The following is a 72,089-nucleotide window of genomic DNA, read 5'->3' on the forward strand; positions in this document are numbered from 1 at the left end:
GGACAATCTCGAATAAGATGATCAGTAGCCCCACATTTATAACAAGCCCCCATCTTAGTCCTGCATTCTCCGAAATGATATCTTCCACAATATTGACACTTAGGTCGTGAAGCATTCTGAACACTGCTCACACTTGCTACAGGTCTATCGAATACCCTGAAATCAGATTGTCTTGGTCTATCTCTGCCCGATCTCCCCGACACTGATGTAGTTCGATTAATTTCTTCTCTAGATTTCTTCACTGGAAAATCTGAAAATGACTTAGAAGCACCTCTTTTGAATGGCTCTTTACTTTTTCGATCCCGCTGCATTTTTCTATTGTATACTTCTTCAATCTTTTGAGCACGGTCTGACAGAACAACGAACTCTCGTATTTCATTACCCCCAATCATCATTCTAATTTCATCATTTAACCCTTCTTCAAACCGGATACACATTTCTTCTTCAGTAGATACAATGTCTCGGGCATATTTGCTGAGGTAGACAAATTCTCTTTCATATTCAACTACTGATTTATTTCCCTGTCGTAGGTCGAGGAATTCCCTTTTCTTTTTATCCAAATATCGTCTGCCCACATATTTCTTCTTAAATTCATTTTGGAAAAATTCCCAAGAAATTTTCTCTGCCGGAACCACAGCCTCGATCGTCTCCCACCAACTATAAGCTTCTTCTTTCAACAGAGACACAGCACATCTCAAATAGTCATCTGGTGAGCAAGCCATTTCTTTAAAAATTCTTATCAAACTCTGTAACCAATATTCAGCTTTGACGGGATCATCATCAGTCCTTCCCCGAAATTCTTCGGCTCCAAGTTTTCTAAGCCTTTCCAATGGAGAACGCTTACTAGATTCAGTCGTTGTAAAAGGTGGAGGAGCAACCGGGGGTACCATCGATGGAGCAGTAGGGGGAGGAGGTGGTTCAGCCTGATTTCTTTCTTGCCTCATTTCAGTATACCACTGATTCATAATCCCATAAATCATATTCTTTAATTCATGCTCTCGCATTTGGGAAATCGGAACATCACTGCTTGCTCTTTGTTCAGAATTCTGTGCTCTACTGTTAACTTCTTCTTGATCAGTACGTTCAGGTAAATTTGACATCTTTATAATCGGAGAGTATCTATAAAAATAACAAAGATTAGATCGGATCATACACATCACACTATCACAGATTTATATGGCATGTATTTCTAAACACTTTACACTTCACACATATTCCGAGGACCGGCTAAACCGGGCTCTGATACCACTAAAATGTAACACCCCTTACCCGAGACCATGGTCGGAGTCGAGCATGAGGCGTTACTTGACTTAACTTAAAAGTTCGGGGCATAAAAATTTACTTTCAAATTTAATTTCATCATTCATAATAAAGCTGTCCTCCTGTACAGCAGTCACTAAAATAATTATAATTCAAGCTACAAAACTCGAAATTTAGATCCGTAAATTTTCCATAAAACTAGACTCATATATCTATTCATCATAAATTTTTCAGAATTTTTTTTTAGCCAATTAGTACAGTTTATTAGTTGAAGTCTCCCCTGTTTCACTAATCGACTATCCTAACCACTCATCACTAAAATTTAATTATCTCTTATTAAAGGCTTCATATGGTGATTAAACTTATTTCTACTGAAAATAGACTCATTAAGGAGTCTATACATATAAATTATAACTCAAAATTCCTTCTGTACAATTTTTAATAAATTTCTAAAGTCAGAACAGGGGACTTCAAAAACATTCTTGCCCTGTTTCACTAAAATTCAAATATCTAAAAGTATATAATTCTTTTGCTTACTCCACTTCTTTTATATGAAAGTAGACTCTTTCAGCTTTAATTTCATATCTCACTCAACTTCTAATTATATTTCCACTATTTTTGGTGATTTTTAAAATTTACATCAATGCTGCTGTCCAAGAACTGCTCCATTGCAATTTTTAAAAAAAATTCAATATAACCCCTTTATAATTGTCTAACCTTCCCTGCAAATTTCAAATCACAACCAATTCCAGTATTTCATCTACTTCATTTAAATACTAATGAAGTTCAACCAATCAACCATTTCAAACTAAAAACATGTATATATTTCGATATCTAACGCAACCATAACATTCAAATTTACTTTTCACTTCAATTCCCTATACATGCCATATAAATCCAAAAAGTTGCTTAACATAAACTACCGGAGCATATCTGGATAGTGTGATTCTTGATGTAGATCCGATCCTCCGAATGTATAAATACGTTAATCTACAAAAACAATAAACACACACATGTAAGCTTATAGAAAAGCTTAGTAAGTTCATAGGCATAAAACATAAATCTTACCAAACACTTGTACACTTATACAATATACACCATTACTAAATTTACCTGTCAACCACAATATTTGGTGAGTTCCTTGGTATAAACTCACTACTACTTATTCTTTTACCATAATTCCTTTGGGCCCATTTGTCACTTACCATCCTTGATCAAAATTAAGGAACGGTTACGGAAAATTGAGTACTTCACTTTCACTTTGACATATGACCTCTTATCACTTGTCCTTGATCAGATAAGTGTAGCTAGGCTACCACTTATCACTTTGCCACTTGATCAGATAAGTGTAGCTGAAGCTACCACTTATCACTTTATCACTTGATCAGATAAGTGTAGCCACTTATCACTTTGTCTCTTGATCAGATAAGTGTAACCACTTATCACTTTGTTTCTTGATCAGATAAGTGTAACCACTTATCACTTTGTTTCTTGATCAGATAAGTGTAGCCACTTATCACTTTGTTTCTTGATCAGAAGTACTCAAATCCGGTGTTCCACTTAATTTGATCATTTATTCTATTTTCACATTTTTATTTTATTCTCATTTCAACAATAAATACATTTCATCATACATTGTATAATTCATGAAATTAACATTTAATCATTAAATTTCAGCCATATGAACTTACCTGGATCGATTTGCAGAATTTGTAAAAGTTCAGGGACTAATCGGCTACTTTTTCTTTTCCTCGACTTGTTTCAGGTTCTCGATCTAAAATGCAAATTTATTCATTCATCAGCATTTAATTCAATTCTAATTCATTTCACAATTTATGCCCTTTAATTTTCGAAGTTACACTTTTACCCCAAACTTTACAGTTTTTACAATTTGATCCCTACTCAATTAACCCCTCAATTGATCTAATTTTTCTCAATTAACACCTTTTTCCAACTATTTTAGACTACTACATAGCCTTTCATACTCAAAACCGCAACACCAAACCTTAATTCCCAACTTTTTCACAATTAGGTCCCTAAAATCAATTTCTATCAAAATTACTTAATAAAATCATCATATAACAAAATTAAAGCTTCAATTTCATGTTTATTCATCATAAAAATCCAACACTAATCAATGGTAACTTTCAAAATCAGCCATGGAATCAAAAACTAATGAAATAATTAGTTGGACCTAATTGTAAAAGTATCAAAATCACAAAAATTAGAAGAAATAATCAAGAATTAAACTTACATGATTCAAAAATATGAAAAACCAGCTTATTCCAGACCTCCTATGGCGTTTTTGCTGATAAATTGTGAAGAGATCTCTAGATTTTTCACTTTTGTCTTTGTTTTAAATGTTTAATTTGTTAAGTTTCCAATTTTGCCCCTGTTTCTCCTTACATTCTGCTGATTTTTCTTACCCAACAGTCCAGCCCATATAATTTGGGTCTAATAGCCTTTTAAATCCCTCCACTTTAGTCACTTAAGCTATTTAATCACAATTTAACAAATTTTACACTATTCCCAATTTAGTCCTTTTTAGTTAATTAACTATACTATCCAAACGTTAAAATTTTCTAACGAAACTTTAATACCAACTCAATGACACTCTATAAATATTTCTAAAAATATTTATGGCTCGGTTTAAAATCTTTGAGGTCTCGATACCTCGTTTTTTTTTATTTTAATTATTTTAATATTTATTCCTAGTACACTATTCACTATTTCAAAAATTTTCCTAACTTCACATTTAACTTATACTTACTAAATTTATAATATTTTCTACTCGTTTGTCAGATTTAGTGATCTCGAATCACCATTCCGACACCACTAAAAATTCAGGCTATTACACTGACAGTCGGATATCATCATTTAACCCATCCTCAAACCTTTTACACATGATAGCCTCTGTGGACACACATTCTTGAGCATATTTACTGAGCCTGACAAATTCACGCTCATAATCGGTCACCGTCATATTGCCTTGTTTCAATTCCAGGAATTCCTTTCTTTTCTGGTCAATAAACCTCTGACTGATGTACTTTTTACGAAATTCTTCCTAAAAGAAATCCCAAGTGATCCTCTCTTTCGGTACAACTGATACAAGTGTCTTCCACCAGTAGTAGGCTGAGTCTCTAAGAAGTGATACTACACATTTCATACACTCCTCGGGTGTACAAGATAATTCGTCAAAGACTCTGATAGTATTTTCTAACCAAAATTCTACTCTTTCTGCATCATCATCTTTTGTTGCTCGGAACTCTTCTGCCCCTTGTTTCCTGATTCTATCAACTGGTGGCTTTTCTCTTACCACTGTACCTGCGACTGGGGAAGCTTGAGCTGCATGGGTAGCCTGAGAATCATGAGGGGGTGGAGGTCTAATTGCCGGATTCGTACGAACGAACTCGGCAAACAAATCATTCAAAGCTCGGAAGAGAGCTTCTCGAGTCACTCCTCCCTGATCAACTATTACTGGCCTATTCTCAGATGGCGCTGCCCCTTCTGTGGAAGCAGGCGCATTACTTTCTACATCATCATCACCAGCTCGCCCAGGATCCATAACTATAAAACAAAATGTTTATTAAAAAATTGTCAGGAGTCGTCACACTATCAAAATACAAGTATGGCATGTATAGCTAGACTTTTTCTCACACTAACTGTTCCGAGAACTGACTAAACCTGCTCTGATACCAATAAATGTAATACTTCTTACCCGAGACTATTGCCATAATCGAGCACGAGGCATTACTAAACTTAATCTATCACTTAAATAGTTTTAAATTGTTTATTTAAGCTTTTCGGAATGTGCTGCCATTCTGCGTCGTAGTCGCCTAAAAATTCATATCTTGAGTTCCAAAACTCAAAATTAAGATCCGTAAATTTTTCCTGAAACTAGACTCATATATCTATCTACTAATTTTTTTCATAGATTTTTGACTTGGCCAATTAGTACAGTTTATTAGTTAAAGTTTCCCTTGTTTCAAAACTCGACTGCACTAACCTCTTCTTGCTACGAACCATGTTTCTTCCTGTACAAATTCATATCACTAAGCCGTTTGTTTATCTTAAAACTAGACTCAACAAGGATTATAACCATATAAAGTAAACCTTCTAATTAGTTTTGTACAATTTATGGTGAATTTCCAAAGTTGAAACAGGGGATCCAGAAATCGCTCTGACCCTGTTTCACTAAAACTCAGATATATCATATAATATAATACCTTTACCTGTTTTTCTTATTCCATCAGAAAATAGACATAATAAGATTTAATTTAATATATTATTCATCTTCAAACTATGTTTATACAATTTTTAGTGATTTTCAAAGTTACGTCATTTCTGTTACTTGAATATGTTTTTAGGTTACTTTCACATTTTTCATAATTTTCATGTGATAATCACCATTCAATCATACATATTAATAAACATGCATATCATCGGCCATTTTTATTAGCTAATCACTAGCAAGTATTTACACATCATTCATTGTTCATATTATACCAAAAGTAGCTAAGTTTCTATACATGCCATACACAAAACAAAACGTCTAATTATACCGAGTTATTTCTTTGATAGTGTGATCGGCCTCCGACGTTTCCTTCGATCCCCGAGTGGCTAGATAAGTACTATAAGAAGAAGAAAATAAAGAGATTAAGCACTAGGCTTAGTAAGCTTACAAGCAAATAAATCACAACATTCAACATAATGGATAATTATGCATAATATCATCTAACATCATAAATTTCTTTACTTCTCAATTTCTATCTTCTTTATTCCCTTACCTTCTTTCTTACCTGACCTTTCCTTTTTCATAAATATAATCTACTTTTCCTTTGCTGTTAATTCACTGTAATTTAACTCGTATTCTGACCCGTTGAACCACTCGGAATACTAAGGATACTAGGGTCATTCCTGTCTATCAATACCCTGCCAATGCCATGTCTTTGACATGGACTTACATGGCTCAATCCTGTCTCCAAAGCCATATTTCTAATATGGACTTACATAGCTCATTTCTGTTCTGTCCTGTCAACCCTAATATCCTAACATTCCTAGGGTTCAACCGGGGCTTTCTAACACTTTTCCTCTGTCACTTCACCTTAAATTCGACTTTAAATATTTTCATAACATAAATATATAAATGCTGGAAATTGACAATAATAATGTAAATAAAAGAATATTGCATTTATTTACTGTAAACTTACCTCGATACAAAATGTGACTAAAGTTTACAATTTAGTCCTTTACTTTTTCTTTTCCCCGATCTACTCCCGAATTTCGCTCTTCTTGATCTATAATAGCAAATTTAGCTTATTTAATATCAACATTTATCAAAAAAAACCCTTTACTCAAACTTTGGCAAAATCATATTTTGCCCCTAAACTTTCACATATTTGCACTTTTGCCCCAAGGCTCGTAAATTAAACTTCATCCTATTTTCTTATGTTTTATGACATACTGATCATTTTTCCCTTCTATGACAACATCAAATTCACACACTAACATGTACTTATGACTATTAGGTATTTTTACCGATTAAGCCTTTTTACTCGTTTTCACTTAAAACCAAGTAGCACAAGTTGTCTAACATAATTTAAAGCCTCATATTCCATCATAAAACATCAAAATACACAAATTTCACCTATGGGTATTTTTCCAAATTTGATTCCTAACTTAAATTATTGCTAGGATAAGCTTTATGGAGCTACCGAGACTTAAAAACGTAAAGATCATTAAAAACGGGGCTTGGAATCACTTACTATAAAGCTTGAAAGTTGAAGAAACCCCAGCTATGGAGAGAGGTAAGGTTCGGCTGGTAACTTGAAGAAGATGATACAATTTTATCATCTTTTTACCTTTTTATTAATGTTAATAACCAAATGACCAAAATACCCCTCCTTACTAAACTTTCAAAATTCCTTCCATGTCCTAATTTTGTCCATGAACTTAAAATTGGTCAAATTACCATTTAAGATCTCCTAATTAATATTCCAAAATAATTTCATACTAAAAACTTCTAGAATGCAAGTTTTGCAAATTATTCGATTTAGTCCCTAACCTCAACTTAAGCACTTTATGCATAGAATTTTATCACGAAATTTTCGTACAATCATGTAATCATACCATGAACCTCAAAATAATAATAAAATAAATTTTTTTCTACCTCGGATTTGTGGTTTCGCAACCACTGTTCCGTTTAGGCCCTATTTCAGAATGTTACAAACTCTTTCTGAGCTAACTGAGTAAATGAAGTGATCGATGGCCTTTTGAATATTGTTTAGCAAACACATAAGAATTCGTTTACGAACACCTAAAAAACCATACACATTCCTGTTCTAGATCTTAACAGAAGAAGTACAATTATTAAGAGTACCAACCATATTACCTGTAAAACTCCACTTTTCTTTTACAAAGGTGGGAAAAGTGTTATGGAGTGTCCATCCTGCTAAAAACCTGAAAAGTCTTCCTTTAGAAATACCAAAGTTCGAGTTAGTGGAAAGTAAGAGAGGACGATGATCTGACTTAATACAAGTAAGGTGTTGAACTAAACACTGCGAGAAAGATAGCATCCAATCGTCATTTGCAAGTGCTCGATCTAATCTTACGAAAGTACCTTCTCGTTGCCATGTGAAAGAGGGTCCACAAAACCCTAGGTCCTGCAAAGCACAAGAGTCAATGAAGTTAATAAAGAAATCACAATGTTTCCCTATGTTAAAAGGACTTCTCTTGTCTGAGGAAGATAAAATAGCGTTGAAATCTCCCATGATAAGCCAAGGAATAGTCTAGGATGGGGAAACAGAATGTAACCCTTTCCAAAAGAGCTTTCGTTTTGTCCTGTCAGGACTACCATAAACAAAAGAAATAAGAATAGACTTATTGGAACTAAACGAATTGGCCCTAAGAAAAATAAATTGAGGATGGCTCTGAATAATATGAATTCGAATAGAATCCTTCCATCCTACCTAGATGCCACCAGAAAATCCAACAACTTCAACCCGATGAGAAGAGTTAAAGCCCAATTGTTCAATAATAAAATTAACTTTATTACCGCTTACTATTGGTTCCACCAAACAGATAATATCTGGGCTATGTTCCGAATTATATTCTCGAAAAGTACGGATGAATTTTCTACTAGCACACCCTTGACAGTTCCACGAAAAATTTTTAAGGTTAGGATCCATCAATAAAAAAATATAAGAATTTGTAAATAAATAAAAACAGACAAATCCACTAAAAAATGCAAAGCCCACAAAAATAAAAATCAAAATGATAAAACCAACAAAATTTTGACAGCCTTACTATCCAGGGGTATTTAGCCCCTTCATCTGCTCAACATTTCTGGTTAGGATTCCAGAGTCAAAATTTTCCTTGGTGATAGCCGAAATGTTCTCAGCCAATTACTCCATAGACTTCTTTAAAGAAACACGAAGGGAGCCATGATTTTTAAAACAGACATTGCTGCCATAAAGACTCCTGTTTTGCTTACTATTTTTCCCTCTAATTCTTTTCCCCTTTTCCGAATCATGATTTCTTATCGGAACCAATGAACTGCTTGTGGGTAAAGGCTCTTTGTTTTCAAAGAATACCACCGTTGAATGTCTACCTGAATCCAGGCTACCTACGTCGACCACCACCTCACCTCTGTTTGACTCATTTGAAGGCGAATTAGATCGGTGCATTTCAGGCTCCCTTGCGGCTAGTAAATACTCTCTGTCGGTGACCTGCTCAGAACCAGATTCCCTCGCTGCAAAGGTTTGACCGTTGCTACCAGACCCAACAACCCCTTGTTGATTCGCTTTTACCTAGACCTTTCGGTCCACACGAGTCCAGGCCTGCATAGGTGAGGAGACCTCAAGGCCCAAACCATTGGTAAAGACATCTGAAGCTTGCATGAAATCCTTAGAATTATTGTGGGCCAATTTGGATCCCAAAGATGAATTTTTATTCCTTTTGATAATCGGGCCTAAAATATTTTTGGGACCCAACTCTTTAATTTTACCATTGTTGCTTTCCTTATTGGAACCAGCTTGACCATTATTTTGAACCCTCGATTCTTTTCTTCTCTGGTCCTCAATTAAGATACCTTTTCTTTTATATTTTCGCTAATCAGCCATATCCCTGTTCTGTATTTCCTCGATTAAGTCCCTATTCTCTAGGCTACCAAATTGGAAGCCATCTTTATCTCTAATTTGATTTTCGGTTGATTTCAGCAGATTGTCCCTGAATTTGCACCTAGATTTTCTTTCGACAATCATCTAGGGTCTGAAGTTACCATCTATCTTCTCCAATCCTTCAACGTTTGTCTTTTGAATCTCTGGTTCTGTCACAGTCGAGTCCCTGTTCGCCTCAACCGTAGAATCAGAAGTTTTGAATTTACAGATGTTGTCCACATGCCCATACCTTCCACATTGAAAGCATATTGTGGAGAAGGATTCATATTCAACCTGTTGTTTCTGGCCATTAATCAATATTTGAGAACCAATGGTTTTTCTAAGTTGACATACACAGCCATCCTAGCAAAACGACCCCTCGCCCTACTATCGGTATTCATGTTCAACTTGACCACTTTACCTACAAGTTCTCCGATTTCTGTAATAATTTTGCGATTATAAAAATAACTAGGTAACGGAGGGAACTTAATCTATGCCATCACTACATTTGGGTAAGCCTGTGTAGAACCGAAGGCCATCGTCCAAGGCTAAACAGTTAAATATTGGCCAAAGATAGTCCACGGTCCTTCAGAAGTGCCTTATCGCAGTCCAGTTTATTTTGGAATTTGACTAAAAAATAGCCATTCTCAATGTCCATCATGTGGATAGGGGTCGTGGGTCTTTACATGCTGTAAATTTTGTTCTGCAAAATTGAAAAACCTATGTTGCGGCCTAAGAGTTTTAAGATCACAATATTGTCCATACCCTGAAAAAGAATTTGATGAATCCGATCTAAGGACGTAATAGACGGCATCCCATTCACTATAGATCTCTGAATGCCCCCTTCCAAAATATCAACAACTTCCTTTTCTTCCGAGCCATTGAGACCATCCTTTAAGGAGCGACTGACAATCATGTCTTTCCAAGAAGTAGGCCGATTAGAAGACAGCTCGATCACCATGTCGTTGTTCATCTCTTCTTCTTTGTCTCTGAATCTAACTTTCTTGGGAAGCATCTCCTCTACGGTGGAATTTCCAGGAACGGTATTATCACAGAGAGAATTCATTGCTCCAAAACCTGTGTATTTCACAAGATATTTGTTGTTGATTAAAAATGCTTAATATATGTTACCAAAAAAATATTGCATAATTTATTCATTTGTTTTTATTTTATATCAATTAAGCACCAATGATAATTTTTTTTTGTAAAAGTTTAGAAAGCTCTACACAATTATACCAAATCATTATCCTCTTATGTAAACTTTAAAATTAAGTTAAAATATGTTAAAAGTGTGTACTTTCGAAATTTATTCATTCTAGTTATACTTTTATAAATTTTAATTTTAATTTTAATTTTAAAATTTAAGTTTAATTGTTAACCTCATTAAAATTTTTCTTTTAAATTAAATAATGTTATATTTTGAAATAAAAAAATATTCATTTAAATCGTCATGTACATAATAAACTTGAATTTAACAAAAATTTTAAACTATACTCTTTTGTTATATTACACCTAAATATTTTAAAATCTGAAAAGAGAAGATAGTATAAAATTCTTAATTAGAAAATTAACCTTAAACTATACCCTTTTTCTGTATTACACCTAAATATTTGTTTGGTGAAACGTGATATGTTGCGGTCACCTCTATTTGAAGAAAAAATTCCATCTAACTAGAAGTTGTGACGTCACTAGGCAACATTAATTATGAATGTTACACTTACATGAAAAAGTTATTTATAATTATATAAAATTACTTTTAAAATATTTTCTAATTTTTTCATCCCATTGTGAACATCCAGAAACATTTTTAGTCCTTATTTCTTTTTCTTCAATTGCTTCCATACCCAGAAAATGATTGAAAATATTTAGGTTTGGTACCTAAAATTCAAGTCTAATTGCTTCCATTTTCATCGGAGTAGCAAAAGACGGCAAGCAAAACATGTCGCTGGTGGGAGCTGTTGGCGGTGAAATTAACAACCCCCGTTCCTGAGGTCCAATGACTCATCAAGCTCGCTCGTTCAAGCACAACAACAATGGCAACTCACAAGCCGGTACCGACAACAAAACCGTCGGTCCAAGAAACAATAGCAATAACTTCAGAGGTCAATCAACAATCAGAAATTGGAATTATGAGTTTGCTTTCATTCGAGGGGTTGAGCCAAAGGAAAGGGTTGTTCTTGAGGAAGCTCAACATTGGATCCATGGCAATGACAACAATGAAAGCTACCAACGTTTAACAACAGAAAGATCCGATTTTTTTAATCTCAACTTAATCATTTGATGCCAAGTAAAAATAGATAAATGGAGGAAAAATGGAGCTTTAATCGTGAGGGAGAGGTTTGAACAATAAAAGTTAAAGAGTAATTTTTTTTACTTTTGATTTAATTATAAATAACTTGTTTTTTAGTTTTTCAAGTTGAATTTCAACAAAACCAGCTGCCTACGGTCGAGAATAATATTTATCTATCGTAGTGATTTAAGCTTTATACTACTTACATTAATTATCTTGATAACTCTAATTTTATTAAAATATTTCATCGGACTACTAAGATTCTAAATAGATGAACTTTTCTATAAGTTTTATAAATCGAGTCAATTCAAGTGAATCAAATAAACTTTTTTTAATTAGTTAACCTCCATATAACGTTTTGTGCACAATGATCATGAACTTTAATTTGCGACCCATGACATAAATACTAATATAAGAGAGTAGGTATAATTTAGGTGGCAATTTTTTCAATTAAGCTTTTTTGAAAGTATAAATAGAGAGACTAATTTTTTGCTCAAGCCTGAGTAAAAATACTACAACCCGTCATTGACCCGACCCGACTGCCCATATTAATTTTTTTAATTTTTATTTTTTACATAAAAATTTTAAAAAATATATAATACGTCAAATATGCTAAAAATATTAAAATAAATATTTACTAACAAATGAAAAATAAATTAAAAAATTTTTATACTTAAATAATATTAAATTAAGTGCAATTTAATAAAATAGTAGCAATGGTCCATTTTTTAAATGGCCTTATATTTTACCCAATTAATTTTTCAAACTTATATTTTTATCCAAACTCTTATTTTTCGATCAAACCTTTAGGACGGTCAGAATATCCTATACATGGACAACTCGAGATGATGATGATGATGACGGGGTATAAAATGTGGATACTAAAAAAAACCATACCAATGTTTCATGCTGTGGTCCTAGACCTTGATATATTCATTTGGCTGTTTCATTTGATACTTACTAAAAACAAAATACAATTTTGCTCTTATTTGGCCCCAAAGGAACATAACAAAATTTCAGATAGTGAAAGTGAAAGTGAAATTTATCTTCATCAAGTTTCAACAATATGGGGTTGTTTGCATTGCAGCCTCACAAAATCTTGATTTACTGGTTTCTTGCTGAAGTGATGATAAAAAATCTTCTTCCCTCAAGAAAACGAGACAAATTTCGGATAAAATTGATGGGAATTTGACAAATTTTGATCCATTTGTAATAAATAGCCAATATGTAAATATCTGAAGGCCAATGGAGCTTGGAAATTCGTCTATATGAAAACATTATCCTGCTATTATATGGAACAGAAACCAGAACCAGAAACTTAAGAACCGATGTTTCAGTGATGGGATTAGAGAGGTGTATCCACTGCCATTAAAGTTGCTACAGGTTTGAACTCGTTTAAAAGTAGGTAAAATTCTATGTACAGTTTCTTTTGGTAGCTGTTTAATTCTATGTACATAGGGGTGCTTTTCTAGCACTGAATTTTAGTATGGGAGACGTTTGACTGTTTAATTCTATGTACATAGGGATACTTTTCTAGCACTGAATTTTTGTATGGAAGATGTTTGATATAATGTTTATTTGGACATGGTGATCAATTTTTACTTGGTTAATATTTGCAGTCTTACCTACATTCATTTTAGAGAAGTTGGAAATGGAGAAAAGAATGGCCATGGAGCTGTCGGGGTCATCTGTATCGGGTGCTCGAAATGTTGGACAATCTAGCGAACAAGCTTTGGAAGGAGAGGCAGCCAATAATTATGAGATTGTAAGCTTTGACGATGAGTCCATCGAAAAGTTGAATGGGGCTAGCACTGCAGGGAAAGATTCGAATGGACAGTCCTCAACCGAAGCTAGCATAGTTGAAAGGACTGCAGAATGGGGTATTGCAGTAGAATCAGATGTTGGAGAAGGTAGTTTCAGAGTGATTGGTAAAGTAAAGCCAACTGGAGAAGGAAATCAGAGCAAAAACTCGTTAGGCAAATTTTCAGTGGACTCGACAAGGACATCAGGGGAGTCGGATTATGGATTGGGTCGAGGGGCCTTTCCTAGGGTGTCACAGGAGCTGAAGGATGCTTTAGAAACCCTGCAGCAAACTTTTGCTGTATCTGATGCTACCAAACCAGACTGCCCTATAGTGTATGCTAGCAGCGGATTTTTTGCCATGACTGGTTATTCATCAAAGGAGACCATTGGACGAAACTGGTAAGTTCAAGCTTTTAAATATGTAAAGGGGCAGTAGGGAGCCGTTCTAAAGGAACTGCAATCATTCTGCAGCTCAAAATTATTGCAATTTTCCATTGCTTGTCATACACGATAGTATGGAGCCTTAAACTTGTGTCTGAATTCAATCGGTATAATACGCCATTCCCATTTGAATGGACAATTCTTTCCTTCATTGTGCTATTTGTACCTTGCAAACACCCTTTCCTAGAGCAGGACCAATGAGACATTATGGTTTTCAACTACAATAATTCTCTTGACATCCTATATATTGTATCGTAATCAATATATCCCCATATCTCTTGTTCTACTGTTTAATAAAGCTGTTTCTTTCCGATTACCACGAATTTGAGTGTTTGAGGATGTCATGCAGCCGATTTCTACAAGGACCAGAAACAGACAGGAAAGAGGTTGCCAAGATTAGAGATGCAGTTAAAAATGGAAGAAGCTATTGTGGCAGGCTACTCAACTACAAGAAGGATGGAACTCCTTTCTGGAATCTTCTCACTCTCAATCCCATTAAAGATGATCAAGGGAAAACCATCAAATTCATTGGGTTGGTTTCCCTTTGCTTGTCTTTCATAATTAATTCATGTCAATATTCAGAAAATGTATGCATAGCTATTCAATATTGCTGTGTTGTGCAGAATGCAGGTGGAGGTCAGCAAATACACAGAAGGTGTCAATGAAAAGGCGCTGCGGCCTAATGGACTGCCCCAATCTTTAATTCGTTATGATGGTAAATTATTTGTAGTATTTTAGAGCATGTGTTCAATTCTAGTATGTAATATATCCTACATTTTCAAACAGCTCGTCAGAAGGAAAAGGCTTTAGATTCCATCACAGAGGTGGTTCATACTTTGAAACATCCTCAATCTCACATTCGAACAATAAGTAACGATGGCATTAACAAGATTGAAGATCAGCATAAATTCAACCTTGATTTCCTTCTGCCTCAATCTGCCGAAACTGAAAACATTAGGACCCCTGGAAGATACACTCCCCGATCAGACATCAGCAGTACTACTACCCCAATGCACGAAACTAGCAAGAAAACTAGAAAATCAGAACGCTTTTCATTGATGGGGTGAGTCCTTTTGGTTAAGTTTTCATTAATTTGCTACTCAAAACCCATTTAACAATTAGCTCAATTTCGGCTACGAAATGAGAGCATTTTGTTCCTTATCTGAAACATGGTATCTTCCCCCCAGGTTTAAAGGCAGGCCTTTCAGCTTTGCAGCCAAGAATGAAAAACAACCACTTGTTGAACTGGAGGAGTTAATGACCAAAGACATTGAACGCGTCGACAGTTTGGAACATTGTGAAAGGGAAATGGACATACGCCAAGGGATGGATCTAGCAACCACATTGGAACGTATTGAAAAGAATTTTGTGATCACAGATCCTAGACTCCCTGATAATCCGATTGTAAGGAAGAGCTTTCAAGTATTGTTCTTCTCACACAGAACATTAACTTTTTACACTAATAGAAAGTTCAGATTACAGCTTTCTTTTCCTTAAAAAATGTACCCTTCTATGCTTTATTTGATACTTCACAAAGTTTTGCCAAATCATCCAAGTGCTTGCCAGAGAATGTATCTGAAAATTCACTGTAATGTTCAAATGTATGCAGATATTTGCATCTGATAGCTTTCTTGAATTGACTGAATATACAAGGGAGGAAATCTTGGGAAGAAACTGTAGGTATGTAAATTATACTACTTCATATTTCAAAGTTATGGCTGCTATTCTGCAGTGTGGGTTATTTTCGCTATCAATATTCATCATTAATATTCATCACAATTGACCATCAACCAATCATGGTATCTGTTACATTATAACACTGTTAAAAATGCATCTGCTGCTTCTATTTATGATTTCAATATCTAACTACTTCAATCAACTTTCTATGAGGTTTTCCAGATGATCATATAAAACCAGCATAACTTTTTTTTTTTTTTTGGACAGGTTTCTTCAAGGACCAGAAACTGATCAAGAAACTGTGTCGAAGATACGAGAAGCAATTACAGAACAGAGGGAAATCACAGTTCAGTTGATCAACTACACAAGAAGTGGTTGGTATTATGAAATAAAAGACAAAAAGAACGAATATGCATGCTGACAGAAACATTATTTTCACTGAATTGTTACAAAATTATGAATTTCAGGCAAGAAATTCTGGAATTTATTTCACTTGCAACCTATGCGAGACCAAGAGGTACTTTAGAATTAACATTTTCATGAGATTATCCTGCAGCACATACTCCTTTTGACGACCCTTTTTCATAAATTCCTTGTTATTTTACAGGGTGAGCTTCAATATTTCATTGGTGTCCAACTTGATGGAAGTGATCATATTGTGCCTCTAAGAAGTCGCCTTTCTGATAACACAGAGCAACAAAGTGCTAAGTTGGTTTGTAATCTTTCCCTATCTCAGTTGTAGTGAATATCAGTTCATTTGATGTGTTGACAGTAACATCTCTTTTTATATCAGATCAAAGCCACTGCAGAAAATGTGGATGAAGCTGTTCGAGAACTTCCTGATGCCAATTTGGTAAGGTATTCTTTCTTTCTCTTAGGATTATTGATACATAGCAATGCCTTAAATCACTGATATGAGATAATAAAGTTGTTCAAGGTTTCTTGAGTGCATAATAATTTTTGTATGCATCTTATGATTTAATTTAAGCTAGGATTTATACAATCACCTTTAAAAAGAACATTATGTTAATATTGGAATTTCAGTATTTGCAACCTTTTCACTTATCCGAAACTGCAGTCTTTTATGCCACAAAAAAGCACTTGCCGTTGAATTTGAGAACACAACTAGATCAGGTTATAATGATATGGTCGACCAAATTGGACTTGATTTTCCAACTCTCCATTGTCTATGATTGCCGTTCAAATTGTTATAACTTATAACCAAAGTATCATAGTTTATTTATAGAAACCAAGGGATCTTTGTTGATCTGAACTTTATATTTTTCAGAGACCAGAAGATTTGTGGGCAGTCCATTCTCAGCCTGTCTTCCCACGGCCTCACAGAAGAGATAGTTCTTCTTGGCTAGCAATTCAGAAGGTAACGTTTTCCAGCCTGAGATTTATGTAGCATATTTAGAATGGATGCATCCCAATGCCTCTACCTCTCCTTTTCTAACCTGACCTTTTGGGGGCTTCTTTTTAGATCACTTCTCGTGGTGAAAAAATTGGTTTGCATCATTTTAAGCCCATAAAACCCTTGGGCCGAGGTGATACCGGCAGGTATATTGCTATCCGAACACTTTCCATTTTTTTTTTATCTATTGTATTTGATACATATTTGGACATGATTATCATATACTTAAAACATATAAAAAAAATTGAAAACATCTGAATCCAATAGTCATCTCTAAATCCGAGTAATATAGTCCGGCAATAAAACGAACTCGTGCTTCCATGCCACTGTTTATTTTTTACTGTCTCACTTTTCACAAATGGTTTGCAGGTGCCAAGTTATTGCTTCTGTAATATTTTTGACCCCTTAAAAAAATCATTATGATATTATGAATTATTGGCTCCTTTTTGATATCTAAATCATTTGGTGTTTCTTGCAGCGTTCATCTGGTGGAACTGAAAGGTACAGGAGAGTTATTTGCTATGAAGGCAATGGATAAGTCAGTAATGTTGAATCGTAACAAGGTCTGCTAATTGCTTAAGTAGTTTTAATCAAAATGCAAGAGTTTACTTTTATGTGATTTCATTTGACCTACGAATTGCTATATGCCTGCCTTAACTGACTCTTCTCTTCTATTTACATTATGGATTACCGGATTATGTATATGAATTATAAGCTATGTCAGTCAGACTGAGTGTTAGGGTAAAATGTATGTTCAATTTTTCTAAATGTTCCCATGTATTTGGAGGGTTTAAATCTCCATAATCATATTTGAAAGGTCGATTATAAGCATTTGAATTTGTGATAGATATGCATTCCGATACTTCGAGTAGACATTTTGAGTCGGTGCCTTGACTTATTTCCCTTTACAGGTCCATCGAGCATGCGTTGAAAGGGAAATCATCTCGCTTCTTGATCATCCATTCCTTCCCTCACTATACTCTTCATTTCAGGTTTTCTCATTTTCACCCTTTGTTCCTCCAATAACTTAATACAATGCTTTTACTAAAAAAAACCCTTTATGAAATGCTTAAGTGAATACATAGGAGTCAGTTTATCTATGAATTGATTGATCAGTAGCTGCTATTATATTAAAGTAGCCATCTATAAGTTCAAAGTCATAATTATATGTTCCTATTAACCATTTTATAATTGCTAATAATGGTATTTAACATGCTAACTGCTACGTTGATGCTAGAATCAAATCTTTCTTTCTAGTTTGGAACCTTGAATTATTGCTCAAAACAAATTAAAGTGCGTACTAATGTCTTCTTATCTCCTCAGATTCCCACACATGTTTGTTTGATAACAGACTTTTGCCCTGGTGGAGAGTTGTTTAACCTGCTTGATAAGCAACCTCTGAAATTTTTCAAAGAAGAATCTGCAAGGTAATGATCGCAACATAAACATAAAAATTTCCCTAACCATCACAAATTAAAAAGTGAGTATTTGGATAGCTTGGCTATAATATTTGATCACTTCACACTATAATTAGTTTGGGTCAGGAAATTTGATTTCACCGCCAGGTTCTTTTCTGACGACGGATTGATTCCTAGCAGTTTTCCTAGTGAATGTTCCTTTTCAAGTTTTAAATCTGAATTACTAAATGTCTAAATCATTATGGATATCTGAACAGATATTTCTTGTGCCTGCTATTCTTACCACTATGTTATTTGTTTCCAGGTTCTATGCAGCTGAGGTTGTCATTGTTTTGGAATATCTTCATTGTCTAGGTATCTTAATAAACTGAAAACAGATATATTTCCCTTTATTAAAACTTTTTTTCCACCTTGCACTTTATGAACTCAAGTTGCAAGAATATGTTTTCATCTTTTTATGGTTTATAACAGGAATAATATATAGAGACCTGAAGCCAGAAAATATTTTACTTCAGAAGGATGGCCACATTGTACTAACCGACTTTGATTTATCTTTTATGACATCTAGTAAATCCCAAGTATGTCAAAATAAAATTTTTTGATGTTTTACTTGATATTCGATAAGACTGTTGATAAATAATGATAATTTTTTTCTTAAGATAAAAGTTTAAAATGATTTACAGGTTTTAAAGTATCCCGTGCCTAAGAGAAGAAGATCCAGGAGTCAACCACTTCCAACATTTGTTGCAGAGCCATCTACACAGTCGAATTCATTTGTTGGAACTGAAGAATACATTGCTCCAGTATAATGACTCTATTCAATCCATGCCTAATGTTCATAAGTTCAATTGCATTCATAACAGATGCAACAAAGTAACATGTTTCCTTTACTGTAATCTGTTTGATACCTATGTTTCAGGAAATTATTACTGGTGCGGGACACAGTAGTAGCATTGATTGGTGGGCTCTTGGTAAGTAGATGTTGATACTGTATAGTTTTTTTCTTTGGTTCTATAGCATTGTTTGTATTCTGTTAAGATGAGATGAGATGACATACCTGGATTTATAATCGGAATTTAGGTATTTTGCTGTATGAGATGCTCTATGGCCGAACGCCTTTCCGAGGTAAAAACAGGCAGAAGACTTTCTCCAACATCTTGAACAAAGAACTCACCTTCCCAAGTAGCATTCCAGTACGTTTCTAATCCATCAATGACGAATAATTTACAACAGAAGATGACATAACTTCCACCATCTTTCTGAACATGACATGATAGAATTGCTCAGCATAATGTTAGCGGAACATATAATCCTTAGGGATTTTTAAACTACAATCAAGATGGTCTATTTCATGCAAATTTTAACTATTTAGATTCTCCATACGTTTTTATTGTTTTCTAGATCATCAGATGAAGTAAAAAACCAGCTTGTGTAATGTGATCATTTACCTCTGCTGCTGAAATGATATGCAGGTTAGTCTTGCAGCTAGGCAGTTGATTAATGCATTGTTGAACCGAGACCCCTCCAGCCGTTTAGGGTCAAGAGCTGGTGCTGCTGAAATTAAACAACACCCTTTCTTCCACGGCATTAATTGGTCTCTTATACGCTGCACGGTAATAAAACTTCTACATTAGAGAACTGAAACCAAATCCAAATGGTCAGAAGTTGTTTTTAACTCTTTGGAAGCTACTCTGTAGCTGCTTCTTCTGATACATTGTAGTGGTTGCTATTTTACTTGTAGAGCCCACCGCCATTGGAGGTACCTCTTCAATTAATCAAGAAAGATACTACAAATACCAAAGATGTGAAGTGGGAAGATGATGGAATGCTTGTTAACTCTAATGACATGGATGTTTTCTAAAGGTTCATTAAAGAGTCTCTAAGCTCTAAAAACTATCAACATGCATTGTCATGCGTATTATGTAGCAATCTTCACAGTAGATTAACCTTGCCTGCAATATTTTCAGAAAGAATGATCCATAGATTCTACTCTTCTTACTCGTGTTCATTGAATAAACAGGTATAAGCTCTTACAATGGGGCATTGCACTACATCAACAAACAAGATGCTTCCCAAGTGCCCAAGTGCTACTCAAGGTGAAGCTAGGTAGGTGGCAGTACACTTGCTGATTACTAAAGATCGATAAATAGTCCCTATTAACATATAGACTGTTCCGGCTTGGAGACAAAAGTGATAGGTTGATCGATGCCATATCTTGAAGTCAGTTTACTTGGAGCCTCATGGCAAAACACTTCATATTGAAGCTTTCAGCATGAGTTTGACTTGGAACCAGAGTTGTATACTGAATAAATAAAGTTTGACTTGACACCAGAGGATGTATACTGAATAAATGAAGTGCTGTGGAATTTTGCTTAATGAAAAAGAAATTGTTCATATGAGTTGCAATCAACCCCTTTTTTACTATCTTTTACCCAAATCCTATACTCTTCACCAAAAAATGATGCATTAGCTTCCTATCTGATCATATTCAAGACCCGTACAGTTAAACATGAGAATCAATTAAAGAAAACAACATTAAACCATCTGCTAATAGCTAATTAACCATGAATCTTCAGAAAGTTCTTGTCATTTAAAAATATATATATGCTAACAGCTAAGCCATCTTCCATAGCTCCTGTTACCTCTAGCATTGCTGTCATTCTTGGCATTCTATCCACAAAACCTTAATATATGATAATGCAGAATAACGTAGATATTTGTTTAAAAAATGAATAATATGAGAAATTAGTTTACCTGAAATTATCAAAAAAGATATTGAGGAATGCCCATTTGAAGACAGGAGGCTTGACCGAAAAAATGATGACTTGTGGCCAATGGCCAAGTGGTCAGTGGTCTATTGGTAGAGTGTAGGACTCTTGGTTCCCGTGGCCAGGGATCAAACCTTGGCAACCTCGAATATCGTAAACAGAAACAATAACTTGTGAAAAACAACTTTCATCTAATTAGATCAACAGCACTTGCAAAAACTGTACCAGATGCCTATGCAGGTATAAGGTAGAAGTGCTGTCATGAAGGAAGATAAGGACCAACAAATAGGATCTCCATCTGCAATGGCTTCCATAGCTTAAACAGTGAACATAATTCCAAAGTGAATGGCCTTACTTAGACATTCCTATCAATGGAACAACTGATATGAAATGAAAAATCTACATAGAGATTTTCGATTCAAAAGAATCTGGCAAATTGCATCTGGAGAATGGTTCCATCTTTGTCAATGTCATTACATGCTAAAATAGCCAAAAACAAATCATGATGATTTCCATGTTCCCCTTTCCTTTTGTTTTCTCTTCTTGCAGTTGAAGGCTAACTCATTTATCAAATCATTTTGCTGCATATATTCTAATCTAATTTTAGTAATGATACAACATAGCATCAGTTTTGTGTAGGAGCTACTCAAATAAGAAAAAGAAAATGGCACCACCGCTAATTGTATTGATCTATCATGCACGTAACAGTTCAAAAACATACCAACCAACACATTCGGGCAGCAAAATACAAACATGAGAAGCTGTATAAAGAAAAGAAGAGGTAACATCCATTCATAAATTCTAAGAATCTTCCATATAATAGATGTAATTAAATAACAGTAAGCCAAGAAAAAAGGGGCAGGACAAAGAGACTTACAAATTTTAGAAGCCTAACAAAAAAAAAAAAAACTTAGAATGCTTTCTGAGAGGTTTTCTTCCCAAATATTGCTTCCCAAACTAAAGGTGAAAAAGGAGCCTTCTTATCCAGAAACTGTCTAACAGCTTTATCATTAACCAGAAATCCCTTTTGTTTTAAGGTTCCAATAGCATTCACTGCTTCTTCCACACTCTTCTCCTTGCACAATCCATCAACCAAGCCCACAAATGTGGTGACACTTGGAGAATGTCCAGCTTCAACCATTTCCAAACAAAACTCAACGGCATCATCCAAGTGCTTACATTTATACAATCCTTGAATCAAAACAGTATAACTAAAAGCATTGGGGATCACACCTTTTGATTGCATCTTCCTGAAAATTCTCTTTGCATCCTCAAGCTTGTGTGCTTTGCAGAAGCCATCAACAACAGCTGTGTATATTACAACTTCCGGGATTGTACCCTTTTCCCTCATTAATCCAAAAAGCTTCATTGCTTCTTGGATAAGCCCATCTTTACATAGACCATCAAGCATGGCTACAGCATTGGGTATAAGACCTGCCTCTTTCATTTTCTTGAAAATCTCATCAGCATCCTCTGGTGGGGAAAGCTTTTCTTCATGCTCTTTTGTATGCATTGCTTCTGACTCAGAGGGTACTCTTTCTCTCTTGTTTTCAAGCCCAAGCTTGAATTTTTCCAAGAAGTTAACATCAGATTGAGAACCTTCTCTCTTCTTTGTAGGATCAGGAGCAAATTTGGCATTAGGGGATTGAAACGAGGAACCATTACGATCAAAGCTGGCTCCTTCGGTTTCTCTAAAAGACGGATTGAAAGGCCTTCGACCGCTTAAGGGTCGTTTGGGAATATGTTGGGTAGCCCCATCATCATCCTCATTGCTCCTGATGGATTCATTTTCTGTGATGGGTCGTTTTATATCGCTGAAAAGGCGCATTTGCAAGACACATGACGAAGGTGCTGCCCTTGAAACGGGGTGATGGGGCTTCAAAGTTAAAACCTTCATCAGCTTCGTTAAAACCCCCCGAGCTTGTGATGATTCCATATTGCAGCACTGGTTTCTAGTACCAAAGGCTGTTCTTTTTCTTCTTCAATGCAAGGAAAACTGCTATGGGTTTCACAGGGAATGTTAGGGTTTTGAGTCCCCAAAAAGTACCAAAGGCTGTTTTTTTTCTACAATTCAAAGAAACAACTATGGGTTTGACAGGGAACGAGGGTTTAAGCTCAGGGAAGTTAGGTTTTTTTAGCCCAAAAGAAAACAAAGGGGAAAAGTTTAGAACTTTAGGGTAAAACAGTACTTTAAAGACAAGCATGAAGGGTAATAGCGGTAATATGGGGAGTAAAAGTGAGCAACTCCTTGTTTTTCTTTCAGCGGTAAACTAAGACCCCATTAGCGAAGGGGCACTGGATATTAAGATAAGGTTTTATAAAATACCCAGAGTCAGAGCTCAAAGCTCCTTTTCCATTTCCACTCCATTAGCTTATGAAGCTCTAATGCACCCACAACTTAGTCACTTGGAGAGAGCACTTGGGTTTTGCCTTTGTTTTTCACTATTTCAGTTTCAATAGGTAAAGGTAATGTTGCATCTTTCAATCAACCTCAGAAACCCACTGTAAAATTGTCTGTGTTTCTTTCTTTCTTTCTTTCTTTCTTTTTCTGTATTTTGTTTAGAACACTCTCTTGGGAAACCTTTTCTTTGATGCTTGTTGTCATTCACTTGATGAAATTCTATTATCAATTGTTTGTTTCTTGCAGCCCCTTGAATCCATCTTCTTTTTTTACTGTTATTTAGTAATTTATCTTTGTAAGAATCTTCCTTCAAGAGGCACCATTTTTTTCATTGCTTGCTTCTTTTGATGATAATTCCAGGGAAGCTAACAACCTGTGGTTTCCAGCTTCTTAACTATGCTCCATTGCAACATAATTTACTTTTTTAGTCTTCAAGTGAATGTGAATTTATATGATTGTTTCTAGAGTTAATGTCATTTATCTGCTTGTGCCTTTGTAGCAGACATGGATGTTACTAGCTGTCAAAATGGTGGTAGCATCATGTGGTTCTTCAGAGACAAAGGTTTTGATGATAAAAGCATCAATGAAATGTTCAAGAAATGTAAGCGCCTTCAAGGTGTGCACAAGGAAAGAGCCTCCGAAAACTGGTCTTACCTGAAAAGCATTGGTATTCAAGAGAGAAAGCTACCTTCTGTTGTTTCCAAGTGCCCCAAAATCCTTGCCCTTGGTCTATATGAGAAGCTTGTCCCCATGGTAGAGTGCCTTGCTACTCTGGGAACCGAACGCCGCAAAGTTGCTTCCGCCATTGCTAGATTCCCTCAAATAGTCTCACACAGTGTGGAAGAGAAGCTTTGCCCACTCTTGGCTTTCTTTCAAGCATTGGGAGTCTCTGAAAGGCAACTAGGCAAAATGATATTGCTAAATCCTAGGCTTATCAGTTATAGCATTGAATCTAAACTCACAGATATTGTTAACTTCCTTGCCACACTTGGCCTTACCAGAGAAGGGATGATCGGTAGAGTTCTGGCAAAATACCCGTTTATAATGGGTTATAATGTCAACAAAAGGCTACGTCCTACAACCGAGTTCTTAAAATCGGTTGGTTTATCCAAGACAGATCTTCAAATAGTGACCATGAACTTTCCCGAAGTCTTGTGCCGAGATGTTGACAAGATTCTAAGACCAAACTTTGCATATCTTAAAAGAAGTGGATTTGAGGATAGACAGATAGCAGCTTTGGTGACTGGCTATCCACCTATTCTAATCAAGAGCATCAAGAATTCCTTAGAACCTAGGATTAAGTTCTTGGTTGAGGTGATGGGGAGGCAAATTGATGAAGTAGCTAATTACCCTGACTTTTTCCGGCACGGTTTAAAGAAGCGAGTAGAGTTGCGGCACCGGCTTTTAAAAGAGAAGGATGTCAATTGTAGCTTAAGTGAAATGCTAGACTGCAATCAGAAGAAGTTCCTATTGAAGTTTGGTTTGTTTGAAGGACTTGCCTGAGGTACTATAGCCATTAGCCACTTTCAAATTCTCTTTTGATTATCATTTTTCATATTGTAGCTTGATTGTCACCTTTGGTACATGAAGTGAATTTTGTATATTTTTCTGAACTTTATGTATCAGAAATTAAGATCAGCAGCAATTGCAGCTTTTATTATAGCATCTGACTTAATGCCCTATGAACTATGAAAGCCTAAGTTCCAATTCCTTTATAATTTTATCAACATGTTGAGCCAGTTGAGTTGATTTTGGGTGAGACCAATTGAGCTATTTTCAGTTTAGGGTCATTTTAAGTTCGAGTCAGTTTAAGCTCAAGGTATCTATCCACGTCTACAGTGGATAATAGTTTTAAAATCTGTAATCAAATATTATCTAAATATGCAATATTCAAATCAATACAATGGATCGGATATCTATAAAGATCCAAATTGCCATCCCTGCCCCCAATGATGCAATGTTTTTACCTCCACTGTTACAGTTGGAAACCATAATTATTAAACATGTTAGTTGAGTTGATTTTGGGTGAGATCAATTTGGATTCATACTCATTTTAAGTTTGCAATACTTTTGAGTTCGAATAAATTTCAATTTTTAACCATTTGGATTTGATAATCATGTTTCAAGTCGAGTCACAGTTGAGTATTAATCATTTTAGGTTTGGCTGAATGACTGTTATAGTAAAATTAAATTTGGTCAAACTTGGATTAATCATATCGATTTTCGAGTTCGGTTCAAAATTTAGAAGTTTAATCATTTTGATGCATGAAGCAGTTACCAGAAATCTTAAAGACTATTATTGACACAGGGTCACCAACTCTCAACACGGTTCTACAGAAAGACAACTCAAATTGACAAACTGTGCACCTAAATGGCTAAACCACATCAATTATACTATACATGGCCACCAGACTGAGGCCTTTCCTAATTGTTCTATCAGCATTAAAAGGTGAAGAAAAGTCTAGGGTCGGATTGAAGACAAAGACTAGAAATACAAAATCAGATGAGATTAAAATCGAAAATATATAGGAGAAATGTTTAGCAGCATCACAGGCCATCCTTCATGCTGATCTTTATATTTTGCACTTTAATTGACAGCTGCAGCTTATGATCTTCAATGTCTTTTAAAACAGAAAGCAGATTTGACCTGTAAACTTCACATTTTCGACTTGCATAGTCCAGCTCATTCGTAAGTTCTCGGATCTTCTTGTCCATGTCATCCTGAAAAAAAGCAAAGCACCCAACGTTATATCAAATATGGAATGAGCATGATCTATAATGCAAGAACAGTGCCTCAATAAAACAAAAGCATGAGGGACAGCAAAACAAGTTATATCGAAGCCACAAAGCTAACAACATAGCTTACAAATTCATCAAGCAGATATTTCAATTCACTTCAAAGTAAAATGATATATTAGCAATATGATGAAGAGCAAAGACATAATTGTCAAAAACAATAACAGATGGATTAAACCTACAGGTACTTGCTACAGAAAAAGAGAGAATCTCTGTTCTTGTTTCAAGTGCTGAACCCGCCGAGGTAACTGTATGCCTTTTATCTGTTCCCACTGAAACTAAAATTCGAGTGTGCCCTTTAAGTTGATGATGCAATCAAAACCTTTACAAGTGTACAACATAATTTCTAGATCTACCTATATGTTAAATGATATATCCATGGAGAAAGTTTGAACAGAAAAAAATCTCTCTTAGTGGTAAGTCCTAATACGATAATAACAATTTCAAATGCAAACAGTAAGCCAGGTACTGAAGGAAAGGACTCATGTACATAGCTTTTCCATTCAATACATTATATGTAGAACAAGCAACGGGAATAATAGAATAATAGTTCTGACCTCAGATAATGGTTGACAGAGCATTTTGTGATTAGTGGTATTTGCCCGACTAGCATCACGTGCAGAGTCCCCCCTGATCCGCCCGTTAACCAGTGTAGCCCTGCCCTCGTTCTTTGTTGCAAGTGCAACTCTTTTGGCAGCCTGTTGGAGAGCATCTATTGCCACATTGCAAGTGTCTAAAGACTTTGATCCTTCATCAACAAGTTTGAAGGTCTCATGGCGTAGGGTATTATACCGGACTGTATGAGATTCAAGATAATTAGTATATACATCGCTAGAACGTTCTTCTAATATAACACTACTCCTTGCATTTTTCGTCCATCGTTTCAAAATATAATGAGATGGGAGTGTAAGGACATTGGTTACTCTGAAAACTGCCAATACATGTCTACAGAGAAGACCAGAAAACTCAAACATCTGGCAGCTACAAGCGGCCTTCATTTCTAAAACATTGAACTTAACATAGTAGGATTTATGATCCTCTCCGAACTTTGCCACCTGATATGTTATAACATCATCATCATCGTCTGATTTTGATGCCGTGAATGTCAGAGTCCCAACTAACTCCTCCTGAAATCTTGTAAACAGTTTTCTGGTATAAAGCTCTGACGCCTGTTTCTCCATTGGAGATGGGGTCTTCAGAGCAGGGGAAGTGTTCATTGTATCATAATCAGCTTTCACTTCTTTCTCATTTCGACTCTCCAGAGCTTTCTCATAGAGCTTAAAGAACTGATTTAGATTGGTTGAAGCATTCACAAAGCCATCAAAGTATGAGTTCATGCTATCACTTCGTTGAGTTATAGACATCTCAGCAAAAAAAGTGTCCCGCAGATATACAGGGATCCAGTGCCTGCGATCATTGTACATCATCTGAAGCCATTCATGATCCCTGAGTTCGTATCGATCTACAAGAGACAGCCAACAAGACACAAACTCCTCAATTGACTCAGGCAAGTTAACACACTTATGGAAATCCGCCTCAAATGTCGGATGCTTAAGGAACACTTGGGACAACTTCTCTTGGCATTTCTTGAAGATGTGCCATTTGCAGAAACGGTGCCGAGTCTCAGGGAAAACCTGCATAATGGCTGATCGAATAACAGCATCATGATCAGTGGTAATAGACACCGGAGGGCGACCAGACATTGCCATAAGCCAAGTCTTGAACAGCCAAACAAACGATGCTTCCGATTCATTTATTAAGAAAGCACATCCAAACAAAACTGGCTGTCCATGGTGGTTTACCCCAGTGAAAGGTGCAAAAGGTAATCTATACCTGTTCGACCTATAGGTAGTATCAAAGGTAACAGTATCCCCAAAGTAAGTATAATTCATCCTAGACTTGGGGTCAGCCCAAAATACATTACTCGTCAAAGCTTGATCCTCGTCACCCTGAACGGCGAAAAAGAAATTCGAGTTCCCAGCTTGCATTTGCCTCAAATAGTCCAAGAGTAATTGAATATCTCCTTCCAAGCTCCTCTGCCGATTATTCCTCATATAGTTCCTACAATCCACTTCTGTAAACCCAACCTTACTAATTCCACCATATTCTTTTATTAAAGCAGACATAATCCTACGAGGTCCCATCCCAGCAGCTTGCAATGTATCAATCAAAGTCTTGGCAGGCCCAGATATTTGTCTATGAGACCTAAGACAATGAACTTGATCAGGTGGAACAAGCTCATGATTATGTTCTCGAACAAATCCAGACACAACCCATTTCCCAGAATCTTGCACTTTAACAGACAAAGAAGCCTTACACCCTACTCTAGTTATAGTACGAGGACGCTTAATCTCCCTATCCTTAGTTCTCTTCTCATTCAAATTCCTAAACCCTTCTTTAGCACAAACAAACTGTCTCTGAATAATCGCTCCGTCGCGCCTGGAACGGCGAGAAGAACTCACACGCGTACTAAAACCGACACGGCGAGCATACGAATTGTAGAAGGCCTTAGCGGCTTCTTCAGACTCGAACTCCATACCTTCATAAGGCTCGAGATCCAGTAGGTCACCTTCTGGAAGGTAAATTTCACCGCCGCCGGTTCCGAAGCCACCTCCATTGCTATTAGAAGCGAGAATTGAAGACGGAGCGGGACTATCAGCCATGTCCTCATCAACGTCTAACCCTATATTGGCATCATCGTCGCCGTCGCGACCGCTGCTACCTCCTCCGCCTAAGCCTAAATCGAATTCGAGAATCTCCGGGTCCATGTAATTGATTTTTTTAAGAAAAAATGGAAAAAAAATTTAATTTCGTGGAAGTGGGATTGAAGTGGTGAAAAAAGAAGTAAGCTTTGCCATGGAAGATATTAAAAAAGCAAAGGAGGAGGTAGGTTTTCTGGAGAAATGAGGGGAAACCCTAAATCGAGATTTAAAAAAAAAAATTGGGGATTTTATGAAGAAATGGATATTGAAGTTTCGAATTAAGAAAAAAAAAGGTAAAAACTATAAAGAAGGCAGTGAAAATAATGTGAAATAAAAAATGGAAAATGTCTGCAAATTGCCGCTAAAAGGTTAATAATAAGCAAAGGCCAAATGCTTGAAGGGCCAACTTTTTTCAGGTTTGTTCCTTTTAAACTTTTCAAATTGCTCTAACTAACTATTCACAAACATATGCTTCAAAAATATTTATGTGCCAAAGTTGAATTTGATACGTAACAACTACAATCCCTTTTATCTTAAAAAAAACTTAAAATCAACCCCTTTACTCATAAATTATTCTAAATTGAAAAGAAATTTCAAGAAAACGATCAAATTAAATAGATACGTTTACATTTTAATAGACACCATTATTCATACATCTTTATATATAAACACAATGATCAGAAATTAAATTTATTAAAGTGAATTTTTTGTCTTTCCTGTTCACTAGGTCGCTAGTTTCATTATTGTTTAAATAATTTGAGTCCAACTATTTTGTTCTAATTCGAGATAAATGCATTGTATTTAGGAACTATTCCCTATTATCTTGTACAATAGAAAGGAAATAAATTATTTTTAAGATAGTTTCTATGAAATATTTTGCCTTTATAATTTTATAGTTTTTACGATTTTCGAAACTATCAAATTTTTTATACAATAATTAAAAATACTTTAATTATATTAATGTCGAAAAGTTGGAAGGATTCATTGGATTGAATTACCAAGGTTGGAGTATGAAAAGATTAAGAATGTCAAGTTGCGTAGGTAGTATTTAGGGTCAGTTTAGTATTGCTTAAGTATTTTGGGTACAAAAAAAACTTTTGAGAGAAAAATATTGTTAAACAAGATGTTTTTGGAATTTTTTTGTCCGAAAACAAAAATGAAAATTTTTTACTTTTGCTTAAAAGTACTTTTTAGCCCAAAAATATTTTTAAAAAGTAATTCTAAACTCACCTTTAATCGAAGTAACATCTCAAATTACAAATTTTGCATGTGATAAAATGATGCATGCGATAAAAAATTTTTATAATGCTATTTTTCTTATAATTGCATGAGAATTGTATTGGTAATTATGGTATTTAAAAAAAGACATTTCTTTCATGAATGAAATGTTGTTTGGTTTTGGCTTTTTTACATATATAAAATAAAATAAAATAAAAAATACTAAAATGGTATACCACCCCGATTAATTATGGGAATGGTATAGATAAAGAGGTGGAGGGTGATGAAGAGACAACACCACCTCCTTTTCTGACATATGTCAGTCAATGTTTAACAAAAAAATATTAATATTATATAGGTGAAGGCTAGCTAGTAGGCGACACCAAAACGGGTTAAATAGGGATCTCTAAGGCGAATACATACGAATACAAGCATATACATATACAGCCTTTTTTTGGTGGTGCCTATGACATAAGCGACACCAGTGGTGTCCATGTCATAGGCGACACTGGTAGTTCCCTTCCCATAGGTGACACCAATTGGCCTATTTAAATGTTTTGTGCAGATAAAATTTTAAGATTCAAAAGGAGTAAAATTTGACGATTCAAGAGTAGAAAAAGATTTATTTTTTTTTGTAAAAGAAGAGTGAATAAACAGAGAAGAGTTCACAAAAGGTTAGTAGATATGAAAATATTTTTTTTACAGTAATCTTTTTATTGTTCGAAATTTTATTAAGATTTTTTATTTCTTTTTTTAACAGATTTAGTATTAAAGATGGAGAATCAATTTTTTATATGCGTTTATTTCGATGGAGTAATTTTGACAACAACAGTTAGATGCATATTTGAATGTCACTAACAAATAGCAATGAGATTTAACAGAAATGTCTCGGTTGATGATATGAAGGCAAGGATTATTGCAAAAATGGTTAGACGTTGTGGGAGAAGGATCTCAAAACTTTCTACAAGTTTCCAGTTTCGACAGATCCCATCAAATTCACCGAGATGGAACTTGTAAATGATGAAGACGTAGAGACAATGATCGCTCTTTATTGTGAGAATCGAAGCAACCAAAATGCACCAATTCAGTTATTTGTTAAGTTAGCTTATATGGAGTCAGTTGAAGATCCCATTCCGTTAGGGGAAGAACATGGAGTTCAAGATCCATGTATGGCGTTTCAGAAATCGTACATTGATAGTCAATCAACTGTACCCGGGATCAACATCGATCTTAATGTTAGACTCGAGAATAATTCAGATGGTGATGATCGATATGATAGTAGTGATCCTTCTAATCACAAGGTTGATAGTGATAGTGATTCCGATGTGGATGAGGTTCCAGATGATATCAACTAGGAAGGCGCGAATAACAATAGAAAAGTTAATGTGTCTTCAGTCAAAAGCCCAATTTGACTTATTGTGATACACAATAATCTTGAGGCACACATGTCGCTCATAGACCCCCAATGCGACGCATGTAGCCAAGTTCTTGAAATACCCCGATAAACTACCTGCTCACCGGCTGGCCGTGGCTTCCAAACCTAAAGAGTTATTTGTGGGCCAAAAGTTTGAATCAAAGAAAGAGTGCGTATTTGCCATTAAGCGGTATAGCATGAATGTGTCGATAGACTACAAAATCGTCACGTCTAAACTGACATTGTATATTGAGGAGTGTTGGAGGTCGACGGAAGGTTGCAATTGGTAGGTACGAGCCACATTTATCCAAGCAGATATGGGAGATACAAAAATTTGTTAGGCCTCACATATGCACTTCAACAAGTATGACAGAAGATCACTAGAAACTTGATTCTAAAACCATCTATACATGTATCATGCCAATGGTGAAAGACATGTCGACCATTAAAGTTTCGGTACCAATTATCGAAATACAAGTACGATTTCAGTATCGAGTATCGTACCGAAAAGTATGGATAGCTAAACAGATGAAAATAGAGCAGTTGTACAGAGATTGGGATGCGTTATACAGAGTATATACTGGGGACTGCCATTTATTTAGAGACACGACCTTATTACAAACCGGATTACCAACTACAACCGGGGAAGAAGAATTTTTCACCGGATGTTCTGGACGCTTGATTCATGCGTGCAGGAATTTCCCCACCACAAGTTGTTTGTGTGGTATATGGGACTTGACTATACGGGAAATATACACAGATCCTACTTATTGCGGTTGCTTAAGATGGGAACAAAAATGTGCTCCCGATAGCGTTTGTCATTGTAGACAATGAGAACATGGAATCATGAGAATTATTCCTCATGAACCTACAGAGGTATGTTGTTAGTGATGATAATATTTTCATCATATCCGATAGAGGGAAAGGAATAATTTTCTCTATTAGATGTTTCAGTATACCATGAATATCTATTTACTGCATCTGACACATTGCAATTAACTTCCACCGAGAGTATAAGAATGCAAACTAGTGGAGACAAGTTGTGAAAATGGGAAAATTTTAGTTTCAATATATGTTTTAATGTTTTAATGTTTTAATTTGATACTGTAACTTATCTTTTCTTAATATAACTTATCTTTTCTTAATACATACATAGCGTACACCCTAAAGCCACACCTTTTCTGGCAAAGGATGACTAAACTTAAGGGTGACATGGAAGGTGAAACGAACAGTTCTTTTCAACAATGGTTGGGTATCATGGAGTCGTGGCAATTGGCTCAGAGTTTTGATGACAGATTTTGATATGGTCATATGACCACCAACTTGGCAGATGCGGTTAACTCCGTGTTGAGGAAAACATAACATCTTTCGATTTTATCTGTATTCTCAGCTATGTTCTACAAATTGGCTACCTTGATGCTAAGAATGGGGCTGCAACAAGTCAACTAGATAGAGGCTAGACATGTGTTTGTCGAAGATGTTAGGAATGCAATGGTTGTGAACTGTCGAAGGGTGAGGTCGATGAATGTAGAAATATATTAACGACTATTTGAAACGTTTCGAGTTATAGAGACCATCATTCGTTGACCCGGTATCCTACCTAGGTCCTACGGAGTTAATCTCTGAAATAAATAGTGCGATTGTAGGAGATTCCAGACACTTTATTATCCTTATACGCATGTCATGACAGCCTATACTCGCTCGTGATCAATGTTGAATAGTTTATCGCTAAGGTGTACACTCTCAATCGTACATTGCGTGTCTGGAAAAATGAGTTCCCCGTTTTGTCTGACCTGTTTATATGGGAGGTGCCTCCTACGACTTTTGAGCTTGTCCCGGACAAAGGGTTACGTAGGAATCTAAAAGGTATCCGCAAGTGACCGAAATACATAATGAAATGGACATGAGTGAGAAAGCCTACGAGAAACTTTGTGGTATGTGCAGAGTAGCTGGACATAATTGGAGTAAATGTCCATATCAAACCTATCATATTAGATAATCGTTGTGATCGGGTAAGAAATGAGCTAATGTACTCCATTATGAAATTTGGATAAATATTACATATTTTGTTCCAAGTTTGTTCAAATATGTCTCAATTAAATTACAATACTCGGTAAATACTCGAACTTATCCTTCAGCCATGAAAACCTCAAACCCATAAAATTTCCCTCACTGGGCAAGCGTCCCAGTAAGTTATAGCAAATGATGGTTGGCTTAAAGATCAAACTTATGCCTGTGATCGCAGTTGTAACACCTTTAACCCGTTTTTGTCACCGAAATAGGATTACGAAGTATAATTGTACAATTCAGAACCTTCTATAACAATAGTATCTAATTATATTAATTAACAATATTCATAAATAATTTGGAATGAAATAAGACACATTCATGGGACTTAAATCAAGCCTACGAGGCCTTAAAAATAGTTTAGGAACAATCAGGGACTAATTCAGAACAAAATAGGAGGTTTGGGGACAAAATGAAAAAAAATATTCAAAACAGGGGTCACACGACCGTGTGTCCAAGCTGTGTGACAGAGCTCAGAACGTGTGGCTTCAGACACAACCATGTGGCCATCCCACACGCCTATGTGACCATCCCACACGCTTGTGTGTGATCTCACACGCCTGTACGCATGGGTCGTGTAATTCTCTGACTTGGGTCACACGGCCGTGTGGCAGCCTGTGTGCCTACCCGTGTGAACTCTGCACCTAACGCGCTAAGGGCACACGCCCGTATGGGCTACCTATATGTGACACACGACCGTGTGACAACCCGCGTCCCAGGCCATGTGTACCCAAAGTGACCAAAATCATGCTTATTTTTCATCCAATTACATAGGTACCTAAACCAATTCGTGACACATGATCACAAGACTATAATCACACCTAAAAACAGCCAAAACATACCAATTTCAACCACCTAGGACCAAAACAATGTGTTATATATGAAGATCAAAATAATGTTCATACTCAAACATTATCATTTCATATCACCTACAAGTCATAACATACACACCAACTAATCTATCTTAATCTCATTATGTCATACTTAAACATGATACTTACCATTCCTTGGACAAAACACCCAAGCTCAACTTTGAGTTTAACAATCATACCATATAAGGATTACTATTCCACAACATCAAACATACCCCAAAACACCACATATAGCTAGGAAACATTACAAACATAATCATTTACCCTATTACATGCCATATAATAAAAAAATGTTTACAAAGTATACCAAAAGAGTCCTCGAGATAGTGTGATTATGCGAGTTGATCCGATCTCCCCTCCACAAATGTAACCTGCAAGAAAAGGAATAAGACATGAGTAAGCTTACGGAAGCTTACTAAATTCGTTAACTAAACAATAACTTTACCAAATTACATAAACAAAACAATGTATATGATTTAAGAACTAAGTTCCTGTCAATCACAGCTCACAACAGGTGAATATTGCACAATACAATAATTCTATACTTGGATGGTTTACATCATCAAAATGCCATATGATAAATGATAGTAACCAAGTCATAGTTTCTAACAATATCTCATTTCAAGTAGCCAAAAGGGTAACACTCATTTAAGTTAACATTTATAACTTTAACTGGCTCATGATGTTACCCACACAAGTTGCAGATAATCCGCAACACATGCAAGATATCAAGTCATCACTACAGTCTATATTACTGGTACATAGTACCTGCTAATTTGTAACGGCCCAAATTTCAGTGGTGTTGGAATATTGATTTGAGATCACTAAATCTGAGATGTGAGTTTATAAATTAATAAGTAAAAGTTAGGTGTGATTTTAGAAATATTTTTGAATTAGTGAATTTTGTGAATTAAAAGAAATTATTAGGTAAATTGAGATAAAAACGAGGTATCGAGACCTCAAAATTATAAATCGAGTCATAAATATTTTTATAAATATTTGTGGAGTGTTAATAAGTTAGTATTAAAGTTTCACTAGGAAATCTTAACATTTCGGTAGTCAATTGAATGAAAAGGATTAAATTGAATAAGATGCAAAATTGTGGAAAGTGATTAAATGGCTTAAATAATAAATAAGAGGGATTTAAAGAGCAATTTTACCCAAAATAAAATGGGCTGAACGGTTAGGTAAGGAAATGGCTGAGAAACAGTGTGAACTAATGGCAAAATGGTAATTTAGTTGAAATTGAATAGTTAAAAGTTGGACTAAATTAGAATATCTAGAGTTTTCTTTCATTTTCTTCATTCTCTCCAGCCAAAAACACCATTGAAGGGTTTATTTAAGCTAGTTTCTCATATTTTACTATATGTAAGCTCAATTCTTGATGATTTCTTGTAAATTTTATGATTTTGAGACTTTTACAACTAGGTCCTATTATCTAATTCATTAGTTTTTGATTTTATGAATGATTTAGGAAATTTCCATGAATAAGTGCTGGAATTTTATGATGATTTAGCATGGAATTGAAGCTTTAATTTTATTGTGTGATGATTTTATGGAGATAATTAAATAGAAATTGATATTTAGGATTAAATTGTGGAAGAATTTATAATTAGGGTTTTGTGTTGAAATTTTGAATGTCAAAAGCTGTAAAATAGTTCATAATGTTTATACAGAGCATTAAATAAGATAAATTAGTTCAATTGATGGGTAAATTGAGCAGGGATCAAATTGTAAAAACTGTAAAATTTTAGGTAAAAGTGTAATTTTAAGAATTAAAGGGTATAAACTGTGAAGTAGAGTAAAATTGAAATGAATGCTAATAAATTAATGATTTTACAATTATATATCAAGAACCCGAAGTGAATCGTGGAAAAAAGAAAATAGCCGAATAGTCCCTGAACTTGCATGACTTTTACGAATTGGCCCAAGTAAGTTCATATGGCTAAATTCAATGTTTTTTTATGAAAATTTCATGAATGCTATGGTATATTATTGCATATAAATGTTATTAAATTGTGATAATTTTGAAATAATGTTTGAGTAAAAGTGCAAATTAGGTGGAATGACGGATTTGAGTACTTTCGTTCAGTGGCTAAGACGAATTGACGGAAAAGACCATGGTTGGACCATGGCAACATGTGATATGTGTTTTCCGTATAAGACCATAATTGGGATATGGCATCGGTGTGATGTGATTATGTGCTTCTGTGTAAGACCATATCTAGGATATGGCATCAGTGTGATATGTGATCCGTGTAAGACCATGGCTGGGTTATGGCTTCGGTGTGTGATATGTGATTATGTGCAAGACCATATTTTTACTATGGCATTGCGAAAACGAAGTACTCAATTCCGTAATCGTTCCCTAATTTGATTAAGAAAGGTAAGTGATAAATGGGCCCAAGAGATTAAAATTTGTTAATAAGTGACATTGAATTCAATCACGTGAACTTATCACTGATTTTGAGATTGACAGGAGGAATTAGTGAAATTTTATATTATATGATTGTTACAAAATGTTCGGTAAGATTTATTTTCTATGCCTATGAGTTTACTAAGCTTCTAAAAGCTTACTTGTGTATGTTTATTATTTCTTGTAGATTGACGTATATATATTCAGAGGATCGCATCTACATCGAGGAGCACACTATCCAGATTTACTCCGGTAGATTTTGTTAAACACATTTTTTATTTATATGGCATGTATAGGGGTTGAAATGATAATGCAAAAGTATGAATGATTAAGTATGCAAAGTAATTTGAATGTGATGATTGTGTTAGATAATGAAATATACATGTTTTAGCTTGAAATGACTGATTGGTTGGACTTTGTTGATATATAAATGTGTTTTTGTGTAGGAGGATAATATAAGGGTGAGAAAAGTGGCCTTATATGCCCTATTTTAGTCCATACGGGTGTGTGCCTAGGCCGTGTGTGACACACGGCTAGCCATATGGACATGTGTTAAGGTCGTGTGTCCCCTGTATCTTAAAAATAAGAAACAGAATGTCCAGTTTTAAACATACGGCCTAGCACATGAGCGTGTGGCTTGGCCGTGTGACACACAAGGGCTCCAAACATGGCCGTGTGATACGGCCGTGTGAAGTCTACACTTAAAAGGTAAAATTTTAATTACCACACGGCCTAGCAACACAGGCATATACTTAGGCCGTATAACCTAAGTTTCTTCATGGATGCAAGTCGAAAAGTTACACGCCCCAGAAGCACGGCCATGTGGGCTACACGGTCATGCCACACGGGCGTGTGATCTTTATATGTGAGAAAAAATTTTAAAAACAAATTTAAAAATTTCTCTGATGCTCCGATTCAGTCCCGACCCAATTCTAAAGCACATTATTGGCTTCAAGGGTCCATTTAAAGGACGCTTATAATAAATCATGGTAACTGAACATTAAATGAGTAAAATTTTTGTAAGTGTTCTGTATTTCTCCGTAATGCCTCATAACCCTGTTCCGGCAATAGATACGGGTTAGGAGTGTTACATTTTGTGGTATCAGAGCTTCAGTTTAGCCAATTCTCAAAATGTGTGTGATGTGTAAAGTGCCTAGAAATACATACCGTATAAATCTATGATAGTGTGATGTTCATGATCCGATCTAATCCTTGTTTTTATTATAGATTATCTTCGACTTGTAAAGACGTCAGATAGACCTGAACGTACTGAACAGGAAGAAGTTAACAATAGAGTACAGACCTCTGAACAAGGAACAAACAGTAATGTTCCAATTTCTTTGATGCAAGAAGAAAAACTCAAAAACATGATTTATGGATTTATAAATCAGTGGTATAATGAGACAATGCGAGAAATAAATCAGGCTCAGCAACCTCTTCCCCCTACTACAACACCAGTAGTACCCTCGGTTGCTCCTCCACCCCCTCCAATGACTGAATCCAGTAAACATTCTCCGCTTGAAAAGCTTAGAAAACTTGGGGCTATGAAATTTCAGAAAAGAACAGATGATGATCTTGTCAAGGCAGAGTATTGGTTATAGAGTATAATGAGAGTTTTTAAACAAATAGCGTGTTCATCCGAAGATTATTTGAGATTTGTTGTGTCATTATTGAAAGAAGAAGTTTGCAATTGGTGGAAGACGATTGAAGCCATTGTACCAACAGAGAAAATTACTTGGGAATTCTTACAAACTGAATTTAAGAAGAAACATGTCAATAGAAGGTATTTGGATAAGAAGAAAATAGAATTCCTTGATCTACGACAGAGAAATAAGACAATAGCTGAATATGAAAGAGAATTTATTTATCTCAGTAAATGTGCTCGAGATATTGTACCCACAGAGGAAGAAATGTATATCAGATTTGAAGAAGGGCTAAATGATGAGATCAGAATGATGATAGGGGGCACTGAGATACGAGAATTCTTTGTTCTATCAGGTCGTGCTTAGAAACTTGAAGAGGTATATAGTAGAAAGATGTGACGGGATAGAAAGAGTAAAGAATCCTTCAAAAGAAGTGCATCTAAGTTATTTTCAGCTTTACCAGTGAAGAAATCTAAAGAGGAGTTTAGTCGAGCTACTTCAGCGCTAGAAAAGCTCGGGTAAGAGTAGACCAAGACAATCTAATTTTAGGGTATCTGATAGACCTGTTGTTAGTGTGGGTAGTGTGCAAAACACCTCAAGGCCTAAATGCGAACATTGTGGAAGAAATCACTCCGGTGAATGTAGGGGTAAGATAGGGGCTTATTATAAATGTAGGGCTACTGTTCATTTTATTCGAGATTATCCCTAACTACAAATAGAAGGAGAAACAGAAAACTACTCCTCAAAAAGGTAGACATTCAGGCTAGAGCAGTGTTTCAGGGGCTACTTGTTTGGGTATAAAAGATATTACTAGTCGGTCAGAGGCTAGGGCACTTGCCCGTACCTATGCCATTCGAGCAAGAGAAGAAACAACAGCTCCGGACGTAATTGCTAGTACTTTCTATCTTTATGATGTTATTGTGTATGCATTGATAGACCCTGGGTCTACACATTCATATATTTGCACTGTGTTAGTATCTGAAAAGAATTTATCTGTTGAGCCTACTGATTATGATATACAAGTCACTAATCCGTTAGGCTAAAGTATTGTAGTTAATTTAATATGTCGTAACTGTCCACTGAAAGTAAAAGGCTGTGATTTCCCTGTTGATTTGTTGTTGTTACCCTTTCGAGATTTGATATTATCTTGGGTATGGACTGGCTAATGAAACATGACGCGGTAGTGAATTATCGAGAAAAACAGATTAGTTTGAAATGTCAGACATGAGATATAATTTTGGTTGGGTCTGAGAATTTGGGTAATACTGTTTAAATGATTTCATCTTTTTCTGCTCAAAAATTATTGCATAAAGAAAATAAGGCATACTTAGCCTATATTCTTGATACTCGGGGAATTGAATCAAAGTTAGAGCAATTGTTTGTTGTGAATGAATTTACTGATGTGTTTCTTAAGGAATTACCAGGTTTACCACCTAATAGAGAAGTCAAATTTGTGATAGATATGTTTCCGGGAACAACTCCCATTTTAGTGACATCGTATAGAATGACCCCAGCAAAATTAAAAGAGTTGAAGATACAGTTATAAGAGTTGTTAGACAAAGCATTTATTAGACCGAGTATGTCACCATGGGGTGCACCTGTTTTATTTGTGAAAAATAAGGACGGTTCACTGAGACTGTACATAGATTACAGGTAGTTGAATAAGGTAACGATTAAAAATAAATCCCCTTTGCCTCGTATTGATGACTTATTCGATCAGTTGAAGGGTGCTGCGGTATTCTCAAAGATAGATCTCAGATCCGGGTGTTATCAGTTAAAAGTAAAAGAGTGTGATGTGCCGAAAATAGCCTTCAGAACTCGGTATGGCCATTATAAGTTCTTAGTCATGCCATTTGGTTTAACCGATGTTCTTACTACTTTTATGGATTTAATGAATTGGATTTTTCAACCTTATTTGGATAGATTTGTGTTTATGTTCATTGACGATATACTGATCTATTCAAAGATAGAATCCGAGTATGCTCAGCACTTGGGAGTTGTGTTACAGATTTTGAGGGGAAAACAATTATATGCAAAATTCAGCAAATGTGAATTTTGGCTTCACGAGGTTGGATTTTTGGGTCACATTGTGTTGGTCGATGGAATACGAGTAGATCCTATCAAAGTATCAGTAGTGATAAATTGGAAAATTCTAAATAATGTAACTGAAGTGCGAAGTTTTCTAGGATTAGCCGGTTATTACCACCGATTTGTGAAAGACTTTTCAATAATTGCTTCACTGATGACCTGATTACTACAGAAGAATGTTGAATTTGTATGGTCTGATGAGTGTCAACGAAGTTTTGATTAGTTCAAGAAAGTGTTAACAGAGGCTACAGTGTTAACTCAGCCTGAATCAGGTGTGTCATATGTGGTATATAGTGATGTATCTCTGAATGGTTTAGGCTGTGTACTTATGCAGTCAGGAAAAGTGGTAGCATATGCTTCTCAGCAATTGAAATCACATGGGAGGAACTATCCCACACATGATCTTGAGTTAGCTGCCATTGTTTTTTCTTTGAAAATCTGGAGACATTACATATACGGTGAGAAATGTTATATTTATACAGATCATAAGAGCTTGAAATATTTAATGTCGCAAAAAAAGCTGAACTTGAGACAGAGAAGGTGGCTGGAGCTACTAAAAGATTGCGATCTTGTCATTGATTACCATCAGGGGAAGGCAAATGTAGTGGCAAATGAACTCAGTCGAAAATCATCATTGTTCGCTCTTCGAGCATTAAATACTCATTTGTCTGTTAATAAAGATGGTTCTGTGTTAGCAGAATTAAAGGCAAAACTAGTATTCTTTCAACAGATTCAGGAGTTCCAAAATGAAGACCCAAAATTGGTGTTGAAACGACAGATGGTTGAAGACAACTTGAACTCAGAATACTCTATTGATGGTAGTGATATGCTATACTATCGTAATAGAATTTGTGTTCCGAATAATCTAGATTTGAAAAATGATATTTTATCAGAGGCTCATAGTAGTATGTACTCAATTCATCCGGGTAGTACGAAAATGTATTTTGATTTGAAGAAAATGTATTGGTGGCATGGTATGAAACGAGAAATTTGTGAATTTATGGCGAAATGTTTGATTTGTCAGTAGGTAAAAGTAGAACATCGAGTGCCCACGATTTTGTTAAAACCCGTAATGATTCCGGAATGGAAGTGGGAACATGTGATGATGGATTTTGTATCTGGCTTACCTGTGGTTCCGAAAAAGAAAGATTCGATTCGGGTGATAATGGACAATTTGACTAAGTCAGCACATTTTATTCCAGTCAGAACAAATTTTTCACTTGAAAAGTTAGCGGAATTATATGTGTCAGAAATTGTGAAATTACATAGAGTGTCGATGTCCATTATTTCTTATTGGGGTTCGAGGTTTACTTCGAGATTTTAGAGTAAACTACAGGAAGCTTTAGCCACTTAAAAATTTAGCACAGCTTTTCATCCTCAGACCGACAGGTAATCAGAGCGAGTGATTCAAATTTTAGAAGATATGTTGAGGTGTTGTATACTCAAGTTCGGTGGTAGCTGGGAAAGGTATTTACCTTTAGCTGAATTTGCTTATAATAATAGCTATCAAACTAGTGTCAAAATGGTACCGTTTGAAGCTCTGTATGGAAGGAAATGTAAAACCCCATTATATTGGTTAGAATTAAGTGAATCGAAGTTAGTGGGAGTAGATTTGATTCAAGAAACTGAAGAGAAAGTTCAGATTATTCTAAATAGTTTGAAAGCTGCTTCCGATCATCAGAAGTTATACGCAGATCTGAAAAGAAGAGATATAGAGTTCAATGTGGGCGATAGTGTGTTCTTCAAAGTTTCTCCGTGGAAGAAAGTTCTACGGTTTGGTAAAAAGGGAAAACTAGTCCACAATATATCGGGCCGTATGAAATCATTGAAAGAATCAGTTCGGTAGCTTATAGATTGGCTTTGCCTCCGGAACTTAAGAAGATCTATAATGTGTTTCATGTATCTATGTTGAGACGGTATAGATTAGATCCTTCACATGTGATTCCTCATACTGAGATAGAGCTACTATCAAATATGAATTATTCGAAGGAACTAGTGAAAATTTTAGCCCAGGAAATTAAAGAGCTACGGAATAAACGAGTACCGTTAGTTAAAGTGTTGTGGCACCGACATGGATTAGAGGAGGCATCCTGAGAAACAGAAGAGTCTATAAGATCAAGTACCCAAATTTATTCACAGGTATGAAATTTCGAGGACAAAATTTCCTAAGGGGGGAGAGTTGTAACGGCCCAAATTTCAGTGGTGTTGGAATATTGATTTGAGATCACTAAATCCGACATGTGAGTTTAGAAATTAATAAGTAAAAGTTAGGTGTGATTTTAGAAATATTTTTGAATTAGTGAATTTTGTAAATTAAGATAAAAACGAGGTAAGGAGAGCTCAAAATTATAAATCGAGTCATAAATATTTTTATAAATATTTATGGAGTGTTAATAAGTTAGTATTAAAGCTTCTCTAGGAAATCTTAACATTTCGATAGTCAATTGAATGAAAAGGATTAAATTGAATAAGATGCAAAATTGTGGAAAGTGATTAAATGGCTTAAATAATAAATAAAAGGGATTTAAAGAGCAATTTTACCCAAAATAAATTGGGCTGGACGGTTAGGTCAAGAAAATGGCTGAGAAACAGAGTGAACTAATGGCAAAATGGTAATTTAGTTGAAATTGAATAGTTCAAAGTTGGACAAAATTAGAATATCTAGAGTTTTCTTTCATTTTCTTCATTCTCTCCAGCCACAAACACCTTTAAAGGGTTTCTTTAAGCTGGTTTCTCATATTTTACTACATGTAAGCTCAATTCTTGATTATTTCTTGTAAATTTTATGATTTTGAGGCTTATTCAACTGGTCCTATTATCTAGTTCATTAGTTTTTTATTTTATGAATGATTTAGGAAATTGCCATGAATAAGTGCTGGAAGTTTATGATGATTTAGCATGGAATTGAAGCTTTAATTTTATTATGTGATGATTTTATGGAGATAATTAAATTGAAATTGATATTCAGGATTAAATTGTGGAAGAATTTACAATTAGGGTTTTGTGTTGAAATTTTGAATGTCAAAGGCTGTGAAATAGTTCATAGTGTTTAGACAAAGTGTTAAATAAGAGAAATTAGTTCAATTGATGGGTAAATTGAGTAGGGATCAAATTGTAAAAATTGTAAAATTTAGGGTAAAAGTGTAATTTTAGGAATTAAAGGGTATAAACTGTGAAGATGAGTAAACTTGAAATGAATGCTAATAAATGAATTATTTTACAATTATAGATCAAGAACCCGAAGTGAATTGTGGAAAATAGTCTCAAAAGAGATATTAATGTAATTTAGGGATTTCTACGGAATCAAGGCAAGTGAATAAATCGTTTGATTCAGAGTCAGAGTAATAAGTGAAGTCCAGGTGGATTCTTTCTTGGGTATTGTCCTCTTTATAAGTTTTCTTCAAGTATTTTTCCTAATTCACTCTTTGTCCCGTTCAGTAGTTAATTAGTTAGTTAATTTTAGATTAAAACAAATCCTTTATATTTTAGGCTAAATAATATAAAGATAGTTAATACTAGTACTTTTAGTCTTTGTGGATACGATATTCTAGACTCACCATAGCTATACTACCATTCGATTGGTGTGCTTGCCTTAGTCGTGATCGTAGTCTAGTTTAGTGATTCATAAAATGATCATCAAATTTTTAGCACAGTTGCCGGGGATTAAAATATTAGGAACACTTGATTTTTATTAATTTAGCCATTTTTTATTATATTATATTTTATTATTTTTTTAATTACTAATTTTTCTTTTATTTGCTTCTAGCAGGTTTATTTAGTTTATGACTAGAAGAAATCCGTCGGGACCATTGAATTTTGACAGTGAAATTGAAAGTACAGTTCGCAGAAACCAAAGAGAGGCGAGACAGAACCGACAAAGTACAGAGGAAGATCAAGATGACGCTACTAAGGAGATGGCTAACAATCAAAATAATCAGCTACTTCCTGTGGATCCTCGAAATCCTACTCCTCGTACTATGTATGATTATGCTAAACCCACTCTCACTGGGGCTGAATCGAGTATTGTTAGACCTGCCATTGCTACAAATAATTTTGAATTGCAACCTAACACTATTCAAATGATTCAACAATTTGTTCAGTTTGATGGTTTGCAGGATGAAGACCCGAATACTCATTTGGCCAATTTCTTAGAGTTCTGTGATACTTTTAAGATAAATGACGTTTCTGAAGATGTCATTCGCCTACGATTATTCCCTTTATCGTTGAGAAATAAGGCTAAGCAGTGGTTGAACTCCTTACCACGAGGTTCCATCACTACTTGGGATCAAATGACTGAGAAGTTTTTATTGAAATACTTTCCACCGGCCAAGACGGCCAAATTGAGGAATGATATCTCTTCCTTTGTGCAGATGGATTTAGAAACCCTTTACGATGCATGAGAGAGGTATAAGGATATATTGAGAAGGTGCCCTCACCATGGGTTACCTCTATGGCTACAAGTTCAAACCTTCCACAATGGTTTGAACCCTTCAACTAGGCAAATGATCAATACAGCTGCCGGTGGTACTATAAATAATAAAACACCTGAGAAGCTTATAAGTTCATAGAGAAGATGTCACTGAATAACTATTAGTGGCAAGTTATGAGGACAAAGACGACAAAAGCAGCCGGTGTTTTTAACGTTGATGCGGTTACCATGTTGTCAAATCAGGTAGAAATTTTAAATAGAAAGATTGATGGTTTATGTGGTTCTACGCAGGTACAACCGGTGATGCAGTGTGACACGAGTGGAGGTGGAATGAGCAATTCAGAAAACTTACCCTACGGTCCTATCATGGAAAATGAACAAATGAATTATATGGGTAATAATCTTATACCTCAAAATAATCCTTACAGTAATACCTACAATGCAGGTTGGAGGAACCACCCAAATTTCTCATGGAGAGGTCAAGAAAATCAAAGACCACCACTACCCCCTTCAGGTTTCAGTAGCAACCTTATCGGTAAGAAAAGAAACTGAACCTTGAAGAGATGTTTGAAAATTTTATTTTGGTGTCAGATACTTGTTTTCAAAACACTGAGACGACTTTGAAAAATCAGCAAGCATCGATTCAAGGGCTTGAAAATCAAATTGAGCAGTTTGCTAAATTAGTTTCGGAAAGGCAACAAGGTAGTTTACCTAGTAACACTGAACCCAACCCAAGAGAACATGTAAAAGCGGTTACATTGAGGAATGGGAAAGTGTTAACTGAACCTAAAAAGAAGTTGCCACAAGAATCTGATAAGGAAAAGGACGAGGAGGTAAAACCCGAAGTAAGTGTAACACTGGTGCTGAAAGAATATAAACCATCGATCCCATATCCAGCAAAGTTGAAGAAAGACTGTATGGATGCACAATTTGGTAAATTTCTTGAACTTTTTAAACAGCTACATATTAACTTACCTTTTGTTGAAGCTATTTCGTAGATGCCTACATATGCTAAATTTCTAAATGAGCTTCTAACAAATAAAATGAAATTTGAAAAGCTATCTACCGTGGAACTCAACGAGGAATGTTTAGCTACTCTTCAAAACAAGCTATCAACCAAATTGAAAGACCCAAGAAGTTTCACTATTCCGTGTTTAATTGGTAGTTTGAATATTGAGAAAGCATTAGCTGATTTAGGTGCCAGTATTTATTTGATACCTTTTAAAATGTTCAAACAGTTTGGTCTTGGGGAACCAAAACCCACTAGGATGAGTATTCAATTAGCTGATAGATTTGTTACGTATCCTAGGGGTATTATTGAAGATGGCTTTCTGAAAGTAGATAAATTCATATTCCCTATTGATTTTGTTGTACTTGACATGGATGAGGATATTGAGGTACCTTTAATTTTAGGTCGCCCATTCTTAGCTACTGCTAGAGCTATCATTGATGTAGGTGACGGTAAACTTGTGCTTAAGGTAAGTGATGAAAAGATTATTTTTAAAATTTATAATGCCATGTGATTCTCTAGAGAACAAGATGATTCATGTTACTTTATTGACTCTATTGATCATTCTATTCAAGATTCTCTTAAAAAAATCATTCATAAAGACATGTTGGAACTGTGTCTTGTCCAAGGAGAGGAGGCTGATGATGATACCACTGAGATAGGGAAGATAAAAATTGATTTAAACTCTCATGAGTCTTCCCCATGACAAAAGAAGTATAAGGGTATTGAAATAAATAATGAACTAAAACAAAAACCCTCTATTGAAGAACCTCCCAAATTGGAACTGAAGTAATTACCAGATCACTTAGAGTTTGCATTCCTCGGAGACAATTCAACACTACCAGTGATTATTGCTTCCAACTTGCAACCCAAAGAGAATAATGAGTTATTACAAGAACTGAAGGAGCATAAAAGAGCCATAGCTTGGAAGATTTCTAACATTAAAGGAATCAGCCTTTCGTTCTGCAGCCACAAAATTTTAATAGAAGATAAATATAAATCGTGTATGTGGAAACACAAAAATTTATATATTTTTTCATACCCAATTTTTCTTAAATTCATGCAATTCTGGTTAAATTCTTGTCGAAAAATAATTAAATATTATAAAATAATTAAATCATGTTAAAAATATGAACATGGTGAATTTATTTAATTTTATACTTAATTTCGATTAATTTTGACTATTTTCGACAGATTCGCGTAAAAGGCGAAAATTGGCTCGGCTGACACTGCTGAAAGCACAAAACCGAGAAGCAATTTGAAGTATCGAGGCACTTTAATTTTCAGCCTAAGACTGTCCAGAAATGTGTATTAATTCATAATTTAATTAATTTTAATTTATTCCCCATTTAATTTGGGTTAAATAAATTATCTTTAATTAATTATGGAGAAAGGGTCCAGTCGAACCGCACTGGTCGAGCCAGATTGAGTGAACCAAACCAGCCACTAAATGGGCAGCCCAGAACTGTCCATATGCTGACCCAAGTCAGCATTTTAGCTGATTAAATATGCTTGCAAAAATACTCTCAAAAGACTTCTAAATTGCATTCAAACCCCACATTAAATTATGGCTTTGTAGATTTGCCCCAAGCTTAAAATAGCAAAGTTGAAACTCTCAACTTTGCCATGTGTGGCCAGCCAAGGGAGGGCTCTTTGGCTGCTAGAATTTGCTATTTTTAGCAGCCACAATCAGCTATAAAAGCCACCCCTTTCTGATCATTCAAAGCATCCCTCACTTCACATCATTCTCTCATTCCCTCTCTCACTTTTCTCTTATTTTTTCCATTCCATTCCCTTTTGTTCAAGTGTCGATTTCTTATCTTAGGAAAGAGGCTTCCATCAGCCATTTTGGAGGAGCAATTAGGTGTTCATAAGCCAACTTGATAGCTAAGGCCAACGAAGAACAAAGAACAGAGCAACTAGTCAAGCCATGGAGAAACACCGGATTTACTTCTTGTTCCCTAGCTCTTTAATTTTTGTTGTTATTTTGACGAACATGTTTATGAATATTTATGCTATTGAAATGGTTATTTTAATCAATTCAGCTTAAATTACGTTTGTGTTGGGTTGATTATATTCTGTTTGCTTAAATTGTTAAAATGATGTTTATGCTGTTATAAGCCTCGGTAAGATGCTTGATTAAGTAAAACCATGCTTAAGTTATTCTTGCGTTACAACTGTGAGGTAACTAATGAATTAATTATTTAAACGGATTGAAATTGTAATTAATTGACATAGTACTTAATCAGTGCATGTTTATTCTTCTAAGGTAGCTGAAAGGTAAATTAGCAATGTATCTGGCGATATTATTGCCTTGCATAACTTGCAAGATTATTGTGATCAAATTGTTTTAAGGTAGAGATGCCTTGTTACTTCACAAAGTCTTTTATATGCTTATTAGATTTAATTAATCGTTTGAATTGACATAGGAATATACAATAGATTTGTTCAATTTAATAAGTATGTATGTGCAATAACATGTTTGCTTGCTAGAATCTGTTTAGTCGGTTGAATTGACATAGGGATATGTCAAAAGATGAATGGATTTTTGTATGTAAATTTGTTCATAAGTTAGCAAATTATCGGGTTGCTGTGAATTTATTCGTAACAATGCATACATGAGTTTAATAATTCTAAGTTAAAGGAATATGATTAATCCAACACAAGTATGTTACATTGATTAAATATTATTCGAAATCGTGCACTAGAACTCTTTTGTTTTATTTAAATCATTTACTTAAGTTTTTAAATAGTTTTTGCCCATCTTCTAAAACCAAATTATTTTTACTTCACCAAAGTGTTTTACAATTAATTTCATAAATAATTCTTTTTATAGTCCCTGTGGGTACGATAACTCGACATTTACTTGTCATTTTATTACTTGTTGCGGTTGTGTACACTTGCACATTATTTCCATAGTTCCAGTATGCAAGCTCAAAGACGATTGAATCCCAACATGAAAGAAGTTGTTAAATCAAGGTAATTAAACTTCTAGATACTGGTATTATTTATCCTATTTCTGACAGTACTTGGGTAAGTATTGTGTAGGTTGTTCCAAAGAAGGGAGGCATGACTGTTGTTGCCAATGAGAAGAATTAATTAATTCCAACAAGAACAGTGACGGGTTGGAGAGTTTGCATTAACTACAGGAAATTGAACGATATTACGAGAAAAGATCACTTTCCCCTACCATTCATTGATCAAGTGTTGGAAAGATTATCTGGGCATATGTTTTATTGTTTCCTAGACGGACTCTCTAGCTACTTTCAAATTCCGATAGCTCTTGAGGATCAAGAGAAGACAATATTTACATGTCCATATAGTACGTTCGTTTATCGTAGAATGCCTTTCGAATTATGTAATGCTCCTGCCACGTTCCAGCGCTGCATGTTAGCCATCTTTGATAAACTTGTAGAAGATATTATGGAGGTATTTATGGACGACTTCTTGGTATTTGGTAATTCTTTCCATCTTAGTCTTAAAATTTTAAAACGAGTTCTAATGAGATGTGAGGAAATGAACCTTGTGCTTAATTTGACACTTCATGGTTCGAGAATGGATTGTATTAGGTAACAAAATTTCTAGTAAAGGGATTGAGGTTGATAAAGAAAAAATTGAGACCATAGAAAAATTACCTCCTAGTTCAGTTAAGGCTATTAGAAGCTTTTTAGAACATGCTGGGTTTTACAGAAGATTTATTAAATATTTTTGTAAAATAGCTAAGCCTTTAACAAAACTACTAGAAGAAGACGTACCTTTCAATTTTGATCAGAAATGTTTGGAAGCATTTAATACTCTCAAAGATAAATTAATAAATGCTCCAATTATAATTGCACCTGATTGGAATTCACCTTTTGAACTAATGTGTGATGCAAGTGATTTTGTAGTAGGCGCAGTTTTTGGACAGCAAAGAGATAAGCATTTTTAACGATTTATTATGCCAGCAAGACTTTAACAGCTGCACAAGAAAACTACACTACCACGAAAAAAAAATTGCGAGCTGTGGTTTTTGCATTCAATAAATTTAGATCATATCTATTATTATCTAAAATTGTTGTTTACACTGACCATTCAGCTCTTCACTATCCCATAACTAAGTCTGATGCAAAACCACGACTCATAAGATGGATTCTACTTTTACAGGAATTTGATTTGGAAATTCATGATAAGAAAGGAGCTGAAAACCTTGTGGCAGACCACCTTTCTAAGCTTGAAAATCCACATATCAAAGAGCTCGATGAGAATGGGATAAATGACTCGTTTCCTGAGGAAAACTCTTGGTTATATCTGACTCTGAGTTACCTTGGTTTGCAGATATCGTGAATTACTTAACTACTAACATCTTACCAAAAGGATTGACACATTATCAAAAGAAGCGATTCTTTGCCGATATGAAAAATTATTTTTGGGAGGATCCTTTTCTTTTTCGTATATATGCAGATCAAGTAATTCGAAGATGTGTTGCAAAACTAAAGGCAAGCAAAATCCTAGAATACTGCCATTCAGGACCAATGAGAAGACATTACAGTGGAACTAGGACAGCACATAAAATGCTCGAATCAGGTTTTTATTGGCCGACACTGTTCAAAGACGCTAACAGGTATGTCACCTCTTGTGATAGATGCCAGAGAACAGGTAATATCTCTAAATGCGATGAAATACCTCAAACATATATGCTATCATGTGAAATATTTGATATATGAGGCATTGATTTTATGGGCCCGTTCCCTAGCTCCTGTGGGAATAAATACATCTTAGTAGCGGTGGATTACATATCAAAATGGGTGAAAGCTCAAGGTTTACCTACTAATGATGCCATAGTGGTAGTGAGATTTCTTAAAAAGCTCTTCTCTAGATTCGGAACACCTAGAGCGATCATTAGTGATAGGGGTACTCATTTTTGTAATGCTCAATTTGACAAAGTCCTTAAAAAATATGGAGTGCACCACAGAACCGCTACCCCTTATCATCCTCAAACTAGTGGACAAATTGAAGTGGCAAACCGAGAGCTCAAACGTATCTTAGAGAAAATCGTAGAATCGAATAGGAAAGATTGGACGGTAAAAGTAGACAACGCTTTATGAGCTTATAGAACCGCTTTTAAAACTTTCATAGGAAAATCTCCTTACAAACTTGTTTATGGGAAAAGTTGTCATTTACCATTTGAGTTAGAGCACAAAGCATTTTGGGCTATAAATTTTCAAAATTATGATCTCAAACTTGCAGGTGATAAGAGATTGATGCAGTTGAACGAGTTAGACGAATGGCGAACGAATGCTTATGAGAACTCACGATTATATAAAAAGTAACAAACTGATGCCATGATACTCGTTTGAAGTAGCCCAAGCAATTTGCAGCAGGAGATCTTGTTTTGCTATACAATTCAAAGCTTAAATTGTTCCTTGGAAAGCTAAAATCAATATGGTCAGGTCCATTTGTAGTCTAAACCGTCTTTTCCTACGGCACAATAGAGGTAACTCACCCAATGTACGGTACATTCAAGGTAAATAGTCATCGACTTAAACTTTATAATGGTGAGGACTTTAGAGATGTTAGAGAGGAGCTTCAGCTCCGTGAACCTTCGCAATAGAAAACACAAGGTAAGTTTATTTTAAGACTTTAAATAAGTGCATCTCAGGTGGCAACCCGAGTATTAACACTGCAAATTTCCTAATTTTTATTTTATATTATTAATACTTTAAAATAAACAACATTAAAATGCAGGTTTTTAACCTACACGACCTGGACACACGGGCGTGTCCTTGGCCGTGTAGATTTTAAGACTTAGTTTTTAATTTTTAAAAAATTTGACCATGAGCTACACGGCCTAGAGACACGACCGTGTGGACCACACGGCCTGGACACACAGACGTGTCTTTGGTCTTGTTGACCCTGGAGGTAAATTTTCGTAAATATCAACAGATACACGGCCTAACAGAGTCTATACGGACCATATGGCCTTGACACACGAGCGTGTCCTAGGCCGTGTAAAAACTGAAGCTTAATTTTTTAAATTTAAAACAAGTCAGTGAGCTACACGGGCGAGGCAGATGGTCATGTGTTCGGACACACAGGCGTGTAAGAGACCACACAGGCGTGAGAGAAGCGAACAACATTGCATATGGCTGTGTGATACAGCCATATGAAACACACGGCTTGGACACACGGGCTTGTCCCTGGCCATGTAAAGATTGGGCTGTAATTTAAATCGTACACGAGCTGAACAGAGGCCACACGGGCGTGTGACACGGTCGTGTGGCCCAACACAGACCATTATACGACTATGTCACCCAAAAAACCTTCAAACCCTAATTTGCCCTACTTTTTTTGTCTTCTTCCTCCTCAAAAAGTCATAGCCACCGATTCCCCTTAACCCTATTCTACCCCGCTACTCCGACCACCATCAAAACCCCCAACCATCGCGCTGATCCCCTCACCCCTCCCTTCTTCTTTCTTTTCCTCCCCTTTCCCTTCTCCCCCCACAACACAGCCTTCTCCCTCAGCCAACCTCCCTCTTCCTCTCCCTCATTTGACCCCAAACCCCATCCGACTCCTCACCCTCACGCACCACGACACACCCAAGCCCACCCGATCTACTACCATTCGTGTCCACTCCAATCACCCCCATCGGTGTTCGTTTTCTTCTCTTTTCTTTAATTTAGTTATTATTACTCTTATTATTTCTTTATTAACTCTTTCTTATTGTTTTATTTTGCTTTGTTAGCTTTATTACTAGATTATTTTTTATTATCATTACTTTCTTAATTTGTTCATCCTTGGTTGGTTCGATTTTTTTTACAGCTAATCCTATGGTTATTGCTAAATTTTCCTTCTGTTCATTTAATTGCTGATTCTGGGCTAATTCTTGCTTTAGTTACTGGACTGATTTAGTTGATTCTTGATGTTGTTTGTTTTTATTTTCTTTCAACAGTATTATGCCTATAGTTTGTCTTAGTTGATTTAGTTGATTCTTGATGCTAGTTACTTTTTGTTGGTCATTATTATTTATTCATTTTTTAAGGTAGTATTTAGTTAGTAGTATCATTAGTAGTCAAAATTGTTGAGCTCCACTAGAAGTTTGATTTTTTTTAGCATATCTACATTATGATTGGTTCGTCCATTTGATTTATTTTATTGTTTTATGGAAGATTTATCAGAACAAACACACGAGGCAAATTTAAGGTAGTTGTCCCCGCTTCGAAAAAGTGGAAGGGCCCCGGAGCGACCTCCTCCTTGAACGTCGCCAACGATGTTCGCCATCCTTTCCTCTGATTTGCGACAGGCCCACAAGAGGATCTGTACTAGTTTTATCGAGTGCGACCACTCAGTTTGGGCCGTTGTATTGATTGGGTCGCGTTGGAGCAGATCCGTTTGGCTGATGATGTGCGCAATTATTACTACAGCCCCGTGGGATAGATTTTTCACCATCATTGAACCCACCTAGACGGAGCTCACCTTAGAGTTTGGTGCCATATTTTCGGTCCAGCAGGTCATGTCGGTCCATGACTAGCCAGACACCATCACTTTTCGCTTTGTGGTTTGGTGCGACATATGAGCGTCCAGAGTTCGGTGCTGCTTTGGGACTCTACACAAAGGAATTCAAGAGCGCTGAGGACTTTCTTCAGCTTCATTGGCATATTCATCATTCACCCTCGCACTGTTAAACTGATCTCACAGGCGGCCTGACAAACTATGATGCGAGTCGCTCGAAGACGACGTCTCTCCCACCAGCCCTACAGTACCTTCATGCTCTTCTGGCTCATACGTTGACAGGTCAGAGAGAGAGCACAGGATTAGTTAGTACTTATGACGTATATTTCCTATGGAGCATGGCCCACGGCCATATTATTGAATTGGCATACTTCATCACGCTATCGTTCCGCCATCAAATTGAACGCCATAAGAAGGGCCCTATCTGTCTAGGCCCTTACGTGATTTGACTCGCTCAACACTTCGGTCTTTTTGACACATCGGAGCAGTCCTCGACACTTACACTTGTTGGCCAGATGTCCCCTCAAGGCATCTCAAGCATGATCCACATTAGGATGATCGAGCGGCGACGTGGAGTGGACCCTCCTTAGTACAAACTATTTCAATCTGACGTTTAACATGACCGAAAGGACTTCACTGATGATGTTCCTCCCTACCATGAAGATTCACCTCCACCACCACATTCAAGTCATCGCCCTACTTATTCTACTATTACCCTTGCGGACCTCTCGGAGTGATTTACTCGATTCAAGCAGCAATGTTTCCATAGGTTCGACAACATCGACGCCGCTCTGCAGTAGATATGTCAGCACCTCCATATTTCCTTTTCAGCACCGACAGCTCACAATGCTGACTTCTCTAATGATAAGGACCATTGAGTCCATTTATCTTTATGTTTATTATTATTATTTTCATTTTTATTTTTATTTTTATCTTTATCTTTATTTTTATTTTTATGTTTATTTTGTCTTTATATTTTGAACTCTATTTTAATTATTATGGTTATTTCTAATCGAGTAACCCTTTTTTTTATATTTTTCAGTATTGTGTTTATCTTTTTATCAGTTGCTCAGAATTTTGCACTACCTGTACATTTATCTATAATTCTGCTTTTCACTATTTTAGGAATTTCATCCAACAGCCAGAGCAGTTTCAATTCTCTCTCTCTCTCTTATGATATTCTGTTTATTTTATGATATTATTTGTTTATACATTGAGGACAATGTACATCTTAAGTGTGGGGAGGTTATTAATATGATTAGTTGAAAATCCTTAAATTATGCCTTGTGTTTTTAAGTAATCTTCTCATATCATTATTAGAATGAAATTTTCCTCGATTTATGATTCTTATTGATATGTTTTAGATTAAATTCATAGGTATTTGTGCATTGATAGTTTAAACTTTAAGACACTAGAGAATCAAACATGATAAGTCTATTTTCAGAATTAAAAATTTTTAGGTTGGTTCCCTAAGTCGAGGTATTACCTTGAAGTTAGAAATTTGTAAGATTGACATCAAAAGCCAAAATTTTGTGAGATTTTGAGCCTTTAGAGCATACATTTTTCTTGCTCACTTTATTATTGGTTATGAATGTGTCAATACTAATTGGTTATTCTAGAACTTACTTCGATTATACATGTCGAGACCACACATTTGATTTGATATAATGAGATGATAAAGGCACCTAGGTTTTAACCCACTTATCCCATAAAAATTCTACCTTCATAATTAACCCTTAGTGAACCCCTTTGAGCCTAACGAACCGTTTCTTGATTTACCTATTAATATTAATTCATAACTCATTTTTGATTCATTGAGAATTGTTCTCGTTTTATTGACTCCCTTTTTGTCGAGATTTAAGTTGGTTAGTTGCCTAACTATGCTCTTTTAATTCAGTTGGTTGATTTTCTCTTATTACTCATACGAAGAAAAAAAAGAAGAAGAGGAAAGTCAAAAAAATTATTATTATACATTTATGTTGATTATTTCTAGTTCTTTAGTTTGAGCTTAAGTAGTAAATTTCATATTCTGAGAAGAAGCTCATTTTATTCTTGAATTATTTCAATTGATGTAATTATTCAGTATTAGTTTAGTTTTTCTAGTTAGGTAATTTGTCAATTCAATCTCGATTCTAACCTTCTTGCTTAGCCTTTATCCACACCTTTAACCTAAACCCCATTACAACCCTTTAAAAGACCTTATGATTTGTGTATCATCTCATTTATAGTGGTGGAGATTTAATTTTCATGCAAGCTTATGGTAAAAAAATTTCATGTTTGACTCCTGAGTGCTTAATTTTTGAACCTTAAACACTTTGAATGATTTAAGTGAACCTTTAATGAGGATGTCAAATCTTGTAAATTTTGAATTAAGAGTAATTACTTAGATAAGGGGACATACCTATGTTTTCATGTTTTAAAAATGCTAGACTTGGATTGCTTGCGCATTTAGTGCTCTTTTAGTTGAATTATCAATGTATGATTATTTGTGAATTATGATAAAACATTATTGATGAGAATTATGAATTGAGAAAGTGCAATTTTAATTGTGAGTTGAGGATTTTGCTTAAGGATAAGCAAATGTTTAAGTTTGGGGATATTTGATAAACCATAAATATAACATGTTTTAATCCATGCTTAGTGTGTTTTAGATTATTTATCATATAATTTAATGAATTTGATGCTCCTGATCCTTTAATTTCATATTTTAGACTTAGGTGAGTATAGGGGAACAAAAGGAGCAGAAAACGGGCCAAAAAGGGACAAAACAGGCTAATTTAAGGATCCACATGGCCAAGACCATTCCCACAAGGGCTGGCCACACGCCTATGTGGTAGCCCGTGTCGATATCGCTCCTTGTTTCCCAAACACGTGAAGAAAGCCAATTTTTAGGGTTTCTGAACATTCTAAAGTCTATAAATACATACCAGAAGAGGACCTAAAGAAAACATATAGAGCAGAAAGCAGAAATTACTCGAAGGAAGCCATTGGAATCATCTCGGAAGCAAATCCACTTCAAGGTTGAAGATCTCCATTCAAATTTCTCTCAAAGTTTATTTGGTTTTTTTATGTCTTGCTGTTTTTCTAAATTTGATATGTTTTCCTTTTACATTATGAACTAAACTCCTTAAATTCCTAGGGAGGATGAAACCTAAGATGGATCTTATTATTTAATTTTTCGAATTACATGATAAATACTTGTTCTTGTTCTTAATTATGTGTTATTAATTCTTGCCTTAATATTTTCAAGATATTAATTCAAGTTTGATGTGCCTATTCAGTGGAGCAAAAGTCACTGTTTAAGAGTAGATCTAGCATAATTAAGCGGAGTTGATTGTAATCCTAGAAATAGGACGACATAAATCTGCCGAGTTAGAGTCAAATCTAATAAGGAAATTCATAAATAGAATTGATGCGACGATAGGGGTTTTAATTAGAAAGAGATTTCAATTAATCAACCTAGAGTCAGTTATTTTTAGTTTCGAAAGAGATATTAACATAATTTAGAGATTTCTACAGATCAAGACAATTGAATAAATCTTTTGATTCGGAGTCAGAATAATAAGTGAAGTCTAGGTGGATTCTTTCCTGGGTATTGTCCTCTTTATAAGTTTTCTTCAAGTATTTTTCCCAATTCGCTCTCTGTCGCGTTCAGTAGTTAATTAGTTAGTTAATTTTAGATTAAAACAAATCCCTTATATTTTAGGCTAAATAATAGAAAGATAGTTAATACTAGTACTCTTAGTCCTTGTGGATACGATATTCTATACACACCATAGCTATACTACCATTCGATAGGTGCACTTGCCTTAGTCGTGATCGTAGTCTAATTTAGTGATTCATAAAACGATCATCATCGACCCGAATAAAAATGCTAAAATTTGAGTCCGGCCTAGCCCGGCTTTTCAGTATTAAATTTTTTCTGTCAGTATTAAATTTTTTATGTAAAAATAAATTTATAAAATACAATACATTAAATACACCAAAAAATAAAATAAAATAAATGTATCCCAACAAATGGAAAAAATTAAAAAATATATACTTAAATAACTACACTTATCAAACAAATACATCTAAAAATATTAATAATAAAACAAGAGTTATACAATATTCAAATAATAACAACAAAATAATAGCAATATAATAACGAAATAATAGAAAAACAATTAAAAAACAGTGACAAAATCGTAAAAGAAATAGCAATAATTTTTTTTTGTAAATTCGAACCAGGCCAGGCTTGGGCAAAAAAAGCTTACCCGCTCATCTTGTCTAGAGAACATATTTTTTTATTTATCCAAACCTATTCTTCGAATTTACTTTTACTCAAACCCTCTTACTTTTCAAAAAAACCTTCAAGCCGAGTCGGACAAGTATACTCCCCTCCCAGCTCTCTCTCCCCCCTCTAGTTCATTTCCAGGTTTCAAAAACATCTGAAACTCCATTTGATGTTTTCTACAAAAGAGACATTAATCATGTTTCTAAAGATATGAAAGGTTGTTTCCCATTGAGTCTGCCGACGAGCTAATGTAAAAAGGAATCATGTGCCATATAATAGTGCAATTGAACAATTGGCCATGTCAACTTGTATGTATGCTCTATATTCTATTGCGAAAATAGGAGTAAGTTGAGGTGTAACCAATCTTTTCTTTTTTTCAATTTCACTAATTGTATTTATTCACATTAGGAGCACCTTAAGCTATTAGTCTTGGTGAAGACAAGATGTCTGAGACGAAGATATATCCCACTGGGTGGGGGGAGGAATTTTTTTTTTTTTAAATTAATATAATTATTTTTAATTAATATGATTATTAATATAAAATTATAAAATCAAATGTTGATGTGATATAATATAATTGATCAATAAATTTTTTTCCAATAATATTAAGATTTGGAATGATTTGAGTAATGATAGAATAATTTAAGTATCGTTTTAAATAACAAAAAATGGTATAATTTAAAATACAATTTTTAAATTAAGCATAGCTCTTATGATTTTTTCTGAAATACAAATGAAAAAAAGAGTTTAAAAATTATTTACGTCGTGCATTTAACAATAAAATATGTTTTCCCTTATTCCCGACAATTTATTTTACTAAATAATTTAAAAGTTAATCTATCTTTTTAAATATTTTATTTAATATATTCCATTCTTATGATTTAAAAAAAAAGTTAAAATTATGCCAACAATTTCAATAAAAATAAATTATTAAAGAAACCAATTTTATAATAAGTACGATAATTATTTTCTTTCAAATTTATAAAATTTAAAATTTATTCAATAATGCTTATAGATAAGAAAATTCATTTTAATACTATGGATCCTAAAATTTGTAATTTTTTTATTTAAAAATGATATAAAAATATGAAAAAAAAAACATTTTTTAATGACTCAAATTAAAGAGACGCCAACCCAAACAGAATTTGAAAATATAAATTCACCAAAATCAGAAACCCACATATTATATATTTACTTCTAACTCTCGCCAATCAGTAAAAAACATTTAAAGCATGTCCTGGAATCTTTTCTTTTCTCAAGTCATGGAAGAAGTCATAGTTTTCCTAAAGATATATTGCAAAATACATAGCAGACGAGATTATTTATAATATGTATCAATGAAGATAAAAAAGAAAAAAAAAATTAACGATTCTGTCATTTTTTACACAATTATCAGATTACATGGCTCTTCTAATTTCTTTTTCTTGGATATAAAACAATAAGAAATAAACGAACAAATACAAAACGAATCAAGAAAAATACAAAGAGATGGTCAGATTCCATACATACATAGCATGGGATTTGCAACAACACTACAATAATATACCTTTAACAATGTTTCATCTAGGAAGAAAGGTTGGACATATCCTTACTTGATCTATTGTATTTCATATGGCTCTTAACCAGCTGACCCGCTGCAAGAGCAGACATGAGTGACAGCTCCCCGGCGAGGACGGCACCAGTTACAATGGTTGCAAGCATCCTTGAGTTTGCTCCAGCTACATCTTTGCTTGCACCCTTAACTCCAAGCAGGTTCAAACAGGCTGACTGAGATGCAAGCTGAGTTCCACCACCAACGGTGCCAACCTAAGAGGTAAATCGGACAACGACGACAACAATCAGACACTGGCATAAATACTCGAGTAGTATTTTCAGTAGCACATCAATGCTGACCAGAACTTGAAATTTTGACTCGTTGAACCCGAGTTTGGATCTTACCCAACCTGATTTGGTCATAAAAGTCGAAAAAGCAATATCCGTCCAACCCAAACCTAAAATGACTCCAACTCACATCTTTAACTCAAGATGATCAGAATAAGTAACCTAAAATGATCCATAAAGACCAGGACCCGAAATGATTTAACCCGAAAACCCAAGCTTTGAACCCAAATAGCATGAACCCAAAACAACCTGAGTACTAAAAAACCTAAACCTGAAATTGGCTCAAACCAAAATGACTTAAAAAATTTTAAAGCTCAAATTGACATGATCCAACCCACTTAACCGGCACTATTCTAAATTTGAAACACCTCTTAATCTGTCAGAAGAGTTTGATATTGAAAACCATTGTTTTTGATAATCTGAAAGGAACACAATCAATTACCTCAATGGAAGGCATTGTGACAGAGATGTGAAGGTCCTTTCCATCATTAACAGCTTCCATCATAGTGATGCAATGAGAGCTCTCAACATTTTGAGCCGGGTCTTGGCCAGTAGCTATGTAGATTGCAGTCACGATGTTACTGGCATGGGCATTAAATCCACCCAAAGCTCCGGCCATGGCAGAACCAGTAAGGTTCTTAAGCATGTTGAGCTCCACAAGAGATTCCACACTAGTCTTCAAGACCTTCCTCACCACATCACCCTCAATGATGGCCTCGCAGACAACAGACTTGCCTCGTCCTTCAATCCAATTTACAGCAGCTGGCTTTTTGTCAGAGCAGAAATTTCCTTCATCAAGGACAAATCCATAAATTTCAGTTATCCAGCCTCAAACAAAAAAATAAATAGGTCTAATCATGATTTGTGAGTCATCTACCACGCTAAACTTTAAGATTTAAACCTTCTACTTTAATTTAGGACAATTTGATCCTCTATCTGCAGTTAAAATAACGACATGAATCTTTAAAAAAAAGCAATCTTAAAAGTTCTACTAACATGTCATCAGTTTAACAACAGCTACTAAACGATGTCATCAATGTAAACCTGATAACCTTACCAAATTATGCTTACACTATGCCAAGCTATATCAATGTAGACCTTCTAATAGCATTACCAAATTATGCCAAACCAAGCCAAATTAAAGTAGAAAAAATCAAATCTCAAACTTTGGCATAGTAGAGAGCTTAAAACTATAATTGGACCAAAGACAAATAATAAAAGTATATATGCAAATGAAGCTTACCGGAAATGCCGATGACATCCATGTCAGGGAAATCCGTTTGAAGGAAATCTAAAACGTTTTGAACTCCCTTGGAAACCATGTTCATCCCCATAGCATCACCAGTACTGCAAGTGAATCTCAAATATAGATTCTTCCCAGCAATTGCACATTTTATACTTTGAAGCCTACCAAATCTACTTGATCTGCAACCACCCAGAAACTCAAAATTCTCAATAAACCAGCACAGAATTAGCTTGAATTTTGAATCATTCAATCTGGAATTTAAAAGAAAACGAACAAACCTGTTAAAAACAACAGCCAAAGTATCGAAATTCTCAGGATCTTCCAAATAAAACTTCAGTTCAGCTGCCCTTTTCGCGGTGCTGAACCTTACAACAGGAGCTCTAGTCATTCCATCTTTCAATAGAATACTTGTAGCTCCACCAGACAAATGAATAGCCTTACAGCCCCTGTTAGTACTAGCCACCAAGCACCCCTCTGTGGTTGCCATAGGAACCGAGTACTCTCTTCCATTAAGCAACAATGGCCCAGCAATTCCCACGGGAATCTGCACGTACCCAACCGGCATCTCACAACACTGCCCTAAAATCGACTCGTAGTCAAATCCATCCAATGGCAAACCCGATAACGATCTCCCAGTTAATCTCTGCAGCGCCTCACGCCTGATCGCAGCCGCTCTTTTGCAATCACCTAATTTCGATTCTAAAGAATATGAAGGGAGTGTTCCAGCCACAACGGATTTAATAATTTCCTCGTCTTCCTCGGTTGTAACTATAACAGTCTTTTCATGGAACAGTTTCTGAGAAGTTACAATCGGTGGTCGAGGAGGCAGTGAATGAAGCGAGCAATCAACAGCTTGACCGCAAGAGACTTTACGTGCATCTTCCTCGGTTGCAACTCTAACAGGCTTTTCATCGAACAGTCTCTGGGCAGTTACATTCCGTGCCATATGAGGCAACGAAGGGACCGAACAATCAAGAGCTTGGCCGCAAGGGACTGTACGGGCATCTTCCTCATGAAGCAACACTTCATTTTCCTCTTCATAGTCCTCACCACTCCAAACATCACCCGATGGCCGGATAATCAAAGACTGTACAAAGTCTATCCCGAAGAACCCCAAAAGATAAATCAACGATGCAACAAAAGCGAAAATCGCGACGATCTCGGGAAAGGTGACGGCGTGGAGAGGGATTGAAGCTCGGATCTTTTCGCGCCAACGGGATAGAAGAAAATAAACCACGGTGAAGAAGAGCGTGAAGAACACCGCATTCGTTAGGTACAAAGGAAGAGGCAACGCGTCGGAGGCTTTGCCGGGGGTATCTTCCACTAAAGGGAACCTCTTACTTGGCTTGAGAACAATAACGGGTTTAACCGCTGAACGCCGGCTGGCTTCCATATCGGGCGGCGGTGGAACGGAAGCTGGCGGCAGCGACGACGGCAGAGAAGAAAGAGGAAACGAAAGAGTAGGAGATAATTCCGGTTCGTCTCCGTAACGGTTTTCGAGGCGGTTTGAGTGGGCGAGCGATAGTTTAGGGAAAAGGAAGTATTTATAGGGTTGTTGAGGGAGTACACGTGTGAAACAATCAAATAAAGGTAAAATTTTGGTTTTGGTTCCAATATTATATCAAATTTTTATTTAGTCCTGTAGTTTAATTTGTATAATTTAATCTCCATTCTTATAATATTTCTTTTTGGTACATGGGAAAGAGAAACTAATGAAAGCTTTCAAAGCACATATTGTATATTTCGTTGTTACTCTTCTTAATATGTGATTGTCCTCTAATTTCTGACTAGTGATAACGAATTAGATGAGGTTTTGGACATCTTGGAATAATGGTTGAAGTTTCCACCTTGAATGATGTTTATCTGTTTCTTGTCTCTGCTGTAAGATGAAATGTTGTGAGACTTGAGGGACAAAAAAAAGGGGCGGAAGATAAGAATTCTAGCATAAAGTTTGCTAACAAACATGAAGCTTCAAATGGACAATAGTTAGATTCCTTTAGAGTTATGAACAAATGATCGTTTTTCTAGTCGTATCTTTTTGTCGATTTTTAATAATGCTTAACGATAGAGACCATTAGTATGGTGTTTTTCAAAGATCCATGCCAATATTTTTAACGAAATAGTTAAATACCGTAAACTATTATTTCAATTAATCAATGAAGCCTTGAATTAATAGAGAGGAGAATGCTTTGGGAATTTTAAGATTTTAGGTTCAAGACTTAAAACGGTATAGGACTAAAATCATAATCAATATTATACTCTTTTTTCCATTATCTTTCATGTCATTTTATGGTCTATGTTTAGAGTTTGTGGGTGCTCTTCCCAACGATATTGTGTTCGAGATTTAAACTTACTTTCTTTCATTAATAGAACAATATGTTTTACCGCTACATCTAACTATCTATACTATACATTAATGTTAGGTTTGGTATGAGTATTATTTATTTACCATGTTTTTGCATATGAGTTAGCAATAAATAAATTTCAATTGGTAATTTTTAGCCACTCACCTAGCTTGTTTTGATAATTTATTCACATAATTCTTTATTTTGTCTAACTATTGTAATTAGTATGTAATGAAATACGTTTTTTTAAGTGTTTGATTGAGTTAATATAACTAATCAATCGATTCCATCTCAGTTGAGAAATTATACAAAAACTCGTTGTTTTCACGTAGTAACAAATATTTTTTTAGAATGTTTTATATATATATATGTATATATATAATCTATAGAAATGGTATACATATGATGAGATTTAAACTTATAACATCATTATCTTTAATCATTTCAACTAAAATTTTATTTAGTTTTTATATTATTTATTTATACATTTGTAACATAATTTTTCGGCCAATGCCTATCGCAATCTAGTTTTTTTTTTGGCATTTTCTTTATGTTTGTTTAATGATTCATATTTGGAGTTCGTAACTATTCTTTCTAACAATGTCGTTTCTAATGTTCAAACCATTGAAAGTGCAATGTACATTATCATTGCACCCAACACTTATGTTATAATGTATGGGAAGAAGAGACAATTGATAGTAACAAAAGAGTATTTGATTGTTTGATTGGTTAAACATGTACTTTGATAAAATTTAATATTTATTTTATGTGCTTAAAATGCTATTAATTTTTTTATTTTTTATTTAAAAAATTTAATTCAATCATTAATGTTGTTGGTACTTTTTGTCAAAATTTATCAATTTGGTATTTCGATTGCATTGTACTCATATGATATGGTACATGATTGGCAAAAAATAAAATATTACATTGAAATTTTTTATTATAAAAACTACCACCGATGAAAATGATTTGACTATGATTTTTAAATTTAAAAAGTAAAATGATTGGATTTCTTTTAACTTTTAAAGTACAATATTAAATCTCAAAATGTGTAGAAATACAATAGTAACAACATGCTTTAACTCATTTGGTTTGCTTTTGGAGCTTTTGTGTGATTTTTAAGAGCATAATCGTGTTAATGTTACAAGTCAACTAAACATTCAATCATTTAATTTTTCCTATAAAAATTAATTTAAATATAAAATAAATCTAAAAATTATATTCACACACAATTAGATTTAAATTTATGAGTAGTCTCTAAAGTTTCAGCTTTACCATTTCAATCAAAATTTTAATTTTTTATATAAGTTTTTAATAAAATATCTTTTATATAATTTATTTTCACCCGTATCGTAGATAAAGACAGCACCGAAAGCGCAAGCAAAGGCCTTGCCCCTAGATGATAAAATTTCTTTTTATTCTATTTAAAAACATTAAAACGAGTTTGGGGTTCATGGTTTAAGGGTTTTGAGCTATAAGTTCAGAGTTTGAGTTTAAGGTTTAGGATTTGGGATTGTATATTTAGTGTTTAGAGTTTTGGAGTTAGGGTTCAAGGTAAAAAAAATTACCAAATTTTCATGTCAATGACATGGAAAAAATTATTAAAGTGTTATGAAATGATTGAAAAAAGACCATGAATAATGTGGTGAGAATGATCCATAAAATAATTTCTCTATGAATGAGTGTATAATAATTTCATGTCTTTAAAATCTGATGATGTGAGACAATTTTATTGGTGCCTAAAAACCTTAATTTTTAAGATAATTCTAATATAAGTTATTCCCATTCTTTTAAACTTATAAAAATAAATATTACAATTTCTTTTTCGTATAAATTACAAATAAAAGGGGATAATTTTTTAGATGCGAGAATTAATCATTATTATTTTATGTAAATTTTATCATTAAAATTAAGATAATTACAATAATTAAAATATTAGATTTGTTAATGCGTCATTGTGATATGAGATCAGATGATGTATTTAAATAAGATTAATAAATGAATAAAAAATTAATGTATATAACAAATATGTATGTCATGCCAAATTTGGGAAAGAGATAATGGCCCCTTAATTAAAATGGAATAAACTACCTTGAGAGCTCATTTTATTCAAAAAGCACATTACATCTGATAAGGATTGCCACATGTGACGTTTTTATGTTTGGTGTACGAGAAAAAAAATAAATTTATTTGAAATTAATGAAGATTTTTTTTAAGATTTCATTTGGACTTATTTATGTTACGATATGTAAAAGAGTTATTGATAAATAAACCTCGAAAATATATTAACGCCCGTTGATTGTCTACGTTTTGTATTGATGAAAATAGTCCACTGAACACTGAGTGGAGCATAGCAACGATATCAATTTTTATAAAAAAAATTCTACAGTAATTTTTTACAGAACAATCTAGGAATATAAAACATGATGGGAGAAATAGAAAAAAAACTTTATTTCTATGTTTTTAGGTGTGTCATGACATGAAAGTTGACTCCTATTTATAGGAGGTCTCATATCTTTTCATAGGACATAATTTTTATTTACTTATAACTTTTCATTTACAATTATTGAAAAACTATATATATATTTTGAATCTGATTGGTTGGTATCATATTTTGGGGCAAAATGAAACAGAATGAATAGTTTAGGCACACTTCTAACTAAAAAAATCTTTAGATCCCTAAGTGAAAAAAAAGATATAATTTGAGGATGAATTTTGCATTTAAACATGGAAAAAATAAATTTTGGTTTGGTTTTGAAGAATTAAATGATTATTGAAATATTTATAAAACAATTTTTGTAAAAGAAAAATGCAACCAAAAAAGGGAATAATGTGAAATTGATTCGAAGGAAGAAAGTGTGAAAAATACAACAAAATGGCCAGCTAAAGACTTGAAATTGGAACAATGAAAACATGAGAAAGATGAGTTTGAAATTACACTAAATGTCTTGGACATCAATACAAATACGAGGTTAAAAAGACTTGAAAAGTAATTCAGTCTTTTGTGCTCAACTCTTTTACCTTTCACCTTTTGTATTTAAAGTTTTCTTTTTAAAAAAATTAGTTCTGGGAATCACCAATAATTGGATAAATTTGCTTTTTGCAAAATAAATATTACTTGAACTATTAGAAAATCAATGAAGTATTTTATTTTATGAATAATTTAAGAAATTATATATGTTATTATTTGATATTTAGATAAATATACGAAACATATAAGATGTAACAGTTTTTTTTAATAACTTCGTGGGTTAAAGTTAACACCGTTTTATTAGAAAAGGCTCATTTCTTATTTTATTTATGGAAATGGGTCATTTTATTTATTATTTATCGGAATAGGTTAAAAACACAAAAATGCTTGAGGGAACGCTTTTGTCATGTCAGCAAAAAAAGCACTGACGTGGACGCTCTTTGCTAACATGGCAAAAGCACTCCCTCAAGAACGCGCTTTGGCCCGTGTTTTTCTAGACCTAGGGCTATTTGCATGTTTAGTGCTAAGGGTTCAGGGTTTTGGGATTTTAGTAGTTGAGGATTAGGGTTAAGGTTTTATCTAAATAATTTAAGAATTTATTTGTTTAGGGTATGGGGATTTTAAAAAATAAATCAAGATTTAATTTTAAAAAAAAATTAATTAAATTAGGTTTAGGGTTTTAAATAAAATTAATTAAATTAGGGTTTAAGGGTTTTTAAAAATAATTTTGTGTTTAGATTTTAGGGTTTTTGTAAAAGAGTATAGGGTTGAGTCTTGGAAAAATTATATTGACAAGATGGTTTTTGTTTTTTTTTCTACAGTAGTTTCTGAAAAAATAATTTTGAGAATATGACTTTTAAAAAATAGTGATAAAAACGCTTCAAGCAGGATGTAATGTCAGCAAAAGTACTAAAAAAGCTCCCATGTTGACGCTTTTTTTCTATAGTAGTTTCTGAAAATATAATTTTGAGAAGACATTTCTAAAAAAATAATGTCAAAAACGCATCAAGCAAGATGCACTATCAGCAAAATTATTGAAAAAAGCTCCCACGAGGACGCTCTTTTTCTACAGTAGTTCCTAAAAAAATAATTTTGAGAAGACGGTTCTGAAAAAATAGTGTCAAAAACACTTTAAGCAAGATGCACTGTCAGCAAAATTACTAGAAAAAGCTCCTACGTGGACACTTTTTTTCTACAGTAGTTCTTGAAAAAATAATTTTGATAAAACTATTCTGAAAAAATAGTGTCAAAAACGCTTTAAGCAGGATGCAATGTCAGCAAAATTACTGAAAAAAACTCCCACGTGGACGCTCTTTTTCTACAGTAGTTCTTGCTCGGCCTTAGGCTATAAATGATTCAAATTTCATTCTCATGTTGCATAAGTTACAACAAGAAAAATTAAAAAAGTTAAGAAGAATAGAAATTGAAGATGAGTGAACATATTAGTGCTGTTATTTACTCTGATGGTAAGGTCCGTGACACCGAGAACGACATTGTTTTTTTATCCGAGAATATAGCGTGACTGGTTTTTAACCAGAATATAGATTTGATAGAACTTTGTAAAAGAATTAAGCGCAAAATCTTTGGAACGACGCCAATGAGAGTTTTGTCTATTAAGTATCGATTTTGTGCTTTGGTTAATCCCATGACATATGACGCATTTGATATCAAAGGTGATTGTAGCTTGGAGGCGATGGTGCAGATTCTTCTCGCTAGTGGATCACCCTATTTTAAGTTATATGTACAATTTTCATCACCAAATGAAGTATTTGCGACTTCAACATCTACTGCTGTTCGAGAGAAATACACGACCCCTGCCTGACACTCCGTTAGTGAGAGGCAGAACGCAGAAGTGCCCGTGTTTGGTGGTAGTATGGAATACACAACCCCTACACGACACTCGGTTAGTGAACGAAACATGCACCTCGATGGGTCGATGTTCGATGTTGGAAATGGGAACTGGGGAATGACATCAACTTCTAAAGGTTGGCAATCCACATCTGATTAGGGACATTACGAAATGTCCACAAGAAGAGATGATGTACTCCCTACGACGTCCACTAGCAAGGGGACATTGTACGTTGCAGATGATGGTGGATTGGATGATGAGTCCGATGTGGATCCACCTCGAGAGCCTGACCTCGATGGTGCCGAAGTTGCAATATTTTCTGAACCGGAGCCTATTTTAACTGAACATAAAGATGGTGAAGGGGGTTCAGATAAAGAAGAAGATCCGCGATTCACAAAGTACTCGCCTCCAGCCCACATGTATAATGTCGATCTATCGGTAGATGATGCGTTAGAGTTTCCAGATCTGCCACACAGAAAGCATGACCATACAAGTTCATCATTAGATTCGGGTGAATTGAAAGTTGGTAAGGAGTTTCCCAATAATGATAGTTTTCTTGGTGCATTAAGACAGTATAGCATCATGAACGAGGTTAACTACCACGTGGTCAAATCTAAATCTAAGAAGTTCGAGGCCAAGTGTGTAATGCAAGACGGTACATGTTCATGAAAAATCATGGCTTCGGTTAGGAAAAAGACAGGGTTGTAGGAGATAAAGAAGTACAAAGGTCCACATATTTGTGTTGTCGGTACAGTATCACTGGGTGTTTAGGGTTTTTGAATAATATTGTTATTACTTAATGTTGCATTATTTAACGTACTTCTTTAATAGGTGTTTTATAAGATTATCCCAAGATGGATTCAGATATGATAGATGGCTTAATACTACCGACTGTGAAGGCAGATCCCAGGACTTCTGTGTTGGTCTTAATTACCAATATTCGTAGCCAATTTAGGTACACGCCTTCTTACTGCAAGGCCTGGATAGCTAAGCAGAACGCTTGGGAAAGATGCATAATGGGTGGGATGCTTCATATAATGAGGTGTGGCAGTGGTGTCAGGTGTTGGAGAGGTACGTCCCAAGTTACGTAACAGACCTTGAAACGGGCCTTATGTATTACAACGACCGCTTGCTCCATGGATGCCAAGTGTTCAAGCATCTGTTTTAGAGCTTTAAGCAATGTCAAGATGCATTTGTCTACTGCAAGTCATTGGTACAAATTAATGGTACCTTTATGTATGGTAGATATACCCATTGGCTATTTCTAGCTGTGGCATAAGATGGTGATGAGAGAATTCTTCCAATTACATTTACAATAACACTGGGGGAGTCAGGTGACGATTAAGATTTTTTTCTTTCTAGGTTGAAAAGGCATGTCTGCCCCCAACCCAATATCTACGTTATATCAGATCAAGGCACTAGAATACTAGTCGTAATTGAGCCACAAAGAAGCCTATGGGATTGTACACACCATCGGTATTGTCTAAGGCACATTACGTCTAACTACTAAGGGTAATATCGATCTACCACTGAACGGCGACAAGTGACAACATGGGTATTTAATCTCCACTAATATATTTTCGTTTGTAATATTCAATTTATTCTGAATGGAAGAGTGATATGTAATTATCGCTATCAACTTATATTGACATGGTACGAGATTAATAAGGACCGTTTTCATGAGATGTTAATGATTTTGCGGTCACATAATGATATAGGCGCAGACTACCTCTGTAACATACCTTTCGAGCAGTGGACATAAGCATACGACGGTAGCCTACGATATGGTCATATGACCTCAAACCTGGCTGAATGTATAAATTTTATTTTACAAGGAACGTGTCATTTGCCGATAACCTCCGTTGTGCAGGAGATATATTTCCGTTTGGTGGCACTATTTTCAAAGCAAGCAGTGAGTTATAAAGGCCAAATACAGGGGGCCATGTATAGTGTCGGAAGGTATTGCAATAAATTAACAAAACGAAGGCGCGGGCCAACACCATGCACACAGTGTGTCACGATCGCGACAACCTATGGTTTTGTGTGACAGAGTTCGATAGTCCGAACCAAGGTATTACTGATGGGCAATATTGTGTACATTTGAGAAATAGGACTTGCCACTATAGGAGGTTTGACGCACTTCGTTATCCATGCACTCATGTAATTGTAGCTTGTCAGAATTTCTGTTTGGATCCCATAAGCTATGTCGACGAAGTGTACAAAATAGAATATATGTACAACGTGTGGAGACATGTATTTCCACCGATTCCAGATGAATATAAGTAGTCGTCTGTATCGTTTGCTCTGTTTAAGTTGCTACCGGATAAAGAATTACGTCACAAACCAAAAGGTCGACCTTGTTCAAGTAGAATACGTGATAATATAAATATCTAAAAAAGAATGAACCAATAGAAATTGTGCAGATGGTATAGAAACCTAGGTTATACAATTCGAAAATGTCCAAATCGAAATTGTTCATAATTGCTTAAATGAAACTATGTTGCATTATTTTTATTGCCTTATTCAAAAGAACTTCTATTTTATTAAATAAGATAAAATATAAAAATAATTGACTATTAAAATATTCAAAAAAAACTTTTATTTTATTAAATGAAACAATATAAAAATAATTTGTACAAATATATTAAAAAAATCAATGCATGTGCCGGTTGAAATTAGTGTTACATAGGGGTGGTCAACGGTTATACGCTGGATTCTTTTTTGGTTCAGCTTTCAACGAGGGTTGTAGTTGTTTTGGTTGTGGGTGTTGAAAGGATGACCCACCTTGATAGAACAAAGAATGTAGAGGTGTTTGCATCACCCATAATAGAGGTGTTTAAATCTAATAATATGATGGGGATTGGAAATGAGATGAGCTCCCCGATGGTGCCTCGTGGGATCCCTCCTATGATGATAGCCTATATATCATCGTTGAGTCGAAATCATCAGGAAAGGTGATGTATTAGGCCATGCATCCCAACCTGGCATAAGACTGAGAAAAGGAAACACATAAGGGTTAGGATACATATAAGGGCTGGGATACACAGATGACATAATCTGAAGGGGCTGTGGTGTGGGTGTCATTGCTTGAGACGTTGGGCCCGGTGATTGTATGGGCGCTGTTGATGGGCCCGCCCATCATCCCTTCTCCTCGGATTTAAAAGGCCTCGTCATTTCTTTCCGACACGGATTTATCAATGGCTTTACTCTTCTGAGAGTAAATATGGCTTGCCATGGATCCTAAACAATGGCATGTAATCCGGCACGCACACTAACTTTAGAATAATGATTGGCTCGCGAGTAGGTATATGATCATATCGATTTTTTCACATTTCGATAGATTCCAAGAAGAATAGCGGCCAATGCGTATTTAGTCACCGTAAGTCAAATTTGTGCTCTTTATCGAGCATCTCAGGTGTCACGAAAATCGGTTGTCAGAATCTAAATTGCCACAACACTCTATCCGTCTAACTCATCTCGATAGTAGCTTAATTGATCAATGGGGCCTTAACATGCCAGATGTTCTGATTTTGAAAGAATTCATCCGAAATTATTGCCTAAATGGCCAGATCCACGTATAGTGTCCATCAAACTATATGAACGTGATAAAAATATTAGTTATATACATAATACTAAACACTAAATATGAAACGACTATGTTGTATATATATTTCATTTAATATTTACATGTGTTTCTGACTGTTGGTCTAATAGAACCCGTATATCTTCAAGAACGGTAGGTATTCCA

At 35.0% G+C, this 72,089-nt stretch overlaps 5 protein-coding genes and 1 non-coding gene across 14 annotated transcripts; 2 read left to right on the plus strand and 4 right to left on the minus strand.

Annotated features, from left to right (window-relative positions):
• Positions 1-12,778: 12,778 nt before the first annotated feature.
• LOC107894012 (phototropin-2) lies at positions 12,779-20,853 on the plus strand. 8 transcript variants are annotated; one of them, XR_001683104.2, is made up of 25 exons: positions 12,779-13,089; positions 13,326-13,908; positions 14,300-14,482; positions 14,574-14,665; positions 14,737-15,013; positions 15,138-15,372; positions 15,560-15,630; positions 15,895-16,001; positions 16,095-16,144; positions 16,235-16,339; positions 16,421-16,480; positions 16,916-17,005; positions 17,111-17,187; positions 17,520-17,604; positions 17,953-18,033; positions 18,365-18,468; positions 18,764-18,813; positions 18,931-19,037; positions 19,143-19,262; positions 19,379-19,430; positions 19,540-19,652; positions 19,932-20,072; positions 20,201-20,322; positions 20,480-20,565; positions 20,644-20,853. XR_001683104.2 is itself a non-coding variant. In XM_016819193.2 (24 exons), the coding sequence occupies exons 2-23, from the start codon at positions 13,358-13,360 to the stop codon at positions 20,318-20,320; spliced, it is 2,871 nt and encodes a 956-aa protein (XP_016674682.1). In that variant the 5' UTR covers positions 12,779-13,111; positions 13,326-13,357; the 3' UTR covers positions 20,321-20,322; positions 20,480-20,853. The 8 variants fall into 8 exon arrangements, 6 of the variants coding, with proteins under 6 accessions (XP_016674682.1, XP_016674681.1, XP_016674680.1 ...); XR_005907506.1 differs by having other exon boundaries at positions 15,138-15,354; XM_016819193.2 differs by having other exon boundaries at positions 12,779-13,111; positions 20,480-20,853.
• A 1,140-nt stretch (positions 20,854-21,993) lies between these two features.
• Positions 21,994-23,163, minus strand: LOC107894013 (pentatricopeptide repeat-containing protein At4g38150). Its single transcript, XM_041084968.1, has one exon. It carries the CDS (start codon positions 23,161-23,163, stop codon positions 22,138-22,140), a length of 1,026 nt encoding a protein of 341 aa, XP_040940902.1. The 3' UTR covers positions 21,994-22,137.
• On the plus strand, positions 23,067-25,266 carry LOC107894014 (transcription termination factor MTERF6, chloroplastic/mitochondrial). Of its 2 annotated transcripts, none has more exons than XM_016819196.2 (2): positions 23,067-23,693; positions 24,131-25,266. In XM_016819196.2, the coding sequence occupies exon 2, from the start codon at positions 24,133-24,135 to the stop codon at positions 25,129-25,131; it is 999 nt and encodes a 332-aa protein (XP_016674685.1). In that variant the 5' UTR covers positions 23,067-23,693; positions 24,131-24,132; the 3' UTR covers positions 25,132-25,266. The 2 variants fall into 2 exon arrangements, with proteins under 2 accessions (XP_016674685.1, XP_016674686.1); XM_016819197.2 differs by having other exon boundaries at positions 23,478-23,687.
• A 636-nt stretch (positions 25,267-25,902) lies between these two features.
• On the minus strand, positions 25,903-29,535 carry LOC107894011 (protein FAR1-RELATED SEQUENCE 5). The gene is made up of 2 exons (XM_016819190.2): positions 26,982-29,535; positions 25,903-26,349 (listed from the first exon to the last, which is right to left on the minus strand). The coding sequence occupies exons 1-2, from the start codon at positions 29,190-29,192 to the stop codon at positions 26,176-26,178; spliced, it is 2,385 nt and encodes a 794-aa protein (XP_016674679.1). The 5' UTR covers positions 29,193-29,535; the 3' UTR covers positions 25,903-26,175.
• A 15,646-nt stretch (positions 29,536-45,181) lies between these two features.
• LOC121213016 (small nucleolar RNA R71) lies at positions 45,182-45,288 on the minus strand. Its single transcript, XR_005908385.1, has one exon. It is a non-coding gene; the product is annotated as a small nucleolar RNA R71 (small nucleolar RNA).
• A 14,154-nt stretch (positions 45,289-59,442) lies between these two features.
• On the minus strand, positions 59,443-62,692 carry LOC107894010 (3-hydroxy-3-methylglutaryl-coenzyme A reductase 2). The gene is made up of 4 exons (NM_001425980.1): positions 61,455-62,692; positions 61,174-61,355; positions 60,373-60,719; positions 59,443-59,855 (listed from the first exon to the last, which is right to left on the minus strand). The coding sequence occupies exons 1-4, from the start codon at positions 62,567-62,569 to the stop codon at positions 59,613-59,615; spliced, it is 1,887 nt and encodes a 628-aa protein (NP_001412909.1). The 5' UTR covers positions 62,570-62,692; the 3' UTR covers positions 59,443-59,612.
• Positions 62,693-72,089: the final 9,397 nt, after the last annotated feature.

The sequence above is a fragment of the Gossypium hirsutum genome, chromosome A13, assembly GCF_007990345.1.
Source record: "Gossypium hirsutum isolate 1008001.06 chromosome A13, Gossypium_hirsutum_v2.1, whole genome shotgun sequence".
NCBI lineage: Eukaryota > Viridiplantae > Streptophyta > Magnoliopsida > Malvales > Malvaceae > Gossypium > Gossypium hirsutum.

Coding starts and splice junctions, on each gene's coding strand:
- LOC107894012 (XM_016819193.2), top strand. CDS start 13,358: ATGGAGAAAAGAATGGCCATGGAGCTGTCGGGGTCATCTGTATCGGGT. Junction 16,481..16,915: donor AACTTCCTGATGCCAATTTG/GTAAGGTATTCT, acceptor TATATTTTTCAG/AGACCAGAAGATTTGTGGGC. Junction 17,188..17,519: donor GGCCGAGGTGATACCGGCAG/GTATATTGCTAT, acceptor TGTTTCTTGCAG/CGTTCATCTGGTGGAACTGA.
- LOC107894013 (XM_041084968.1), bottom strand. CDS start 23,163: ATGGAATCATCACAAGCTCGGGGGGTTTTAACGAAGCTGATGAAGGTT.
- LOC107894011 (XM_016819190.2), bottom strand. CDS start 29,192: ATGGACCCGGAGATTCTCGAATTCGATTTAGGCTTAGGCGGAGGAGGT. Junction 26,350..26,981: donor TCTGTCAACCATTATCTGAG/GTCAGAACTATT, acceptor GCTTTTTTTCAG/GATGACATGGACAAGAAGAT.
- LOC107894010 (NM_001425980.1), bottom strand. CDS start 62,569: ATGGAAGCCAGCCGGCGTTCAGCGGTTAAACCCGTTATTGTTCTCAAG. Junction 60,720..61,173: donor GGATGTCATCGGCATTTCCG/GTAAGCTTCATT, acceptor TCCTTGATGAAG/GAAATTTCTGCTCTGACAAA. Junction 59,856..60,372: donor TCACAATGCCTTCCATTGAG/GTAATTGATTGT, acceptor TTTACCTCTTAG/GTTGGCACCGTTGGTGGTGG.
- LOC107894014 (XM_016819196.2), top strand. CDS start 24,133: ATGGATGTTACTAGCTGTCAAAATGGTGGTAGCATCATGTGGTTCTTC.